Source organism: Dendrobates tinctorius, unplaced genomic scaffold (assembly GCF_039654945.1).
Source record: "Dendrobates tinctorius isolate UK_male_01 unplaced genomic scaffold, ASM3965494v1 ptg000388l, whole genome shotgun sequence".
Taxonomy (NCBI): domain Eukaryota; kingdom Metazoa; phylum Chordata; class Amphibia; order Anura; family Dendrobatidae; genus Dendrobates; species Dendrobates tinctorius.
This window is the reverse complement of record NW_027362054.1, coordinates 2,084,809-2,156,897: the sequence shown is the minus strand read 5'-3', so window position 1 is coordinate 2,156,897 and position 72,089 is coordinate 2,084,809.

Genomic DNA, 72,089 nt, shown 5'->3' with positions numbered 1-72,089 from the left:
CCAATGAAACCCACTGTTTGTCCTGCTAAAAATAAGCCGCCATACAGCTCGTAAGAAAATTGTAAAATTTATGGTTCTCTGTAAAAAAAGAAAAAAACATTTATTTTGGTGTCGACATATTCTAAGTGTATTAATTGTACAATAATAATTAAAAATAAAAAACTGAACAAATTTGGTAATGACTAGAGATGAGCGAATTTGTTCGGGTTCCCTCTTATTCGGCAAGCTATAGCGCTTACCGAATAAGCTACAGAGGGTACGAGGCTTCCTGGATCGCGCCGGATGATCAACTGATCAGCGCCGTAGCTGCATGTGTCACGGCTGTGTCAGTCACAGCACCTGCATGGAAAGCCCAACACACAGGCTATCAATGCATGTGCTGGGACTGTGACACGGCCACGACACAAGCAGCTGCGGTGCCGATCAGCCGGCGCAATCCAAGAAGCCAGGTTCCCGATGTAGCTTATTCGGTAAGCGCTATAGCTTGCCGAATAAGAGGGAAGCTGAACAAATTTGCTCATTACTAGTATTGACATAGTCATACTGACCCACAGAATAAAGTGAACACTTTATTTATGAAGTACCACCAATAGTGAAAAATTTAAAAAGCAAAAAAGACAGTGGCAGGACTGTTTTGTTTATATTTCTTCCCATAAAATGTTAATAAAAGTTTGTTAATAAGTGCTTTGAGCCCCAAAATGATGGCACAGAGAAATATAACTTATTCTGATAAACAAGCATTCACATAAGTCTCCCAAAAATAAAAACAAAGATTAAAATGTTATGGTTCGAGCAGCGCGATAATAGAGAAGTGAAAAAAAGATGGTCTGGCAGAAAAGACAAACTTTGCTAAGATACCAAGGGGTTAACCAGTTCACGACTAGGCCATTTACCCCTGTTCCTGACCAAATACAATTTTGGGCTTTTTCAAACATGTGGTTTAAAGATATTTAAATATTTTCTCATTTGGATATTCAAATAATATTTTTGCATGTTTATTTTTCTGATACATGGGCTTTATTTTTATGTCATTGCCAAACTCTCTTTTTAATTTTTTTGCCAATATTGGGAGATATCGGTTGGAAAAAAAAATAAATAAATGTCTGGTTTTCACTTTCTTTTTCTTTTCTGTATAGTCAAAAAGATTATTAAGCACTAAAATACATTGAAAAATGTGTTCCCTTCCTATAACAATTACGGTAGTTTTATATATCGAATATATTGTTTTTTTTCAACTGGTGTTATTATTATTTTTTATTTGAATTTGAATTATTTTTCATCCTTTTCACATATTGTGTCCCCAATAAAGTCATAAAAGATCTTTTGGGGGCTTTTCAATATTTAAATTGCCTTGTTTTGTTTTTTGTTTATTTTATTTCCCCGTAACTGAAACTGGTATATTAGTCCCTGATACAGTGTAAATGCATTGTCCCGGTTGCATAGCAGAGCACCTCCTACTCTCTCTTTGCACCCAGCGATTAGATAGCCACTGGCTGCTCTACTGTGCAATGACATTTTAGAACATCACTATAGAGTAGAACACATACTGCCTGGACGTGACGTGATTATTTTTTCAATACATAGTTTGCTATGTATGGACCCTATGATTAGAGAAGTATCATTTCCATGGCACTTTAAATTGGTACCTCTATAGTACTGTAAGATTAACTCACCAATTGATAGATACCCAAACTCTGCTCTTACCCTCCATTTTTGTTTGCAAGACCTATATTAAAATAGTTGCAGAACAGGGATTAACAAAATTTACAGGCACTATTGAAACTCTGTAAAACATTTTATTTATGCATTTTTATAATTAAAAAATATAACTCAACCAGTTATAACAAGAAGCAATGTATTAAACTGCAAGAATAATCCTGCAAGACAATGCTGCCACCTGCTGTTTAGGATATACTGTATAACTGTAACAAGTTTGTTGGAAAAACTTGTGAATTCATTCTCACTTGGACTTATTGGATCAGATTGTCTATTAAAGTCCTTGTGCCTCATCTATTATAATATTCATACTACCACATACTTACCAATTTTTGTAATCCGTTACTAGGAAGACTAAAACTGTGATTCATGTAAAAGGCCAAACTGTCCTATTTTTTTTACATAAGTAATGCCAATTTTACTAACTTTTAAAACTGGTAAAAGCTATAACTATGATTGATGTCGGTGACTAATAAAAGCTGCTATTTAAGTGGAATCTGTCATCAGGTTCATACTGCCCGAACCACAAGGAGCATGAATTAGATTCTGGCTGCATGACTGCAGACAACATGGGTGATTTTAAACAGTTTGGCCGTGGGAAAAATTAAAACTGGGGTCCCAAATGTTCACATTGTCATGATCCAGTGTTGGATCTGGCGGTATTAAATGCATTAAGTGAACTTTTTTTCCTTTGGTTCCAAAGTGTGTCGTGATTGCCCCCGGTGGCCATTAGAATTATCACGTGGTGTCGTTCATTCTAAGTTGCCCGGTGGTGGGGTATGGTATCGCACCTTAGGTTTAGGTTTTTGTGCACTTAATTAGGTATCAGGTGTGACACCCTATAAAGGTGTGCAATCACTGCCTGTGATATTGTGAGTTTGTGTTCACTCTGTTTTTGGAGAGCCTGGATGAAGGATGGAGCTGGTGAGGAGTCCTGCGCAGCTTAGCCAGGGGGGAAGAGTGTCAGCTATGGTGTCTGGAGGAAGGGCTGGCATGGCGTGGTGGAGTCGCAGTGATGGTGTCAGCGGGAAGTGTCTGCATGGGCTGGTGGAGTGGCTACTATGGAGAGTGGCACTCACCATGTGGGACTTGGCCGCTGAGCTGGACTCAAGCATGCTTGACTTCGTGGCAGAAGATGAACACTTCCTTGGGACTCTGGTACTAAGCAGCTGCAACTGGTGTTGGACTCTGCTCCAAGGCTGCACTAAGGTGAAGGATCCTGTTATGGTGATGGATCCAGGTGGAGGAGAAGATGCACTCAGGTGGAGGGCTCTGTTGCTAGGAGCGCACGCAACAGAGCAAAGCTAAGTGGTGTTTCCCCTGTATTGTCTCTTTCCTCATGTGTGTTATTAGTGCAGTGGTGGGATTAGTCTCTGCACCGACCCATTCCCTAGTGAGGGTTTAGGGTCAGGGTGAGCAAGGGCGTTAAGGTACGCGTGCGGCGACAGGTGCGGAGCCTGTTTAGGGAATGTAAGGAGTGCAGGGACTCTGGCTCAGGGGAGCATAGGAGGTCTCCATTTCCCCATTCCCTATCGCAGGGCCCACCATTGTTAAAGTTTCCCAGGTTCCCCCTTTATTATTTAAATTCGCCGTACTGGAGGCGGGGTTTCCAGATTTTATGTATATAACGTGTAATACCCAAATTCGCCAGGTGGAGGCGGCGTATCCACCTGCACGTTTTATTATTTAAATGCGCCCCACTGGAGGCGGTGTATCCAGGGTCACGTGTGTCATATGGGTTCGCCTTGCGGAAACATCTGCGTCCTGACACACGTGATCATGACATTATCACAGGCCATACAGTTTTTTTTTTCTGGTGAGCTTTGGCCATGTGGAGACCGCTGAGTAATTGCTGCCGGGCCTCACTGATGTGAGTGGGGAGCGGCAAGGTGTTTAGAGCCGCTGCAGCAGCAGTTATCACGGTCTGGGGCCTCTGCTCAGATAACCAGAGGGGAAAAAAAAATGGCGGCTGCGGTCTGGCAAAAGCCCCTAGAGTCGCTGCTGGGGAGCGGGACTTGCTCATGCACGGGGAGGTACCCAGGCAGGTGGGAGGAATGGTGCCCCACGGAGCTGCCTGGTATTCCCCGAGGTAAAGGGGTACATCCCTGTGGTGAGCAGACTAGGTGTGTAGTCGCTGCTGGGGAGCGGGACTTGCTCTTACAGGGGACGCACCCAGGCAGGTGGGAGGAATGGTGCCCCACGGAGCTGCCTGGTATTCCCCGAGGTGAAGGGGTACACCCCTGTGGTGAGCTGACTGGTGTGATAGTCCGCAGGGTTTACGCCATATCTTCTATGCCATCGAAGAAGCCGCCCTCCTGGTCGTGTGGAGGCGACCAGCGAGAGTATATTTCCTCCATTTCCCGGTCCCCTTCTCCTCCTGGTGTGTGCAGCAGGTGTGCTGCGGGGGAGTAGGGACAAATCTCTACCCTCGCCATTAACCAACCCTAGGAGGCGCAGTCCTCATGGTGAAAGGGTTGGAGGGTGTGTCCCTTGGTGAATAGTGGGGGTGTGAGTGTGGTGACACAGGGGGACGCCTCTGTTGTCAAGTCCAGAGTGAGTTCACCAAGTTATGACAAATGTATGTGTGCAATAAACGTGCAGGTCCGGACCTGTGTGTGAACGAGCATGTATGGGTGCCACCAAAAAACATCTTGGAAATGTGTTGTGGAGTCTGATCAGCTCTTAGCATACATACACATACATAATCTCGTTCCCCAGGTCGGCGCTGTGGAGATGAGTGGTGCCTCCAAAATGAACATGTATTGCCAATACCAGCGGTGTTTGTCATAAACCTGAAGTGTCAGGTAATGGTGGGGTGAACTCAGGGTCTGGGCATCCCCGCTGTAGGTGTTTCCCTAATGAGGGGTGGTCTTGAGGGTCCAGAGGCCCCTCATTAAGGAGGGGGTACTGTCATGATCCAGTGTTGGATCTGGCGGTATTAAATGCATTAAGTGAACTTTTTTCCTTTGGTTCCAAAGTGTGTCGTGATTGCCCCCAGTGGCCATTAGAATTATCACGTGGTGTCGTTCATTCTAAGTTGCCCGGTGGTGGGGTATGGTATCGCACCTTAGGTTTAGGTTTTTGTGCACTTAATTAGGTATCAGGTGTGACACCCTATAAAGGTGTGCTAGAGGTGTGCAATCACTGCCTGTGATATTGTGAGTTTGTGTTCACTCTGTTTTTGGAGAGCCTGGATGAAGGATGGAGCTGGTGAGGAGTCCTGCGCAGCTTAGCCAGGGGGGAAGAGTGTCAGCTATGGTGTCTGGACGAAGGGCTGGCATGGCGTGGTGGAGTCGCAGTGATGGTGTCAGCGGGAAGTGTCTGCATGGGCTGGTGGAGTGGCTACTATGGAGAGTGGCACTCACCATGTGGGACTTGGCCGCTGAGCTGGACTCAAGCATGCTTGACTTCGTGGCAGAAGCTGAACACTTCCTTGGGACTCTGGTACTAAGCAGCTGCAACTGGTGTTGGACTCTGCTCCAAGGCTGCACTAAGGTGAAGGATCCTGTTATGGTGATGGATCCAGGTGGAGGAGAAGATGCACTCAGGTGGAGGGCTCTGTTGCTAGGAGCGCACGCAACAGAGCAAAGCTAAGTGGTGTTTCCCCTGTATTGTCTCTTTCCTCATGTGTGTTATTAGTGCAGTGGTGGGATTAGTCTCCGCACCGACCCATTCCCTAGTGAGGATTTAGGGTCAGGGTGAGCAAGGGCGTTAAGGTACGCGTGCGGCGACAGGTGCGGAGCCTGTTTAGGGAATGTAAGGAGTGCAGGGACTCTGGCTCAGGGGAGCATAGGAGGTCTCCATTTCCCCATTCCCTATCGCAGGGCCCACCATTGTTAAAGTTTCCCAGGTTCCCCCTTTATTATTTGATTATTGTATGTATAACGTGTAATACCTAAATTCGCCAGGTGGAGGCGGCGTATCCACCTGCACGTGTTATTATTTAAATTCACCCCACTGGAGGCGGTGTATCCAGGGTCACGTGTGTTATGGGTCCGCCTTGCGGTAACACCTGCGCCCTGACACACGTGACCATGACACACATATTGCAAAATCACACAGAGAGATTTAGAGTATACTTACACAAGCCAATTTCCAACTTTTAAAAGGGTTGTCGGTGGCGTTTATATTGATCACCCACCCTTAGGGATAGTCCATCAATATTTGACCGGTCGGGGTACAATACAGTTGACAGAGCAGCACAATACAGCTACGTCAATTGCACAGTGGCTGCAGTCAGATACTGCGCATCTGCCCCCTGTTGAAATCAATACATTGCAGATATGCAGATGACCACGGCCACTATGCAGTTGATGGAGCTGTATATTTCTGTATCGCATGAGAGCAAATCTGGCCACTGCCACCATTGAGAACAGCTGATCAGTGGGGATCCCAGGTGACGCACCACCAATAATCAGATATTGATTACCCATACTACAGATAGACCATCAATATAACAGTCTCAAACAACCCCTCTTAAACAAGTACCAATAGACCATATTCAAGTCATTCAGTGCTTTTTTCTCGCTCTCTTTTTACAGGCTGCCAAAGAATGATGGTGACAGGACATTCACTAATATCACTGTTCTGACCCCACAGACTATCATGCTATCAGCAATATATGTGCTGTATCAACCGTGCGATGTGCTGCCGAGAACAATGATTGGATTGTTGAGTAGATTTATACCAGAACAAAAAAAATCATCAGATAAATGAGCATTTTGCTTGTTTATTGGGTGACTTCTGAAATTGTTTAAACCTACGAATGCCTGCCTGTACTGCTGCACACCCTGCTTGTTATACATTCACTGCATGTTACACTCACACATACACTGTATACTACACAAATGCACACACACTACATGTTACATGTACACAACACAGACAATTTAGAGGACATATCAGACACTTGCTTTTTCTTCATTTCCTCCATACTTCTGCAGGGTGAATGATCTTAATGAACAAATTACCATAATATTAACAAAGGTACTTCTACATTACTAACCCTGGAGATTGCACTGATTATGTAGGACTGGCGGATGGAGGTTTTGGCAATTGCCCAGCCTCTGTCCCCAACCAGCCTCTGTCCCCACACATACACACATTACCTAACTATGGCCCTGGCTCCCAGGTATAGTTTACTCTGAAACACTGTGGTGATTGAGAGAAAACGTACTTTGAAAAGCGGCTGGGGTTTTTGTTTCTCAGATAACTAATTTGAAGCAGGTCCCTTGGTGACTCCTCCTCACCCCACTCCTTGACTGATAAATCTCTCCCTATGTGTGTACAGTCATGGCCAAAAGTATTGACACCCCTGCAATTCTGTCAGATAATATTCAGTTTCTTCCTGAAAATGATTGCAAACACAAATTCTTTGGTATTATTATCTTCATTTAATTTGTCTTAAATGAAAAAACGCAAAAGAGAATGAAGCAAAAAGCAAAACATTGATCATTTCACACAAAACTCCAAAAATGGGCCGGACAAAAGGATTGGCACCCCTGCAATTCTGTCAGATAATACTCAGTTTCTTCCTGAAAATGATTGCAAACACAAATTCTTTGGTATTATTATCTTCATTTAATTTGTCTTAAATGAAAAAAACACAAAAAGAATTGTCCTAAAGCCAAATTGGATATAATTCCACACCAAACATAACAAAGAGGGTGGACAAAAGTATTGGCACTGTTCGAAAAATCATGTGATGCTTCTCTAATTTGTGTAATTAACAGCACCTGTAACTTACCTGTGGCACCTAACAGGTGTTGGCAATAACTAAATCACACTTGCAGCCAGTTGACATGGATTAAAGTTGACTCAACCTCTGTCCTGTGTCCTTGTGGGTACCACATTGAGCATGGAGGAAAGAAAGAAGACCAAAGAACTGTCTGAGGACTTGAGAAACCAAATTGTGAGGAAGCATGAGCAATCTCAAGGCTGCAAGTCCATCTCCAAAGACCTGAATGTTCCTGTGTCTACCGTGCGCAGTGTCATCAAGAAGTTTAAAGCCCATGGCACTGTGGCTAACCTCCCTAGATGTGGCCGGAAAAGAAAAATTGACAAGAGATTTCAACGCAAGATTGTGCGGATGTTGGATAAAGAACCTCCACTAACATCCAAACAAGTTCAAGCTGCCCTGCAGTCCGAGGATACAACGGTGTCAACCCGTACTATCCGTCGGCATCTGAATGAAAAGGGACTGTATGGTAGGAGACCCAGGAAGACTCCACTTCTTACCCCGAGACATAAAAGAGCCAGGCTGGAGTTTGCCAAAACTTACCTGAAAAAGCCTAAAACATTTTGGAAGAATGTTCTTTGGTCAGATGAGACAAAAGTAGAGCTTTTAGGGCAAAAGCATCAACATAGAGTTTACAGGAGAAAAAAGAGGCATTCAAAGAAAAGTACACGGTCCCTACAGTCAAACATGGCGGAGTTTCCCTGATGTTTTGGGGTTGCTTTGCTGCCTCTGGCACTGGACTGCTTGACCGTGTGCATGGCATTATGAAGTCAGAAGACTACCAACAAATTTTGCAGCATAATTTAGGGCCCAGTGTGAGAAAGCTGGGTCTACCTCAGAGGTCATGGGTCTTCCAGCAGGACAATAACCCAAAACACACTTCAAAAAGCACTAGAAAATGGTTTGAGAGAAAGCACTGGAGACTTCTAAGGTGGCCAGCAATGAGTCCAGACCTGAATCCCATAGAACACCTGTGGAGAGATCTAAAAATTGCAGTTTGGAGAAGGCACCCTTCAAATATCAGGGACCTGGAGTAGTTTGCCAAAGAAGAATGGTCTAAAATTCCAGCAGAGCATTGTAAGAAACTAATTGATGGTTACCAGAAGCGGTTGGTCGCAGTTATTTTGGCTAAAGGTTGTGCAACCAAGTATTAGGCTGAGGGTGCCAATCCTTTTGTCCGGTCCATTTTTGGAGTTTTGTGTGAAATGATCAATGTTTTGCTTTTTGCTTCATTCTCTTTTGCGTTTTTTCATTTAAGACAAATTAAATGAAGATAATAATACCAAAGAATTTGTGTTTGCAATCATTTTCAGGAAGAAACTGAATATTATCTGACAGAATTGCAGGGGTGTCAATACTTTTGGCCATGACTGTACCTTTGACTTTCTGTTTGATTTGTCACTTTGTCTTGATCTGCTACCTTCCTGATCCTATGACCTCGGACTGTGACCGGATTATACTTTTGTCCTTTCCCTTTGTCTATTACGAGCCCTCTTGGTACTGACCCAGAATCTCTTGACTATCTGGCAAGTCTGTGAGAACTGACTAGCGTCAAATTGAATAGTGACAAGCGTCACAGAAACATCTCAAAACATGTGTCTGCAAAAAGAGTTTGGATTCTTATCGTAAGTTATGTGGCAAAGGAATTTGAGGGGGCAATATTGCCTTTTAGCATTGCTAATGCAAATAGGTAGCAATAGAGTTATTGACTTGTTCCTCTCAAAACAGGAAAACAGACATATACAAGTAGAGACCTGTCATTCAAATAGTTCAGGGTGGGGAGAAGCCTGCCAGGGACCAACCTTGGACTAATCAGCTGAGATAAATATCCCTGTATTGCTTTTAACCATTAAAATCGGTTAAAATTGGGAACACCTTTGCAGCAGCTTTCGTTTATGGCCAGTTGTTGGGCTGTAGGGTTTATCCTTCATAACAAGGTGAATACCATTGTAAACATGTTACAAAAACTACGGTATCTTATATCGCTCAGAGATTCCATTGTGACTCAGCGCTATCTTCACATTTAGGTTAGGGTACCGTTACACCTAGCGATGCACCAGCGATCCCGACTAGCGATATGACGCGGTCAGGATCACTGGTGCATCGCTAGGTGGTCGCTAGTGAGCTGCCACACAGCCAGGAGCTTCTCGCGCGATCAGCGATAACCAGCGGGAGAGCCGGTCGGAGGTAAGTATCACATGCAGCGATATCGCTAGCAATATCGCTGCAACGTCACAAAATCGGTGACTTTACAGCAATATTGCTAGCGATATCGCAGTGTGTAACGGGGGCTTTAGTCAGAAATATTGTTAGATTTTAGCTCTGGAGAGAAATCACCAGAGATGATCTTTTACATATAAGATAACAAGGCCAAGTGGGTTGCTGAGTCATTATTGCATTATAATTTTGGACATTCCATCTGCTATATACAGATTTATTATCACTTCCTTCATTGTAAATCATTCATTCGACAATCTGTCATTCTACAATTATTTTTCCTCTCCCCAGTATTGCTGCAGTGTTAAACACAGCAGGAAAGTATGATGACATCTGGGTGGAGATAGAAACAGTGAAGAGCAGATTTATCCCATGATGATAAGACATTTCCACCCATTTTACATGTTACGATCACGTATCTATGTTCTTTTATTGATGATTCTATAATTGTATACAATGTGTTATTAGTTGCAATCCCTTTATAAATATCCTGATGCAATTTTGTCCTAGGTGCTAAACAGAACTTCTGATAGTATAACCATTATTGTAGGGTAGGCTAACAGGTTGATGAGAAAAAAATCGATTTTTCTGTTTTTGGTACATAAGACCAGGTTAAAATGGTCCTAAATCACGGTCTGTATACAAAGCAAAATGCCTGGACTGACCAGGGGTATCTTGACCCAAACTTACAGCTTCATAGATTTATACATCTTGTAGAAAACTTGGCACTCAGGTAAATGTTGTAAGAAGATAACTTTGCTGTGTGCAGGCAATCCAAAAATAAAGACGACGTTTTGGTCATATAATGACCTTCATCAGTCAGATTGCAGTGTGCACGTGGATACATGTCATCTGACTGCAGATTCATGTTTCCCATGGACCCATTGACTTGCATGGCTGAGTGCAATCCAAATATCGGAACAAACTCGGGCATGGAGTGATTTTTTTTTCTTAGACAGACTCTATCCAAGGAAAAAGTCTGATATATGCATGGCCTCATAACATATTATTGGTCCAAGTGCATTCTGATGTTTTGTCAGATCACACTCAGACCGATAACAGTTATGTGCACGAGTCCTCAGGAGACGTCATTAATATCAGATCAATGTGGGCCCCGCTATCAGCACTTGGCTATGGTTACAGTTACAATGTTATTGAGGTTAATAGATTTGTTAATCTGTTGCTGCCACCTAGTGAAAAAACGTAGTAAGCGAATGCATTTTATAATAGAAAAAAATGAAGATCAAGAAAAAGCATTTTTACAATGTATAGACTTTGCAACCAAGGATTGCACCATTCTTTTTGTGCCACTAGAGATTCTATCCTCTTCCACACTGAAGAGGATAATTGCTATTTAAAAGAATCATAGAATCGTAGAGTTGGAAGGGACCTCCTGGGCCATCTGGTCCAACCCCCTGCTCAAAGCAGGATTCGCTAAATCATCCCAGTTAGATGTCTGTCCAGCCTCTGTTTGAAGACTTCCATTGAAGGAGAACTCACCACTTCTCGTGGCAGCCTGTTCCACTCATTGATCACTCTAACTGTCAAAAAGTTTTTTCTAATATCTAATCTGTGTCTCCTCCCATTCAGCTTCATCCCATTGCTTCTAGTCTTTCCTTGTGCAAATGAGAATAAAGTTGATCCTTCTACAATGTGACAGCCCTTTAGATATTTGTAGACAGCTATTAAGTCTCCTCTCAGTCTTCTCTTTTGCAAACTAAACATTCCCAAATCCTGCAACCTTTCCTCATAAGACAGGGTTTGCAGACCGGTCACCATTCTGGTCGCTCTTTTCTGAACTTGCTCCAGTTTGTTGATGTCTTTTTTAAAATGTGGTGCCCAAAATTGGACACAATATTCCAGATGAGGTCTGACCAAAGAGGAGTAGAGGGAAATAATTACTTCACGTGATCTAGACTGTATGCTTCTGTTAATACATCCTAGAATTGCATTTGCCTTTTTTGCTGCTGCATCACACTGTTGACTCATATTCAGTCTGTGATCTATTAGTATACCCAAGTCTTTTTCACATGTGCTGTCACTTAGCCCTATTCCTCCCATTCTATATATGCTTTTTTCATTTCTATTGCCCAGATGTAGTACTTTGCATTTCTCCCTGTTAAAAACCATTCTGTTAGTTGCTGCCCACTTCTCCAGTTTATTTAAATCTTTTTGAATCCTCTCTCTCTCTTCTCTAGTATTAGCTATCCCTCCTAGCTTTGTGTCATCAGCAAATTTAATCAGTTTACCCTCAATTCCTTCATCTAAATCGTTGATAAAGATGTTGAACAATACAGGGCCCAGGACAGAGCCCTGTGGTACCCCACTTGAGACATTCTTCCAACTGGATGTGCAGCCATTTACGACCACTCTTTGGGTCCGATCACTAAGCCAGTTATGAATCCACCTAACAGTTGCCTTGTCCATTCCATACTTAGTCATTTTTTCAATAAGGATTGTATGAGAGACTTTGTCAAATGCTTTGCTGAAGTCAAGATATACTATATCTACAGCATTTCCTTGATCCACCCAATCAGTAATACCATCATAGAAGGAAATTAAATTAGTCTGACATGACTTATTAGTTACAAACCCATGCTGACTCTGTTTAATCACTTCATTCTTATCCAGGTATTGATATACATGTTGTTTAATAATTTGTTCAAAGATCTTTCCTGGTATAGAAGTCAGACTCACCGGCCTATAGTTGCCTGGGTCCACCTTCTTCCCCTTTTTGAAGATAGGAACAACATTTGCTCTTCTCCAGTCTTCTGGCACTTCTCCTGTTCTCCAAGAATTTTCAAAGATTATGGAGAGGGGTTCAAAAATTTCTTCTGCTATCTCCTTCAGTACTCTGGGGTGTAATTCATCTGGACCTGGAGACTTGAATTCATTTAGGTTAGCTAAGTGTTTCCTCACTATCTTTCTGTTTATAGATATCCTGGATTCTTCTATTCCCTTAATAGGACAGTGAATAACAGTTGATGTTACATTTCCTTTCTGAGAGAAAACAGATGCAAAATAGGAATTTAAAAGTTCAGCCTTCTCAACATCCTGTCTTACCATTTCATCATTTTCATCCTGTAAAAATCCTATAGCATCTTTGACTTTTCTTTTACTTTTGACATATCCCCAAAATCCTTTATTATTGCTTTTGACATCTCTTGCAAGCCTCAATTCATTTTCAGCTTTAGATAATCTGATTTGTGCCTTGCAGGTTCTGCAGACAGCATTATATTCTTCTTTAGATATGCCTCCTTCTTTCCATTTTATAAACATTTTTTGCTTCCTTTTTAGCATGTGCTTAAGTTCTGTGTTCATCCATCCTGGTTTCCTTAAATGCTTCCTATTCTTCCCTCTTTTCGGAATTGTTAACAACTGTGCTTTGAGAATTTCATTTTTCAAGATTTCCCATCCTTCCTGGACATTTTTGTCTTTAAGGATATCCAGCCATTGGATCCCTCCAATTCTCTTTCTGAATCCCTTAAAATCTGCCTTTCTGAAATCTAACCTTGACGTCTGAGTCTTCACAGGTCTTCCGCCTCTAGTTATCCAAAATTCTAAAATAGCATGGTCGCTACCTCCTAGGGTCCCAGCCACTTTTACCTCCTCAACCATTTCCTCCCTGTTTATAAGGATTAGATCCAAGGTAGCAGTTCCCCTTGTTTTCTCCTTTACCTTTTGGAAGATAAAGTTGTCAGCAAGAGAGGATAAGAATTTCCTTGACCTGTTAGTTTTGCCTGAGAGAGATTCCCAACAAATGTCTGGATAGTTGAAATCTCCCATGACAACTATGTCATATTTTTTGGAGAACTTGGCCATTTGATGCATAAAGAGTTCATCAAATGAAGAAGAAAACAGATGAAGAACACATTCCACTGATACATGGGAGTAACGATCGCTGTCATAGATGACATCACGACCGTGGAGATAGGTGGTACACCGATGCCTATTTCAGCTGGATTTCGTACTCAGACACATATTCTGTTGAAATATATTGTGGCGTAGAGAGTCACTGGCTCCCTGCAACGAATTAGCTATACAAGCTAGCAGCCTATAAAAGGATGGCATCTGATGTTGGTGTGCCTTTCATGGGCTACACAAGACTTCGCTGCCTTGCACCACCCTGCTCCCTGCACTGGCTATGGAGGAGTAAGAGGATGCTTATGTCATGGGAGTGGGACCAGGTAAGAATAATCTTTTATTTTTTAAATGTATTCGAGAAGACCATTAGGACAGGGGACATTATTAAATGATAGGCGTAAGGATGGGGAACATTATTAAAGTGGAGGGTCAAGATATCGGACATTATAAATAAAGAGGCCAGGATTGGTGACATTATTAATGAAAGGAGCAAGGGCGTGGGACATTATTAACCCCTTTACCCCAAGAGTGGTTTGCATGTTAATGACCGGGACAATTTATACAATTCTGACCACTGTCCCTTTATGAGGTAATAACTCTGGAACGCTTCTATAGATCCCGGTGATTCTGACACTGTTTTCTCGTGACATATTGTACTTCATGTTAGTGGTAAAATTTAATTCATATACACTACTGTTCAAAAGTTTAGGGTCACTTAGAAATTTCCTTATTTTTGAAAGAAAAGCACAGTTTTTACAAAGAAGCTAACATTAAATGATTCAGAAATACACTCTATACATTGTTAATGTGGTAAATGACTATTCTAGCTGCAAACGTCTGGTTTGTAATGTAATATCTTCATAGGTGTATAGATGTCCATTTCCAACAACCATCACTCCAGTGTTCTTATGGTATTTTGTGCTTACTAACTGTGTAAGAAGGCTAATGGATGGTTAGAATACCCTTGAAAACCCTATGTTAGCATAGCTGAAAACAGTTTGGCTGATTAGAGAAGCTATAAACCTAACCTTCCTTTGAGCTAGTTGAGAATCTGGAGCATTATATTTGTTGGCTCCATTAAACTCTAAAAATGGCCAAAAAATAAGAACTTTCATGTGAAACTCGACAGTCTATTCTTGTTCTTAGAAATGAAGGCTATTCCATGCAAGAAATTGCCAAGAAACTGAAAATTTCCTACAACTATGTGTACTACTCCCTTCAGTTGAGAGCACAAACAGGCTCTAACCAGAGTAGAAAGAGAAGTGGGAGGCCCCTCTGCACAACTGAGCAACAAGACAAGTACATTAGAGTCTGTAGTTTGAGAAATCGACGCCTCACAGGTAGTGTTGAGCATTCCGATACCGCAAGTATCGGGTATCGGCCGATACTTGCTGTATCGGAATTCCGATACCGACTTCCGATATTTTTTCAATATCGGAATTCGGCATCGGAATCGGAAGTTCAAAGTTGATTGACAGACTGACGTCATCATGATGAGCGGTGTGTGCGCATCATGATGCGCCGTCATTTCGGGCCTTCCGGGGGTCTCTGCCGGCCTGCCGGGGGGCTGTGCCGGCCTGCCGGGGGGCTGTGTGGACTGCCCGGGGTCTGTACCGGCCTGCCGGGGGGCTGTGCCGGCCTGCCGGTGGTCTGTGCACCCTGTGGGGGTCTGTACCGGCCTGCCGGGGGGCTGTGCCGGCCTGCCGGTGGTCTGTGCACCCTGTGGGGGTCTGTACCGGCCTGCCGGGGGGCTGTGCCGGCCTGCCGGTGGTCTGTGCACCCTGTGGGGGTCTGTACCGGCCTGCCGGGGGGCTGTGCCGGCCTGCCGGGGGGCTGTGCTGATGTCCGGGGGTCTGTGCAAGCATCGTCCGATGGGACTACAAGTCCCATCGGGCGATGCCTGCTACCATGACAGTGATTGACACATTAGCCAATGATGGGACAGTAGTAGTCCCATCATCCGGCTAATGTGTTAAATGTTAAAAAAAAAAAAAACACTACATACATACTACATGCATGCTACATACATGCTGCATACATACTACATATATACTACATACATACTACATACATACTACATGCATGCTACATACATACTACATGCTACATACATACTACATGCATGCTACATACATACTACATGCTACATACATACTACATATATACTACATACATGCTACATACATACTGCATGCTACATACATACTACATACATACTACATACATACTACATGCATGCTACATACATACTACATGCATGCTACATGCTACATGCATGCTACATACATACTACATACATACTACATGCTACATACATACCACATATATACTACATACATACAATACATTCATACAATACATACATAGACATACAGTACATATAACATAGAGTAACATACTTACCAAAACTTGTCACTTAAAAAACTTGTCACTTAAAAAGTCCCTAGTCTCACTTTATGCCATTGCTGCGTGGGAATTTCCCACACAGCAATGGCATAAAGTGAGACTAGGGACTTTTTTTTTTTTTAAGTGGCGGAGGAATACAGTGCGGAAGGATACCTACCTTCCGTCATTGGATTCCTGCAGCCCGTAGAGAACGGCAGCAACAGCTGATGCTGCAGTTCTCTACCCAAGATCGTCGTGGGACACACTCGTGGACTGCTTCGGATCGTGGGTGAGTATTTTTGTGGTTTGTTATGTTAATATTTATTCCGGAAAAGACAATGGCTTCGGGGAACAATGTGACAAGTATTGGTAAGTATGTTACTCTATGTTATTTGTACTGTATGTCTATGTATGTATTGTATGAATGTATTGTATGTATGTAGTATATATGTGGTATGTATGTAGCATGTAGTATGTATGTAGTATGTATGTAGCATGCATGTAGCATGCAGTATGTATGTAGCATGCATGTAGTATATATGTAGTATGTATGTGGTATGTATGTAGTATGTAGCATGCATGTAGTATGTATGTAGCATGCATGTAGTATATATGTAGTATGTATGTAGCATGTAGTATGTAGCATGCATGTAGTATATATGTAGTATGTATGTAGCATGTAGTATGTATGTAGCATGCATGTAGTATATATGTAGTATGTATGTAGCATGTAGTATGTATGTAGCATGCATGTAGTATGTATGTAGCATGCATGTAGTATGTATATGGTATGTATGTAGCATGTAGTATGTATGTAGCATGCATGTAGTATATATGTGTTATGTATGTGGTATGTATGTAGCATGCATGTAGCATGTATGTAGTATGTATGTAGTATATATGTAGTATGTATGTAGCATGTAGTATGTATGTAGTATGTATGTAGCATGCATGTAGCATGCAGTATGTATGTAGCATGCATGTAGTATATATGTAGTATGTATGTAGCATGTAGTATGTAGCATGCATGTAGTATATATGTAGTATGTATGTAGCATGCATGTAGTATATATGTGTTATGTATGTAGCATGTAGCATGCATGTAGCATGCATGTAGTATGTATGTAGTATATATGTGGTATGTATGTAGCATGCAGTATGTATGTAGCATGCATGTAGTATATATGTAGTATGTATGTTGCATGTAGTATTTATGTAGTATGAATGTAGCATGTATGTAGTATGTAGTATGAATGTAGCATGTATGTAGTATGCATGTTGTATGTATGTAGCATGTAATTTTTTTTTTTTTTTTATTTTTTTTTTACATTTAACACATTAGCCGGATGATGGGACTACTACTGTCCCATCATTGGCTAATGTGTCAATCACTGTCATGGTAGCAGGCATCGCCCGATGGGACTTGTAGTCCCATCGGACGATGCCTGCACAGACCCCCGGAGCCTGCACAGACCACCGGCAGGCCGGCACAGCCCCCCGGCAGGCCGGCACAGCCCCCCGGCAGGCCGGCACAGCCCCCCGGAGCCTGCACAGACCACCGGCAGGCCGGCACAGACCCCCTGGCAGGCCGGCACAGCCCCCCGAAAGGCCCATACAGACCCCAGAGAGGCTGTACAAGGGCAGGAAAGGGTTTTTCTTATTCCGATACCGGAAGTCCCATAGACTTGAATGGGACTTCCGGTATCGGAATCGGCGATACCGATACTTTTTTTAAAGATCGGCCGATACCATCCGATACGATACTTTGAAGTATCGGACGGTATCGCTCAACTAGAGATGAGCGACTTTGCCTTTTTTCGGGTCGAGTTGGGTTTCATGAAACCCGACTTTCGCAAAAGTCGGGTCGAACAAAATCGTCCGATTATCGTGAAAAGTCGAAGGCCGACTGAAACACGAAACCCAATGCAAGTCAATGGGGGAGAAAAGTCGGCAGTGAGTGGAGGACAGGAAACACACCTACAGTGCCCATTTTAATGCCCAAATCATCAATTCTTATTACTTAAGCTTGTCAACTTTAATTTACTTTATAATAATAGTTAGGCAATGAAAACTGGGGGTTATTTGGCTAAAGTTGTGGGACGGGTAGGGCTGGCTCCAGATTTTCATGGGCCCAGGGCCAAAGAGTGTCACTGGGCTCCTTTAACACATGCCACAATTCATGATCCTCTGATATGGCAGAGAAATAGCGGTATAGTACAATGATAAATACTTCACTTCTTACATCACATGACTGATATCCATTTTAAATTCTCTCATAACTCCAAAAACGGACAGTATATTACTCCATACAGTATTATGGCCACCGCATAGTGCGCCATACAGAGTAATGAGGCCCATATATTTCTCCATACAGAATCATTGGTCCCATATAATGTTCGATACATTATATGATGAGCTCCACATAATGCTACAGTATATGTTGGTCCCCATGGATGAAGCTCCACTGTCTTATGGGCCCAAATAATGCTCCATATATAATGGGCCACATTTCTAATGCTTCAGTGTATAATGGGCCCTGTAAATGCTGCTCCAGTGTCTGATGTCCACCTTTGGAATGCTCCAGTGTATGGTGGGCCCCATATATCATTCTCCAGAGTATAGTGCTCCCCAAAAATTGCTCCCAACCTTTAAAACAATTAAATAAGTCTCCTCGCTTGGGAATCCCTGTACTCTGGACTCCTCATCGTCCCCATCTTCCATCTCTCTGCACTTGGACTGTTTAGGCAGAGGGCGTACAGACGTGTCAGGAAACGCGGAAGACGTCACGGCGGTGGAGCAGGGAGAGGTAAGTATTTCAACTTTGTAAGTGCTGTGATCCTGAGCAAGCTGGGGGGCCGACTCGTTGGCGACGTTACTGGCACAGGGCCCCTCATAGTACGGCGGTGTGTCTGACGGCGGGTGGGCCCTCCTCCCCCTCCCACCAGCAGAGACACTTTTGCGTACTATGAGGGGCCCTGTGCCAGTGCCATCTCCCATGAGTATGAGTATGCCCCCCACCTGCTCAAGGAACCTGCACTTTCATCTGCACCTTCCTCTTTGTCACCGTGTAAGGTGGTATAGTATGTGGGAAGGGGAACCTGAGTTTCATCAGGGTCAGATTCTGGCTCAGTAGACTGCGAGCGCAATGTTGTGGTCTGGGTCAATATACCAGCAGAATCATCTAGCAGTGGCTGGGCATCAGGGCACTTGTGGTGCCCCCAGGATTATGGTCGTCACAGTGGCATTACCTTCCTCCTAGGGAGTGTGATGTCATGCTTGGGAGCAACGAAGGATCTCTCTAGCAGTTAAACCAACACACAACACAGTTCCCACTCCAGGCCAGCAGGGAGAGTTCTCAACCTGACTGCTGAGGAGCTGCTCTCTGTGGTCGGGAGGAGGGACATTAGGGCAGTCTGTGAAGGGAAGGGGAAGTGTGTGGACGTGAGAAGGGGAGCTGGAGGATGAGCAGAGTTAAGGCGCACTCCAAGCTGGAGCGCATAGTCCGTTTTCCGGTCTCCGAGTTTGTAGGGACACTGACAGTCCTGCAGCAGAAACCGGAGGCAGTAGCAGCTGTAAATGTTCTGTTCCCAAATAAGGCTCGGAGGCCCCAGCAGCGACGTGTGTGAGCCAGAAGGAAAAGGCTACGGCTGCCTGCCATACGAGAAAGTTCCAAAAGAGAGTCAACAGGGGGAAATTCAGTGAACTCAGTACTGCGAGTACCTCATATAAGCGCTAGAACGGAGGCCACACTGCCTATCTGCAGAGAGAGAATTCCTAATTTGCTTCCAGGCTGACCAACTCCTTCTCCATCTGTACTCTGGGTCCTAGATGTCACTTACCAAGTACAGGTAAAGGAACTGCACGACTGTGTCTGTCATCTTTCTCCTGCGCCTGGCGCACGGCTCTGCTACATCCTGCACTGCACACCATCTACCAACTCTTTCATCTGCCCTGCGACAACGGCCCTACCTGTGCAGGGCTTCTACATCTTAGCTGCACCACAACTTCTGTCCCAGAGAAGCAACACTGCAGCGCTGGTCAATCTGATCAGAAACCACAGGTGGCGTCACGTATCATTCACCTATAAACGTTATTCACCCCTTTGCATGGACGCCCAGGGCCACGGACCGGGTCACCACCACCGTGACACATCCCTCTGAGACACCGGCCCGGTAACGATTAACCCCACTGCCCTGGCTAGCGACCCACACTCCATGTCAGATTCATCTTGGGAATTCACGATTTGACTTGATAACCCAGGCATGATATGTGAGAAAGAGCTACATGGACTAATGTGAAGTGTGGCCTGCTGCATCATTCACTTTTGGTGGGGGTGAAGGACACAAAGAAAGGGGTTCTTCCTGACCAGGAGCCAGCACTTGACGACTCAGTGCTTGCATTTTTTGAAACTTCAGAGGAGGAGGGCATATTAGCTGGAGTCTGTTTCAGCAATGTAAGCCAAAACCAGTTCCTGATGCTCCGGTTTTAAAAGCGGTTAACCTACTCCCAGGAAAGGTAACCTTCCAGGCCTTCCGGAGCCAGACCATGACGCAAGCTCAACACCTCCTGCCTTAGCTGCTATTGTGCTTTTGCCACTGCCAGCAGATGCACCACCACCATCAGTACCAGCTGGCCCCCCCACGCCCACATCCACAGCCTCTTCCACCATACTTCCAAATTTTGGAGAAAATGTACCCAAAATAACACCAGATATATGGTACTGTATCAGAAGCGTACAGCTGTATACAGTGAAAGGATAATTGTAAATCTCCGTATATATTTCATGATTCACACAGAGACGCTCACAGGCTCAGTATGGATAAGACAAAATATAAAAAGTAGAAAAAGGGTACAGTATCATCAGATAGCAGGTATATATAGTATAGTTTAGACATTCTAAATCTCCATATATATTTCAGGAGGCAGACACAGATGCTCTCAGGCTCAGTATGGATTACAACACAATATAAAAAGCCGTAAAACGGTAATGGATCTGAAGCGTACAGCTGTATACAGTGTAGGGGTCATTGCCAATCTCAGTATTTATTTCCAGAGTCAGAAACAAACTCTCACTTGGTCAGTTTGGATTAGACCAGAATATAAAAAAACAGTAAATGGGTAATGTATCACAAGCGTAGAGCTGTATACAGTGTTGGGGTAATTTTTAAGTCTACATATAAATTGCAGGAGTAACCCACAGACTCTCACACACTCAGGATGGATCACACCACAATATAACAAGAAGATCCGCAAGAAATAATCACACATGTGGGCCAATGTTCCAGGTGTCAATGATAGACTTAGAGTGGTGGATGGAGGATGACTTTCTGGCAGAAAGGGTACAGTATCACCAGATACCAGGTATATATAGCATAGTTTAAACATTAAAAATGTACGTCTATATATCAGTAGTGTTGAACCACCCCGCTAGTGTTCGAGTTCGGTTCGGTTCGTCGAACAGGATTCAAGTTCGTCGAACCCCATTGAAAACAATGGTAGGCATACACAAACACATACAAACACATAGAAAACACATACAAAACACCTTAAAAGGTGTCCCAAAGCAGACAAAATGCTCAGAAGACACAAATAAAATATGGAAAAGGGCAACTACATATAGAAAAGAGGTGGAGAAGTAAAAGGAGGAGGAGGAGACACAGATATAGGCATGTCACGCCCTTATAAAGTCAAGAAAGGATGGAATAAAAATCTAAAATACAAAAAAATTCTAAAATTCTAAAATCGAAGACGATCATATACCGTCGGACTTCCCACCATAAATTATTCCAACTGCCGATCGGGCAGTGTTATTCCCACGACCCTCCGAACAGCGTCCATGAAGGCAAAGTGTGTGTTTTTAAGGGTTAACTATATTGAATTTAAATCTTGAGGTGTAACTATATTCACAAGGGGTTAATTAAGGGTGGGAGTTCATAATTAAGGGTTTATAAGGGGCAGCTGGTTGGGGCTCAGCTCCTTTTGGAAGTGCATTGAGCAGCAGGGTGGTATACTGGTAAAAGGGAAGAAAAAAAATCTTTTAAATCTTCTGCCTGAGCGAGTGTGAACGAGCTGAGTGTGACCTGAGCGTAAGTGCGAACTGTGGTAAGTGTGTGACTTGAGATTCAGTGACTTTGGATTCAGGGAGTTTCCAGGGGAGGTATTACTGAATTGCTGTTATATTTTATTAACACTTTTTATTTATTTTTGCTTATCTTATTGTCTGGTGCAATCCCCATTAGGATGCGCTCCACTATTGCCAATGCCATCCAGTGCACGTCTTGCCGCATGTATGAAATCCTTGAACAGCCGGTCGAGGGTGCATACTGCTGTGCAAGATGTGAGCACGTTGTGCATTTGGAAGCCCAGATACTGGATCTAAATGTGCAGCTGGCAACACTGAGATCCATAGACAATATGGAAAGGAGTCTTCTGCTCACTGAGCAGACACTCAATGGGATAGATGAGGGGGGGGATGCTAGGTTGGAGCTGCAGGACAATGAAGCAGCTAGCTGGGTGACAGTTAGAAGGCGGGGTAGAGGGAAGAGCACCAGGGAGGCTAGTCCTGATCTGGCACACCCCAATAAGTTTGCTAAGTTGACAGATGAGGGGAGTGTTAGTGCAGGAGTAGCACTGCTGCAGCAAGGCATGTCCTCTGAAAGCCGGAGGAGTGTCTGCTCCAGTACGGGGGGGGAAATAGGAGAGAAATAGGAAGGCCAGACAGGTTCTGGTAGTGGGAGACTCAATTATTAGGGGAACAGATAGGGCAATCTGTCACAAAGACAGGGATCGTCGAACGGTTTGTTGCCTACCTGGCGCTCGAGTCCGACACATCGCTGATCGGGTTAATAGATTACTGGGAGGGGCTGGTGAGGATCCAGCGGTCATGGTGCTTATTGGCACAAATGACAAAGTTAGAGGTACGTGGAAGGTCCTTAAAGATGATTTCAGGGAATTAGGCTGTAAGCTTAAAGCAAGGACCTCCAAGGTGGTATTTTTGAAAATACTTCCTGTACCACGTGCCATGCCAGAGAGGCAACGGCAGATTAGGGAGGTTAATAAGTGGCTCAGGAATTGGTGTAGGAAGGAGGGGTTTGGGTTCCTGCAGAACTGGGTCGACTTCTCAGTTGGCTACAGGTTCTACTCTAGGGACGGGCTGCACCTCAATGGGGAGGGTGCAGCTGTGCTGGGGGAGAAAATGGCTAGAAGGTTGGAGGAGTGCTTAAACTAGGGACGGGGGGAGGTTATTCCTTTTATAGTAGGGGAAGAGAGAGATCTGGGCACAAATAATGAAATTGGGGGTGGGGGTGGCATGGGGGGTGGGGTTAGAACAGTTAATAATTTAAGAAAGAATAGAGGTACAGAGAGATACATAAAGTGCATGTATACTAATGCCAGAAGCCTCGCCAACAAAATAGAGGAATTGGAGTTAATGTTGTTGGAACATTATTATGACATGGTGGGGATATCTGAGACGTGGCTGGACGAGAGCCATGACTGGGTGGTTAATTTACAGGGCTATAGTCTGTTCAGAAATGACCGTACAAATAAACGAGGGGGAGGTGTGTGTTTATATGTAAAATCATCCTTAAAACCCATCCTACGTGATAATATATATGAATCTAATGAAAATGTAGAGTCCCTGTGGGTAGAGATAAGGGGAGGGGGGAAAAATAATAAATTACTGATAGGGGATTGTTATAAGTCTCCAAAAAATAATGGAAGCAACAGAGAATATCCTCATAAAGCAAATAGATGAAGCAGCAACTCAAGGAGAAGTCATTATTATGGGGGACTTCAACTACCCTGAAATACATTGGGGAACTGAAACCTGCAGTTCCAGCAAAGGTAATAGGTTTTTGACAACTATGAGAGACAATTACCTTTCACAACTGGTTCAGGACCCAACAAGAGGGGGGGCACTGCTAGACCTAATATTAACCAACAGGCCAGACCGCATATCAAATGTAAGAGTTGGGGGTCCCTTGGGTAATAGTGGTCACAAATTAATAAGTTTTCATGTATCCTTTAATAAAATGTGTAGTAGAGGGGTTACAAGGACACTAAACTTCAGGAAAGCAAATTTCCAATGGATGATAGATGATCTTGGTGCAATTAACTGGGACGATATCCTGAGACATAAAAATACACAAAGAAAATGGGAGACGTGTATTAACATCCTGAATAGGACCTGTGCACAATATATACCGTATGGGAATAAACATGCTAGAAATAGGAGGAAACCACTATGGCTAAATAGAACTGTAAGGGGTGCAATAAGAGTTAAAAATAAAGCATTTAGAGAATTAAAGCAAGTAGGTAGTGATGAGGCATTAACTAAATACAGAAGATTAAATAAATTCTGTAAAAAGCAAATCAAGACAGCAAAGATTGAGACAGAGAGACTCATTGCCAGAGAAAGTAAAAATAATCCCAAAATATTCTTTAACTACATAAATAGTAAAAAAACTAAAAAATGATAGTGTTGGCCCCCTTAAAAATAGTCTGGGTGAAATGGTGGATGAGGAAAAAGCCAATATGCTAAATGACTTTTTTTCAACAGTATTTACACAAGAAAATCCCATGACGGATAACATGATCAGGGATAGAAATTCTCCATTAAATGTCACCTGCTTAACCAAGCAGAAAGTATGGAGGCATCTAAAAATCACTAAAATTGACAAATCCCCGGGCCCAGATGGGATACACCCCCGAGTACTGCAGGAATTAAACACAGTCATAGATAGACCATTATTTTTAATCTTTAAAGATTCCATAATAACAGGGTCTGTACCACAGGACTGGCGTATAGCAAATGTGGTGCCAATATTCAAAAAGGGGACGAAAACTGAACTTGGAAATTATAGGCCAGTAAGTTTAACCTCAACTGTGTGTAAAATCCTGGAGGGTTTTCTAAGAGATACTATACTGGAGTATCTGGAGAAGAACAACCTCATGACCCAATATCAACATGGGTTTACAAGGGACCGTTCCTGTCAGATTAATCTGATAAGCTTTTATGAAGAGGTAAGCTCCGGACTGGACCAAGGGAATGCAGTGGACGTGGTGTACATGGACTTTTCAAACGCTTTTGATACGGTGCCATACAAAAGGTTGATACATAAAATGAGAACAATGGGGATAGGGGAAAATATGTGTAGGTGGGTTAAGAGCTGGCTCAGGGATAGGAAACAAAGGGTGGTTATTAATGGAGCACACTCGGACTGGGTCACGGTTAGCAGTGGGGTACCACAGGGGTCAGTTTTGGGCCCGCTTCTTTTTAACATATTTATTAATGACCTTGTAGGGGGCATAGAGAGTAGAATTTCAATATTTGCAGATGACACTAAACTCTGCAGGGTAATCAATACAGAGGAGGACAATTTTATATTACAGGAGGATTTATGTAAACTAGTAAACTAGAAGCTTGGGCTGATAAATGGCAAATGAGCTTTAATGGGGAGAAATGTAAGGTCATGCACTTGGGTAGAACGAACAAGATGTATAATTATGTGCTTAATTGTAAAACACTGGGCAAAACTGTCACTGAAAAAGACCTGGGTGGGTGTATGGGTGGACGACAAACTCACATTTAGTGGCCAGTGTCAGGCAGCTGCTGCAAAGGCAAATAAAATAATGGGATGCATTAAAAGAGGCATAGATGATCATGAGGAGAACATAATTTTACCTCTATATAAGTCACTAATGCGACCACACTTACAATATTTTGTACAGTTCTGGTCTCCGGTGTATAAGAAAGACATAGCTGAACTGGAGCGGGTGCAGAGAAGAGCGACCAAGGTTATTAGGGAACTAGGGGGTCTGCAATACCAAGATAGGTTACTACACTTGGGGTTATTTAGTTACAATGTATAAATATATGCGGGGACAGTACAAAGACCTTTCTAATGATCTTTTTACTCTTAGACCTGTGACGGGGACAAGGGGGCATCCTCTACGTCTGGAGGAAAGAAATTTTAAGCATACTCACAGACGCGGATTCTTTACTGTAAGAACAGTGAGACTATGGAACTCTCTGCCAAATGATGTTGTAATATGTGATTAGAAAATAGGGGGGGAAGCCAGCACTGCTTAAGGTTAGAACGCATAAATTGGAGTGCATATGCACATAATGTCTAGCTGTATTCAAAAATGAGATATTTAGCAAAAAAATTGATCAATTCAATTGAGCCACCCCGCCACGCCAAGGCAATCTCATATGGGGGGTCCTACTCTATATATTTTTAATAAATGCTGTGCCATTACGGCCTCCTAAATACATTTAGAGCATGACCACATCAAGTGCAATCTGTCCCTGAACATTACTGGATCGCTCCCATGAAGCCAGATGAAGCAAGTGCAGATGAAGGCCAACCAGGTCTGAACACAGACATATCAGGAATGGCCTCCACACATTGCCTGACTAGCAAACATAGATGAAGGGCGATGTTGGTCCAGACACAGGTGCACAATTAAATAAAGCTTGGGGCAGGGTGGGGCTGCCGTGTGTGTGCACAGCAGCCTAATCCATCACAATGAACACAGAAAAATTATGGCGGACATAACCAAGCGTGCACGGCAACAGTGGTGTGAGCCACAAACCAACAACAAGAAAATAGGGGGGGAAGCCAGCACTGCTTAAGGTTAGAACGCATAAATTGGAGTGCATATGCACATAATGTCTAGCTGTATTCAAAAATGAGATATTTAGCAAAAAAATTGATCAATTCAATTGAGCCACCCCGCCACGCCAAGGCAATCTCATATGGGGGGTCCTACTCTATATATTTTTAATAAATGCTGTGCCATTACGGCCTCCTAAATACATTTAGAGCATGACCACATCAAGTGCAATCTGTACCTGAACATTACTGGATCGCTCCCATGAAGCCAGATGAAGCAAGTGCAGATGAAGGCCAACCAGGTCTGAACACAGACATATCAGGAATGGCCTCCACACATTGCCTGACCAGCAAACATAGATGAAGGGCGATGTTGGTCCAGACACAGGTGCACAATTAAATAAAGCTTGGGGCAGGGTGGGGCTGCCGTGTGTGTGCACAGCAGCCTAATCCATCACAATGAACACAGAAAAATTATGGCGGACATAACCAAGCGTGCACGGCAACAGTGGTGGTGAGCCACAAACCAACAACAAGAAAATAGGGGGGGAAGCCAGCACTGCTTAAGGTTAGAACGCATAAATTGGAGTGCATATGCACATAATGTCTAGCTGTATTCAAAAATGAGATATTTAGCAAAAAAATTGATCAATTCAATTGAGCCACCCCGCCACGCCAAGGCAATCTCATATGGGGGGTCCTACTCTATATATTTTTAATAAATGCTGTGCCATTACGGCCTCCTAAATACATTTAGAGCATGACCACATCAAGTGCAATCTGTACCTGAACATTACTGGATCGCTCCCATGAAGCCAGATGAAGCAAGTGCAGATGAAGGCCAACCAGGTCTGAACACAGACATATCAGGAATGGCCTCCACACATTGCCTGACCAGCAAACATAGATGAAGGGCGATGTTGGTCCAGACACAGGTGCACAATTAAATAAAGCTTGGGGCAGGGTGGGGCTGCCGTGTGTGTGCACAGCAGCCTAATCCATCACAATGAACACAGAAAAATTATGGCGGACATAACCAAGCGTGCACGGCAACAGTGGTGGTGAGCCACAAACCAACAACAAGAAAATAGGGGGGGAAGCCAGCACTGCTTAAGGTTAGAACGCATAAATTGGAGTGCATATGCACATAATGTCTAGCTGTATTCAAAAATGAGATATTTAGCAAAAAAATTGATCAATTCAATTGAGCCACCCCGCCATGCCAAGGCAATCTCATATGGGGGGTCCTACTCTATATATTTTTAATAAATGCTGTGCCATTACGGCCTCCTAAATACATTTAGAGCATGACCACATCAAGTGCAATCTGTACCTGAACATTACTGGATCGCTCCCATGAAGCCAGATGAAGCAAGTGCAGATGAAGGCCAACCAGGTCTGAACACAGACATATCAGGAATGGCCTCCACACATTGCCTGACCAGCAAACATAGATGAAGGGCGATGTTGGTCCAGACACAGGTGCACAATATGAGATTGCCTTGGCGTGGCGGGGTGGCTCAATATATTGATCAATATTTTGCTAAATGTCTCATTTTGAATGCAGTAAGATATGTGCATATGCACCTCATGTTATGCGTTCTGACCACTGGCAGTGCTGGCTCTTTTCTCTTTTTATTGCAAATTGGTTTTGTGGCTGACCACCACTGTTGCCGTGCACGCTGGGTCATGTTCGCCATCTTTTCTGTGTTTATTGTGATTGATCTAGGCTGCTGTGCACACTCACGGCAGCCCCGCCCTGCCCCAGGCTTTATTTATTTTTGCATCCATGTCTGAGCCTGCATTGCCCTTCATCTGTGTTTGCTGGTCAGGCAGTGTGTGGAGGTCAAACCTGAGATGTCTGTGTTCAGACCTGGTTGGCCTTCATCTGCACCTGCTCCATCTGGCTGCACGGGAGTGATGCAGTCATGCTTCAGGTATGGATTGCATTTGATATGGTCTTGCTTTTAAAACATTTAGGAGGCCGCAATGGCACAGTGAATAAATACAAATGTAGAGTAGGACCCCCCATATGAGATTGCCTTGGCGTGGCGGGGTGGCTCAATATATTGATCAATATTTTGCTAAATGTCTCATTTTGAATGCAGTAAGATATGTGCATATGCACCTCATGTTATGCGTTCTGACCACTGGCAGTGCTGGCTCTTTTCTCTTTTTATTGCAAATTGGTTTTGTGGCTGACCACCACTGTTGCCGTGCACGCTGGGTCATGTTCGCCATCTTTTCTGTGTTTATTGTGATTGATCTAGGCTGCTGTGCACACTCACGGCAGCCCCGCCCTGCCCCAGGCTTTATTTATTTTTGCATCCATGTCTGAGCCTGCATTGCCCTTCATCTGTGTTTGCTGGTCAGGCAGTGTGTGGAGGTCAAACCTGAGATGTCTGTGTTCAGACCTGGTTGGCCTTCATCTGCACCTGCTCTATCTGGCTGCACGGGAGTGATGCAGTCATGCTTCAGGTATGGATTGCATTTGATATGGTCTTGCTTTTAAAACATTTAGGAGGCCGCAATGGCACAGTGAATAAATACAAATGTAGAGTAGGACCCCCCATATGAGATTGCCTTGGCATGGCGGGGTGGCTCAATATATTGATCAATATTTTGCTAAATGTCTCATTTTGAATGCAGTAAGATATGTGCATATGCACCTCATGTTATGCGTTCTGACCACTGGCAGTGCTGGCTCTTTTCTCTTTTTATTGTATTATGTGATTCCCTACTAAAATTTAAGGAGGGACTGGATGCCTTTCTTGAAAAGTATAATATTACAGGGTATATACACTAGTTTCCTTAATATTGCGTTGATCCAGGGAGCTAGTCTGATTGCCGTATGTGGAGTCGAGAAGGAATTTTCTTTCCCCAATGTGAAGCTTACTGTTTGCCACATGGGTTTTTTTTGCCTTCCTCTGGATCAACATGTTAGGGCCGATTAGGATAGGATATGGGTTGAACTAGATGGAGTCTCCCTTCAACCTTAATAACTATGTTACTATGTAAAGTGTTTGGTTTACGGGAGCAGTATGGTTGCAAAGCTGAATCTTAAAGGAATGTCCATAAGGGCACCACCACAAGGAGTGGAGCCTGCGGCTTAATTGGACTCTACATGGGCAACCTCAACCATGCCAGCCACGGAAAAGATGGACAGATTGCAAGCTTTCTCGATTCTGTGGGTGGTGGTGCATGGCCGTTTTTAGTTGTGCTAGTGATTTGTCAGCTTAATTCCGTTAACGAACAAGACTCCGACATGCCCCCGTGGTCCACATACAGCTTACTAGAGGGACACGCGAGTCTCTGGCACGCGAGATCGAGCAATAACATGTCTGTCATGCCCTTACATGTCCGGGGCTGCACGCGCGCTACACTGAAAGGACCAGCATGTGTCACTTACAGGTACGGATAACCCGCTGAACCCCGTTAGGGATGGGGATCTGGGATTCCAGTTCTTCCCCACGAACGAGGATTTCCCAGTAAGTGCAGGTCAACCGGAATTCCGGAATTAGGCCTAACCGGCATTCCAGAAAGAATGTGCAAACCACAGGTTCTTTGCTTGCTTAACAGCTGGGCTCCTCTGCTGAGTAGCACACAGTTCTTACATAAACAGGCAGCATAGCTAGGTTCACGGGTGGGCTCCTCTGCTGAGCAGTAGACACAGGTACTAGGCCCAAAGTATTGATTGGGCTAAATGGAGTTAAAAAATGGTTCTTACATAAACAGGCGGCACAGCTTGGTTCATGGGTGGGCTCCTCTGCTGAGTAGCAGAAACAGTTACTAGGCCCAAAGTATTAACTGGGCTAAATGCAGTCACAAACTGGTTCTTTCATATTTAGGCAGCATAGCTAGGTTCACGGGTGGGCTCCTCTGCTGAGTAGCAGACAGTGCTACAAGGCCCAAAAGGATTTTCTGGACAAGATGCGTTAAAAAAATTATTAGAAACACACACGGTGTAGTTCCTTGACAGGTGTACTACACCGCTGGCTACCTGACACTGCTACTATGCCATGAAACTGTCTATTAACATTGAAACCATTATTAATGTGAAAATAAAGTTATGCTTTTGGTGAACGAACCGTTCTCGAACAGAATCTCGAACAGCCGAATTTAAAGCAAAGTGTTCGAGTTCGACGAACGGCTCGAACACCGCCCAAAACAGCTCGAATTTGAACTTGGCAAACAGTTTGACTCGAACACCGCTCATCTCTAATCAGGAGGCATACTCAGACGGTCTCAGGCCCAGTATGGATTAGACAAGATTGTAGAAAGTTGAGAAAGGGTACAGTATCACCGGATAACAGGTATATATAGCATAGTTTAAACATTAAAAATCTCTGTGTATATTTCCGGAGTCCGACAAAAACACTCACAGCCTCAGTATGGATTAGACAAGAATCTAAAAAGTAGAAAAAGGGTAATGTATTCGAAGCGTACACCAGTATACACTGTTGGGGTATTTTTAAATCTTCATATATATTTCAGTCTCAGTAAGACAGTCCAGACTCTCCGCAAGAGGAAACGAGATGGATACAAGTACAGACGGAAAGTCGAGTGATTGCAGAAATTTTGGAATTACTAACCACAGGAAAAACTCCCGGGAGAATTCTCACAGGCGATGCTGACCCTCAATTACTTTGTCTGTGGAGACAGCAAAAACAGATCTTTGTGAAGTAAGGGTTGCTGTATCGCAGTACCGTGGATCCCATCACCGTTACTCATCTCCATCAAATTGTGATCACAGGGAGAGATGTAGACATGGTCCTCACTGACTATCATGATCTGTCAGGTAACTTTGGAGTGCAAAAGACAGAAGCCACAGGCTGTAGGCGATTCTATTGGATTGGCATGAGAGGACACATTTAAAAATGTGTGCAGGAATGTCACACGTCTGTGAGTAGGAAAATTGTGAAAGCTGATGATAAACCACCACTGCATCTCATTGTGAGTCGACGTCCATAACAAATGGAAGCCATTGATCATCTGAAGATAAAGCCTAGCAGGACAGGGCATAGCTACGTCTTTACCATCATCTATCAGTTCACCAAATTTGTAGTGGCAGTCCCAGTGAAGGATTTAACAGCCCAGACTACACAGCGGTGGGGCAGGGAGAGGTAAGTATTGCAAGTGCTGGGGCCCTGAGCAAGCAGGGGGGCCCACTTGTGGGCGGCGGTACTGGCACAGGGCCCCTCATAGTACGCCGGTGTGTCTGACGGCGGGTGTGCACCCCCACCATCAGAGACACTTGTACTTGTACTATGAGGGACCCTGTGCCAGTGCCGTCGTCCAAGAGTGAGCCCACCCACCTGTCCAGGGCAACGGCACTCGCACGGGTGCATGCGCCAGGTGGTGACCCCGGCCCTGGGGGGGGCAGCCCAGTTAGGGAGGTCGAAAAAATGGCATATGTTGATGTTGGACATTCAGCAGCTGCAAATGGAGGAATTGGAGAAGTTCGAGGAAGAGGAGGACAAAAGCGAGCCATTTTTCTGACAACCTATGTGTCAGCAGGGGAAGGTGGGACAAAATCCTTTGAAACCCATGTATAGTTCATTTTAATGAAGGTTAGAGCATCAACATTTTGGGTCGACAGACGGGCCCTTTTTTCTGTCAGGATTGATCCAACAGCACTGAAGACTCTTTCGGATAGCACACTAGCAGCAGGGCAAGCGAGCTCCTGTAAGGCATATTGTGCCAATTCAGGCCAGGTGTCCAGTTTACAGGTAATAGTCAAAGGGAAATGACCTGTGAGGGAGAACATCGATATGGGAGGAGAAGTAGTTTGTAACCATAGTTGACAACTGCTGTCTCCTGTCACTTTCAATCGATGAAGTATTACCAGTCGTGTGAGCGGTACTTGAAAAATCAGTCCACAACATGGTCATGAAACCCCTGTTTCCAATGCCACTTCAGATGTGTGCACCACGAACACCTCTTCCATGTTGCCCCCTACGGCTCGTGTGAGAACCATCACCGCTGCTGTGTGCTGAGAATGCCTCAAACAAACCTTTTACCAGAGTTGCTTGTTTGTTAGCCAATATTAGCTCTAGGTTCTCCTGTGGCATGCTGTTTTGGAATTTGCCTTTATAGCATGGATCCAGGATGCTGGCCAACCAGTAGTCATCATCGTTCATCATTTTGGCAATGCGGGGGTCCCTTTTTAGGATCTGCAAAGCATAATCACACATGTGGGCCAATGTTCCAGGTGTCAATGATGCACTGCGAGTGCTGGGTGGAGGAGCACTTTCTGGCAAATCCACATCCCTCCAGTCATGCACAAACCCTGTACCTGACTTTGCCACGCCAATATTTTCTCTTGCCCCTTGAGAAGCATCCTCCTCCCCTAAATAATCATCCCCATCATCCTCCTCCTCCTCTTCCTCTTCTTCCTCCACCTCGTCCAGGAGAGTTCCCTGAGCAGACAATGGCTGACTGTCATCAAGGCTTCCCTCCTCCTCTTCCTCCTCGGCTGCAGACGCCTGCTCCTTAATGTGCGTCAAAGTTTGCATGAGCAGATGCATAAGTGGGATGCTCATGCTTATGATGGCGTCGTCTGCGCTTACCAGCCGTGTGCATTCTTCAAAACACTGAAGGACTTTACAGAGGTCTTTCAGCTTCGACCACTGCACACCAACACTGCGACACTGGCAGCTGCGGATGGAGTGCTCGTGCGACTGCGCTCTGTGGAAGAGCTTTCGATTCTGGAGGAGGAGGGTCGAACGCCTACAGCCAACTGTTTCCTATACCGTGGGCTAGGCAGCACTGTCCCACCGCCGCTGTCCCCTGTGGACCCTGCATCGACCACATTAACCCAGTGCGCAGTGATGGACACGTAACGGCCCTGGCCATGCCTACTGGACAATGCATCTGTTGTGAGGTGCACCTTTCCACTCACTGATTGCTTGAGTGCATGGACAATGCGGTCTTTCACATGCAGGTAGAGGGCTGAGATGGCTTTTTGAGAAAAGAAGGTCCGACTGGGTAGGTCATAGCATGGTACAGCGTAGGCCATGAGCTCACGGAAAGCTTCGCTTTCAACCAACCGGTAGGGCATCATCTCTAACGAGATTAGTTTGGCAATGTGGGCATTCAAGCACAGTGTATGAGAGGATGAGTACTTTCTTGTCCTACTCAGAGTCTCTGGTAGTGTGAGTTGGACTTGAGAGCTGCATATGGTGGAACTAGCGGTGGACATGGCGGACTGAGAGAGGGTTGATGATGGTGATGGTGTTGGTGGTCTTGCTGATGGCCTAGATTCAGTCTTTCGTAGCAATAACATTGTGATTCCTTGACCGCTTTGGCCTTGCGACGACACCTCAACATTTGCTGCTGGTGGTGTGCTAACCGATGGGCTTACAGTGGGGGAAGCGATGTAGCGTTGCTGACTACCTTCATTCGGAGCAGGTGCACATGTGGTACGTGAGGTTTGGTAGTCCGTCCACGCTTGCAAGTGCATGGTGGTTAAATGTCTAAGCATGCAACTGGTATTCAAATTCCTCAGATTTTTCCCTCGGCTAAAGGTCTTTGCACACTTCTTACAGATAACCTTTGCCTGATCATTAGAATTTTGTTCAAAAAAGTGCCACACTGCACTCTTCCTACTATGGAAGACATTTTGAGGCCTTGCATGCTGTGCTAATTTGACCGTCTGGCCAAGCTGTCTGCAACTCTTTTGGTTTTTGTAACCCGTTTTTGGACTGCTACGGGCCTGTCAGCTAACAGCTGTTGCGATGTCAATGCCTGCTGCGGATTCTCCTCCTCCTCTTCTGAGCTATTGGCAGCGGCACCCTCTTCCACCAATCTGGGTCAACAAATGGGTCATCCATCACCTCCTCTTCAATTTCATGCGCACCTTCCTCTGTGTCACCGTGTAAGGTGGTATAGTATGCGGGGGCACCTGAAGGGGCACCTGAGTTTCATCAGGGTCAGATTCTGGCTCTGTACACTGCGAGGACAATATAGTGCTCTGAGTGAATGTACCAGCAGAAAAATCTAGCAGTGGCTGTGCATCAGTGCACTCCATGTCAGATTCATCTTGGACTGGGGAATTCACGATTTGACTTGATGACCCAGGCATGGTATGTGAAAAGAGCTCCATGGAGTAATCTGTAGTGTGGCCTGCCGCATCCTTCACTTTTGCTAAGGGTGAAGGACACAAGGAAAGGTGTTGTTCCTGACAAGGAGCCTCGACTGACGACTCAGTGCTTTTATTTTTTGAAACTTCAGAAGAGGAGGCGATAGAGCTGGAGGCTGTGTCAGCAATGTTAGCCAAAACTTGTTCCTGAAGCTACGGCTTTAAAAGCGGCTTACCTACTCCCAGAAAAGGGAGCATTCGAGGCCTTGTGGAGCCAGACGATGACGCAGGCTCAACACCTCCTGCCTTAGGTGCTATTGTGCTTTTGCCACTACCAGCAGATGCACCACCACCACCACCACCATCAGTACCAGCTGGCATCCCCCCCCCCCACGTTCACGGCCTCTACCACCATACTTCCTCATTTTTGGGAAAATGTACCCAAAATACCACCAGCTATATGGTACTGTAAAGCAATGTACAAGGTGTATATAGTATTGGGGAGAATTTGAATCTCCCCAGAGATTTTAGGAAGCTCAACAATTATCTCAGGCCCACTATAGATTACACCTCAATGTAACAGGCTGAAATTGGCTGGTGTATGACAAAGTACAAGGTGTATATAGTATTGGGGAGAATTTGAATCTCCCTAGAGATTTTAGGAGGCTGAACTATTATCTCAGGCCCACTATAGATTACACCTCAATGTAACAGGCTGAAATTGGCTGTTGTATGACAAAGTACAAGGTGTAAATAGTATTGGGCAGAATTTGAATCTCCCTAGAGATTTTAGGAGGCTGAACTGTTATCTCAGGCCCACTATAAATTACACCTCAATGTAACAGGCTGAAATTGGCTGATGTATGACAAAGTACAAGGTGTATATAGTATTGGGGAGAATTTGAATCTCCCTAGAGATTTTAGGAGGCTGAACTATTATCTCAGGCCCACTATAGATTAAACCTCAATGTAACAGGCTGAAATTGGCTGGTGTATGACAAAGTACAGGGTGTATATAGTATTGGGGAGAATTTGAATCTCCCTAGAGATTTTAGGAGGCTGAACTATTATCTCAGGCCCACTATAGATTAAACTCAATGTAACAGGCTGAAATTGACTGGTGTATGACAAAGTACAAGGTGTATATAGTATTGGGGAGAATTTGAATCTCCCTAGAGATTTTAGGAGGTTGAACTAATATCTCAGGCCCACTATAGATTACACCTCAATGTAACAGGCTGAAATTGGCTGGTGTATGACAAAGTACAAGGTGTATATAGTATTGGGGAGAATTTGAATCTCCCTAGAGATTTTAGGAGGCTGAACTATTATCTCAGGCCCACAATAGATTATGGGTCGCCCTCCCAGGGCTGTGGGGTACTCGGTACCAGGCCGGTCTCTCAGAGGGGAATGTGACAGCAGCGGTGACCCGGTCCGTGGCCCTGGGCGCCCATGTGAAAGGGAATTAAGTGATGGAATAAAGTTTATGAGTGAATGATTCGTGACACCACCTGTGGTGTTCGGCAGTGAAGATGTTAAGACCATGCTGAAGACAGATCCTCTGGGACCGATGGTGTGGTGCAGCAATGATGGTGTAGCCCTCCACAGGCAGGGCTGCAGTCCCAGGGCAGTGTAGATGGGGAGAGAGTGAGGAGACGTAGACAGTGCCGTGTTAGCACAGAGATGTAGCAGTGCTGAGTCAGTTGGCGCTGGAATAAGCGGAGGACACCAGGGCATGTAGTTCCAAAGCTTTACTCACAGTCTGTTGTGCATACAGGTGCCCGCATCCATGCTGTGTCCTCCAGGTCAGGGGCTCAGCCAACCTCCAGGCAAGATGAAGTACTCCGTTCCAACACTCCGCCAACATATGTGCCTTTTCTGAACGTCTCCCTTCTAGCGCCTATTGTGAAGTACTCTCAGTACTGAGTTACACTGGAGTTCCTCCTTTCAGATGTTCTTAGAACTCTACTTGTACGGCAGACAGCTGTAGCCTGCTTCAGGGACTCCTTGTTACTACATCCCGGCTCTCTCACGTTGCTGTTGTGCCCCCAAGTCTGGTGTGGGAATAAAGTGGTGACAACTTCTATTCCTCCGGTGTCTGTAGCAGGACCATTAGTATGAATAAACCCTCGGGGACCGGAACCCGGCCATGCGCTGTGAACTTGGGAAGGGTTCTGCTCTAACCCTAATCCTTAGTCCTCCTCTCCTTACATTCCGTACTAATCCTTCTTTCTTATGGAGAGAGTCAGGCTTTCCATCAATGTCCCTTTCCTGTGCCAGCGGACCCAGGTCACTGAGGTTGGCTGCAGCACTTCCTTCATCCATCCCACTCAGGGGATCTCCTCTCACAGACTCCCCCCAGTCAGACTCACTGACTGACTGACTAAATCCTAAACTCTTCCCTCTCTTTTTGTGCAACTAAGCTCCACCCACCACCCAGCACTCTTCGTGTTCCAAGCAGGGAGCCACCAAAGGGTGCTTTGCTACACTACTGTGTCGTGTGGGATGCAGGTGTTGGAGTGTGGTCTGGTGTCTCCACCTTACCTGAATGTTGGGGTACCACACCTCAGGAGGAGGTGTGGTACCTCTGTGGCGACTGAACCCTCAGGGGCGCCACATACCCCCCTGTTAAACACAGCACATCCGCGGGCTGCAAGTGAAACAAAGTTAGACAAACAAAGGAACATACAAAAGTTTTTGAATGCTGATAAACAATTCTTATCTAAACTTCCCAATGTGGGAGGCACTCACTCTTGAACGTTGCAAACAACTTAACTATCTATGTCGAAATATAGTACCTAATTAAAGTGCTATTGGCAGTAAACTCACTACCAGTTCAAGTATTATCATTAACACATTTCTTTCACCTTTTTGCTGTTACTTCTAGGCCCTAGGTGACAACCGCCGATGCCTGGTTCGTCACCTGCATTTTCAAATCTTCATTCAAATTTTTCATCTTTATTCACACATTAACATAAGTCTAAACTCTGTAAAACATTCACTATTAGTCCGATGCCTAGATCTCATGACCAACTATATCCTATATAAAATCTGTTCTATTTCTTTATTAAACACTACCACTATTTACTTTTTCTATCAAAATGCTAAACATTATTATTAAGTGCAATTATGTAAAGTAGACACTGATCCAGCCAAGATGTCTTGAAATGTCCCTATTAAAGCAGGTCTATGTAAAACCAAGAGAAAGCACCTTAAGAAGTGCAACTATTTACAGGACAGTTCTGGATCACTCATTGTCCATGATCTCCACAGTTCAAATATAAAAGGCTGCCTAAGAAATTGGGCAAACTGGAATCAAAAGAAAAACAACATGATGAACAAACACAAAAAAAAAATTGGAAAATGAAAAAGGCATAACGGTGCCTATACCCTCCTTGGTAACAGTTAGTTATTAATTCTTAGTGATGGTCCCCTTTTGGGGTGGTGGAAGCGGGTCGCTTGGGCTGCTTCCAGGGGAGAACTGAAGGACATCCTCTTCTTGCTTGTGGGTTGACATAAGAGGTGGTGGCAGTTGGTGGAATTGTGGCCTGAGGTACAGCAGGTTTAGCAACTTGTACCATATGGTGTGGGGCTGGAGTAGATGTCATCTGTCTGGCCTTGCTAGATGTAATCACTACCATGGGAGGTATTCCTGCCAGGGGAACGTAGGCATGTTCCTTTTTGTAGGCCGCAATAAAATCTTCTGGTATGCGGCACACATTCATGGTGTACCAGCCACATAGCCCCTCATGCCGGGTGAAAGTAACATATTCTCCCGGTTGCAGGTCTCGAGCAGGGTGTCCCCTCCGGAGGTGAGATTCAACATCCCTCCTGCTAAAGAAGAGGTCAGAGATCCTCTGGGGGTCAGAGATGAAGCCAAACCACCGTTCATGGCTGACGTTCAGGACCTGACCCCATCCCGCTGAGTCCCGGGGACCGTAGCGACCAGCACAGACCTTCTTCTTCCGGTCCAGATCAGGGCCTAGCACTGCCAGTCTCTGCTGCTCCCGTTCTCTCTGCTCCGCTGCCAGCTGGCGGAGGGTCTGCTGGCAATAGGATTCCTCTTCCTCCTCCACCTCTTGGGGCCGACCCCTACCCACCATGGACAGGGGCACCACTGCCAGGGGCTCAGATGTTACCCCCCAGGGTTTAGAATCCCGGTCCCAGACTAGGTCCAGCATGACCTGTCCGGACACTGAATCAGCTGTACACCCCGAGGCCTTCCCAGGTGCAGGGGCAGCAGACGTTCCTGGGGCCTCATGGCGATGCTCCGGCTCCGGTGCAGGTTTGGCACGGCAGTTAATAGCTGGAACATCCACCAGAATAGTCCAGTCAGCTGTTGGAGGCGGCGGTGGAGCAGATGGTGGCTCCGGGTCCGCAGGGGTCTCCGGTGGGACCTGCACAGCTGCATCAGGTCTAGGCAGGAGTTCAACTTCCTCCGCTTCAGCCTCCAGGCCCCCAGGGAACTCCTCATGACAGGCCGCACTCAGCGGTGATTGCAGCGTGGAGATGGAGACAGGCGCTGCCGGTGACAGGGCAGCGGCCGTAGGTTCTACAGGTGCTGCCTGGGGGAGATCTTGTGCAGCAGCAACGGGTACCGTGGGTGAAGGTACCAGGGATATAGCAGCGACGGTGGGTACTAATGGCGAGGGTACTGATGATGGAGGTACCGATGGTGTAGGCCCCTCCTGGGCGTGCTGCCAGTTCATGATCCAGAGCACCTCCTGTCTCATCCGCAGACGGTGGGTCAGCTGAACAATCTCGTCCTCCAGCTGTTGGCGGTCCATTTTGGAAGTCGGATCGGAGCCTTCAGCCAATGCGCCAGGGAGGTTCAGCTCAACCTCCTTGCGCTGTTCGGGCCTCCCTCCTTCTTTCATCATGGCGTTCTGGCGCTCTTCCTCCTTCCTGGGCTCCTTTCCCGCCACAGGGCTTCGCTCCTCCTTCTGGTGGCGGCGTCTTCTTCCTACTCCTCCATACCAGCCCAGTATCCGAACCCCTCGGGGGGTGGGCCATGTTGCAGTTGCATAGAAGTTCAGGCAGGGGAGGCCCAGGACAGTTCACGGTCTTTTCTTAGGACCACCCATGTTGTCACACCCTTCTTCACCGCGCCGGCGGCCATTTTGAGAGTCCATTTTACAGTCTATTAATTTGGTTATTCTGCACATTCTCAGCAATGTTTAAGTCCAATAAAACTCAGGCACACAGAACCCGGTGGCACCAGGCTTCGTCATCCTGTTCGTGACGACAAAAATGGGTCGCCCTCCCAGGGCTGTGGGGTACTCGGTACCGGGCCAGTCTCTCAGAGGGGAATGTCACAGCAGCGGTGACCTGGTCCGTGGCCCTGGGCACCCATGTTAAAGGGAATTAAGTGATGGAATAAAGTTTATGAGTGAATGATTTGTGATGCCACCTGTGGTGTTCGGCAATGAAGATGTTAAGCCGACGCTGCAGACAGATCCTCTGGGACAGATGGTGTGGTGCAGCAATGATGGTGTAGCCCTCCACAGGCAGGGATGTAGTCCCAGGGCAGTGTAGATGAGGAGAGAGTGAGGAGACATAGACAGTGCCATGTTAGCACAGAGATGTAGCAGTGCTGAGTGGGTTGGCGCAGGAATAAGCGGAGGACACCAGGGCATGTAGTGCCAAAGCTTTACTCACAGTCTGTTGTGCATACAGGTGCCCGCATCCATGCTGTGTCCTCCAGGTCAGGGGCTCAGCCAACCTCTAGGCAAGATGAAGTACTCCGTTCCAACACTCCGCCAACATATGTGCCTTTTCTGAACGTCTCCCTTCTAGCGCCTATTGTGAAGTACTCTCAGTACTGAGTTATACTGGAGTTCCTCTTTTCGGATATTCTTAGAACTCTACTTGTACGGCAGACAGCTGTAGCCTGCTTCGGGGACTCCTTGCTACTACGTCCCGGCTCTCTCACATTGCTGTTGTGTCCCCAAGTCTGGTGTGGGAATAAAGTGGTGACAACTTCTATTCCTCTGGTGTCTGTCGCATGACCATTAGTATCCATACAACCTCGGGGACCGGACCCCGGCCATGCGCTGTGAACTTGGGAAGGGTTCTGCTCTAACCCTAATCCTTAGTCCTTCTCTCCTTACGTTCCGTACTAATCCTTCTTTCTTATGGAGAGAGTCCCTTTCCTGTGCCAGCGGACCCAGGTCACTGAGGTCGGCTGCAGAACTTCCTTCATCCATCCCACTCAAGGGATCTCCTCTCGCAGACTCCCCCCAGTCAGACTCACTGACTGACTGACTAAATCCTAAACTCTTCCCGCTCTTTTTGTGCAACTAAGCTCCACCCGCCTCCCAGCACTCTTCATGTTCTGAGCAGGGAGCCACCAATGGGTGCTTTGCTGCACTACTGTGTCGTGTGGGATGCAGGTGTTGGAGTGTGGTCAGGTGTCTCCACCTTACCTGAATGGTGGGGTACCACACCTCAGGAGGAGGTGCGGTACCTCTGTGGCGGCTGAACCCTCAGGGGCGCCACAATTACACCTCAATGTAACAGGCTGAAATTGGCTGGTGTATGACAAAGTACAAGGTGTATATAGTATTGTGGAGAATTTGAATCTCCCTAGAGATTTTAGGAGGCTGAACTATTATCTCAGGCCCACTATAGATTACACCTCAATGTAACAGGCTGAAATTGGCTGGTGTATGACAAAGTACAAGGTGTATATAGTATTGGGGAGAATTTGAATCTCCCTAGAGATTTTAGGAGGCTGACAATGATGCTCTCAGTCCAAGTATGGCAGCAGGCAGCCTAATAAGCAGGACTGCTGCACACAAAAGTGTGGAAAAATGAACGCTTGGTAACTGTGCAGAAAAGAGGAAGAAAAGTATTTTTGCTTTTAAAAAAAGCAGTTTGCACAGCAATGCAGCTATCAGGGAGCCTTATAAGGCAGCCTAATAACCACCAGAGCTGATGCACAAAAATATAGCCTCCCCTGTCACTGCACACAAACTGTTGTGTTGTACAGTGAAAATCGCTACCAGCAGAAGCAGGTTTTTTGTTCTTCTTCCCTGCCTAACGCTCTCCCTTATTCAGAATCATCAGCAGCAACCTCTCCCTATGCTAAAATCGGCAGAAGTAAGATGGCGGTCGGCATGCACGCCCTTTTATACCCCCTGTGACGCCACACAAAGCAAGCCAATCACTTGCATGCCCTTCTCAAAGATGGTGGTGACCGCTGCCCATGTCATCGCGTTGCCCACAGTGTGCCATCATCCATCATTGGCGGAAAAAGGGCGCTGGAAGCATCATTTGAAACGCGACTTTGGCGCTCTGTTCGCCGACCTCGTGGCCGACCTCACACTATGGTCGAGTTTCATTTCATGAAACCCGACTTTAGCGAAAGTCGGCGACTTATGAATTTGACCCACCCGTTTGGCTCAACTCTACTCACAGGTCCTCAGCTGGCAGCTTCATTAAAAAGTAGACGCAAAACGCCAGTGTCAACATCTACAGTGAAGAGGCGACTCCATGATGCTGGCCTTCAGAGCAGAGTGGCAAAGAAAAACCATATCTGAGACTGGCTAATAAAAGGAAAAGATTAATATGGGCAAAAGAACGCAGACATTGGACAGAGGAAGATTGGAAAAAAGTGTTATAGACAGACGAATCCAAGTTTGAGGTGTTTGGATCACACAGAAGAACATTTGTGAGACGCAGAACAACTGAAATGATGCTGGATGAGAGCCTGACGCCATCTGTCAAGCATTTTGGAGGTAATGTGATGGTCTGGGGTTGCTTTGGTGCTGGTAAAGTGGGAGATTTGTACAAGGTAAAAGGGATTTTGAATAAGGAAGGCTATCACTCCATTTTGCAACGCCTTGCCATACCCTGTGGACAGCGCTTGATTGGAGCCAATTTCATCCTACAACAGGACAATGACACAAAGCACACCTCCAATTTATGGAAGAACTTTTTAGGGAAGAAGCAGGCAGCTGGTACTCTATCTGTAATGGAGTGGCCAGGGGAGTCACCAGATCTCAGCCCCATTGAGCTGTTGTCGGAGCAGCGTGACCATATGGTACGCAAAAAGTGCCCATCAAGCCAAACTAAATTGTGGGAGGGGCTTCTGGAAGCATGGGGTGAAATTTCTCCAGATTACCTCAGCAAATTAACTGCTAGAATGCCAAAGGTCTGCAATGCTGTAATTTCTGCAACGGGAGCATTCTTTGACGAAAGCAAAGTTTGAAGGAGAAAATTATTATTTCAAATAAAAATCTTTTTTCGAATCTTGTCAATGTCTGGACTAGATTTTAAATTCATTTGGCAACTTATTTGATTAATAAAAGTATGAGTTTTCATGGAAAACATTAAATTGCCTGGGTGACCCCAAACTTTTGAACTGAACTTGCGTTTATTTGTGAAAAAAACGGAAATTTGGCGAAAATTTTGCAATTTTCCAACTTTGAATTTTTATGCCCTTAAATCACAGAGATATGGCACACAAAAAACTTCATAAATAACATTTCCCACATGTTTACTTTACATCAGCACAATTTGGGAACCAAAATTTTTTTGTTAGGAAGTTATAAGGGTTAAAACTTGACCAGCGATTTCTCATTTTTACAACACCATTTTATTTTTAGGGACCACATCACATTTGAAGTCACTTTTAGGGGTCTATATGATAGAAAATACCAAAAAGTGACACCATTCAAAAAACTGCACCCCTCAAGGTGTTCAAAACCACATTCAAGAAGTTTATTAACCCTTTCAGGTGCTTCACGGGAATTTTTTGAATGTTTAAAAAAAATGAACATTTAACTTTTTTTCACAAAAAAATTACTTCAGGTCCAATTTTTTTTGTTTTACCAAGGGTAACAGGAGAAATTGGACTGCAAAAGTTATTGTGCAATTTGTCCTGAGTACGCTGATACCTGATATGTGGGGGAACCACTGTTTCAGTGCATGGCAGAGCTCAAAAGGGAAGGAGCGCCATTTGACTTTTTCAACGCAAAATTGGCTGGAACTCAGATCAGAAGCCATGTCATGTTTGGAGAGCCCCTGATGTGCCTAAACAGTGGTAAGAACTTTGAACCCCCAAGGGCTTCACAGAAGTTTATAACGTACAGCTGTACAATTAAAAAAAATCATATTTTTTCCCCAAAAATGATCTTTTCACCCCCAATTTTTATTTTCTCAAGGTTAACAGGACCCCAAAAGTTATTGTGCATTTTTGTCCTGAGTACACTGATACCCCACATGTGGGGGTAAACCACTATTTGGGCGCATGGCAGAGCTCGGAAGAGAAGCAGCGCAATTTGACTTTTTGTCTGGAATTGAGATAGGATGCTATGCCGCGTTTGGAAAGCCCCTGATGTGCCTAAACAGTGGAAACCCCCCCAAATGACACCATTTTGGAAACTAGACCCACCAAGGAACTTATCTAGATGTGTGGTGAGCACTTTCAACCCCCAAGTGCTTCACAATAGTTTATAACACCTGGGATTGAAAATAAAAAGTCATATTTTTTCCACAAACATGATCCTTTAGTCCCCAATTTTTTTATTTTCCCAAGGGTAACAGGAGAATTTGGACCCCAAAAGTTGTTGTTTGTCCTGAGTATGCTGATACACCATATGTGGGAGAAAACTACTGTATGGGCACACGTCGGGGCTTGGAAGGGAAGTAGTAATGTTTTGGAATGCAAACTTTGTTGGAATGGTCTGCGGGTGTCATGTCGCGTTTGGAGTGCCTCTGATGTGCCTAAACTGTTGAAACCCTCCCACAAGTCACCCCATTTTGGAAACTAGACCCCCCCAAGGAACTTATCTAGATGTTTGGTGAGCACTTTGAACCCCAAGTGCTTTACAGAAGTTTATAACGTAGAGCCATAAAAATAAAAAGATCATATTTTTTTCCAGAAAAATGATATTTTTGCCCCCAATTTTTTATTTTCCTAAGGGTAACAGGAGAAATTGGACCCCAAAAGTTGTTGTGCAATTTGTCCTCAGTAGGCTAATACCCCATATGTGGGGGTAAACAACTGTTTGGGCGCATGGCAGAGCTTAGAAGGGAAGTAGCACCGTTTGACTTTTTCAATGCAGAATTGGCTGGAATTGAGATCAGATGCCATGTTGCGTTTGGAGAGCACCTGATGTACCTAAACAGTGGAAACCCCCAAATTCTAACTCCAATCCTAACCCCAACACACCCCTAACTCTAGCCCTAACCCTAATGGGAAAATGGAAATATATACCTTTTTTAATTATTTTTCTCTAACTAAGGGGGTGATAAAGGGGGGTTTGATTTACTATACATAGGTGGTTTTTATGTTTGGCAGCAGTCACACGCTAAAAGACGCTTTTTATTGTAAAAATAGTTTTTGCATCACATTTTGAGAGCTATAATTTTTCCACATTTTGACCCACCGAGTCATGAGGTCTTATTTTTTGCAGGACGAGTTGACGTTTTTATTGGTACCATTTTCGGGCACGTGACATTTTTTGATCACTTTTTATTCTGATTTTTGCGACGCAGAATTAACAAAAACCAGCATTTCATGAATTTCTTTTCGGGGGTGTGTTTACATCGTTCCACGTGTGGTAAAATTGATAAAGCGGTTTTATTTTTTGGGTCAGTACGATTACAGCAATGCCTCATTTATGTCTTTTTTTATGTTTTGGTGCTTTTATGCAATGAAAACAATTTTATATAAAAAATAATTATTGGTGCATCGCTTTATTCTGCGAGCTATAACTTTTTAATTTTTTCGCTGATGATGCTGTATGGCAGCTCTTTTTGTTGGGACAAGATGACGTTTTCAGTGTTACCATGGATATTTATATCCGTCTTTTTGATCGTGCGTTATTGCACTTAGTGTTTGGTGGTATGATAAAGCATTGTTTTTTGCTTTTTTTATTTTTATTTCTTAAGGGCTTCACTAAAGGGGTTAACTAATGGGACAGTTTTATAGGACGGGTTGTTACGGACGTGGCGATACTAAATATGTGTACTTTTTTGTTTGCTTTTTTTACTTCCAAAAATTAATTTATTAGGGAATTTTTTTTTTTATTTATTTAGGGATTTTTTATCATTTATTTTTACACTTTTGTTTTTTATTACTTTATTTTATTGTCCCAGGGAAGGACACCACTGTAATGTGTCAAATCGCTGATCTGACAGTTTGGACAGCACTCTGTCAGATCAGCGATCTAACAGGCACTGCACAGGCTTCCTCTGTGCCTGCCCTGCAGGCACGGAGGAAGCCGCCTCCCTGCAGGCCCCCACTGCTCTGGGGGGTCTCAGGGAAGCACAGAGGGAGACCCCTCCTGGCCAATGCTTCCCTACGGGCTCATACTCACTGGTGCGAAAATCAGATGAGCGTAATCCGATTAAAAATCAGATTGCACTCTGACCAATGTTATTCAATGGGTGACATATCATTTGCGATTTTTTTCTCAGCCGAAATCGGACTGAAAAAAAAATCGCAGCATGCTGTGATTTGCTGCGATTTTCACGTGAAAATCGCCAATGCAAGTCAATTGGTGTGATAAAAAATCTGACAGCACTCGCACCATGCGAGTGCTGTCCGATTTATAGGCACTGGTGTGCTTTGAAAAAAGCCGGCAATTTGTCTCCGGCTACTGTATAATCACACTGAGTTGTTAGAACAGAATACATAGAATTGATATATACACATAGAATACACAGATACAGTCATATGTTAAAGTTTGGGCACCCCTATTAATGTTAACCTTTTTTCTTTATAACAATTTTGGTTTTTGCAACAGCTATTTCAGTTTCATATATCTAATAACTGATGGACTCAGTTATATTTCTGGATTCAAATGAGGTTTATTGTACTAACAGAAAATGTGCAATCTGCATTTAAACAAAATTTGACCGGTGCAAAAGTATGGGCACATAAAAGTGACATTAATATTTCGTAGATCCTCCTTTTGCAAAAATAACAGTCTCTAGTCGCTTCCTGTAGCTATTAATGAGTTCCTGGATCCTGGATGAAGGTATTTGTGACCATTCCTGTTTACAAAACAATTCCAGTTCAGTTAAGTTTGATGGTCGCCGAGCATGGACAGCCCGCTTCAAATCATCCCACAGATGTTCAATGATATTCAGGTCTGGGGACTGGGATGGCCATTCCAGAACATTGTAATTGTTCCTCTGCATGAATGCCTGAGTAGATTTGGAGCGGTGTTTTGGATCATTATCTTGCTGAAATATCCATCCCCTGCGTAACTTCAACTTCGTCACTGATTCTTGCACATTATTGTCAAGAATCTGCTGATACTGAGTTGAATCCATGCGACCCTCAACTTTAACAAGATTCCCGGTGCCGGCATTGGCCACACAGCCCCAAAGCATGATGGAACCTCCACCAAATTTTATTGTGGGTAGCAAGTGTTTTTCTTGGAATGCTGTGCTTTTTAGCCTCCATGCATAACGCCTTTTTGTATGACCAAACAACTCAATCTTTGTTTCATCAGTCCACAGGACCTTCTTCCAAAATGTAACTGGCTTGTCCAAATGTGCTTTTGCATTCCTCAGGCGACTCTGTTTGTGGCGTGCTTGCAGAAACGGCTTCTTTCGCATCACTCTCCCATACAGCTTCTCCTTTTGCAAAGTGCGCTGTATTGTTGACCGATGCACAGTGACACCATCTGCAGCAAGATGATGCTGCAGGTCTTTGGAGGTGGTCTGTGGATTGTTCTTGACTGTTCTCACCATTCTTCTTCTCTGCCTTTCTGATATTTTTCTTGGCCTGCCACTTCTGGGCTTAACAAGAACTGTACCTGTGTTCTTCCATTTCCTTACTATGTTCCTCACAGTGGAAACTGACAGGTTAAATCTCTGAGACAACTTTTTGTATCCTTTCCCTGAAAAGCTATGTTGAATAATCTTTGTTTTCAGATCATTTGAGAGTTGTTTTGAGGAGCCCATGATGCCACTCTTCATAGGAGAATCAAATAGGAGAACTACTTGCAAGTGGCCACCTTAAATACCTTTTCTCATGATTTGATACACCTGGCTATGAAGTTCAAAGCTCAATGAGGTTACAAAACCAATTTGGTGCTTCAGGAAGTCAGTAAAAAGTAGTTAGGAGTGCTCAAATCAAGAAAATGATAAGGGTGCCCATACTTTTGCACCGGTCAAATTTTGTTTAAATGCAGATTGCACATTTCCTGTTAGTACAATAAACCTCATTTGAATCCAGAAATATAACTGAGTCCATCAGTTATTAGATATATGAAACTGAAATAGCTGTTGCAAAAACCAAAATTGTTATAAAGAAAAAAGGTTAACATTAATAGGGGTGCCCAAGCTTTAACATATGAATGTATATACATGTCAGTGACACACACATATAATAATAATAATCTTTATTTTTATATAGCGCTAACATATTCCGCAGCGCTTTACAGTTTGCACACATTATCCTCGCTGTCCCCGATGGGACTCACAATCTAAATTCACTATCAGTATGTCTTTGGAATGCACATATATATGTATTTATATTAGATAGATACAGTAGATAGATAGATAGGTAGGTAGATAGATAGATAGATAGATAGATAGATAGATAGATAGGCCGGTAATTCATATGCGGCTATACAGTAAATTCACACTGACATGTTCTAATACAAAGATATACTACATGTATACAAATAGTATAGGTGAATATATATATATATATGTCAGTGAGACACACACACATATATATATATATATATATATATATATATATATATATATATATAGCTCATACCTCCCATTATTACCCCCTTCTATCGTTCCAAAACAAACACAAATACCAGAAATCTTTCCCACCTCAAATCCATGCCCATCACAACCACCACCCTGCTCCCACTCTCTGGATCACTCTGGAATGCCTGCTCCGTCTGCAATAAACTCCATGTGATTCACAACCTCTTTACCTCTCGTAATTTTTCCTTCCTTGGCCTCACCGAAAGATGGCTGACACCCTCCGACACCGCCTCCCCTGCTGCGCTTAGTTATGGCAGCCTCCACTTCACCCACACTCCTCGCTCTGGCAACAGACATGGTGGAGGAGTGGGCCTTCTCCTTTCTTCCAACTGCACCTTCAACCCCATCCCACCTCTTCCCTCCCTTGTCCTCCCCTCTTTTGAAGTCCACTCTGTCCGCATCTATTCTCCCTCCAGCCTCCAAGTGGCCATCATATACCGACCTCCGGGCCCGACCACTGCCTTCATTGACCAATTCTCTACCTGGCTCCTTCACTTCCTCTCTGCTGACATTCCCACCATCATCATGGGTGACTTCAACATCCCCATTGACACCCACCAGTCAGCTGCCTCCAAACTCCTGTCCCTTACTTCATCTTTTGGACTTACTCAGTGGTCCTCCTCAGCCACCCACACAGACGGACAAACATTAGACCTTGTCTTCACCCGCCTCTGCTCTCTTTCTAACTTCACCACCTCCCCTCTTCCTCTATCTGACCACCATCTACTCACTTTCTCATCCATGTCCTCCTCACCTGTCACCCATGTCCAGCAACATCCACACCCCAGCAGAAACCTTGCACATCTAGACACTTGCACACTCTATCCTACCACTGTCCTCCATAGCTTCACTCCACGAGACAGACACTGCCACTACTTTCTACAATGCCACTCTTGCATCAGCCATCTACTCGGTCTCTCCTGTCATGCATGACAGAGTGCGACGAATCAATAGACAACCCTGGCACAATAACATCACTAAAAAGCTTCGGCAAGCATCCAGAATTGCAGAACGGCGCTGGAAGAAAACGCATTTGCAAGACGACTTCACTGCACTTAAACAAGCAACACTTGCATTCAAATCTGCCCTCACCTCTGCTAAACAGGCCTACTTTACATCCCTTGTATCTTCCTTATCCCACAACCCCAAACAGTTGTTCAACACTTTTAACTCCCTCCTCCGCCCACCACTGCCCCCTCTGACATCCCTAATCTCTGCCGAGGACTTTGCCGCACACTTCAAAAACAAGATAGACCAAACACGGCAAGTCTTTATTGCTCAACTACCACAACTCCTTTGCATACCAGATCAATGCCCAAACCCCATAACCTCCTTATCTAACATCACTGAAGGGGAGCTTGCTCATCTTCTCTCCAAATCACACCTCACCACTTGTGCACTTGACCCGATCCCATCCCACCTCCTCCCCAACATCACAACCACTCTTATCCCATCCCTAACCCATCTCTTCAACCTATCACTAACTTCTGGTACCTTCCCTTCTGCTTTCAAGCATGCCACAATCACGCCTATCCTTAAAAAGCCACCCCTTGATCCAACAGCCACGTCCAGCTATCGCCCAGTATCGCTGCTCCCATTCGCTTCTAAACTCCATGCTGAACTTTCCTCCCACCTCTCATCTAACTTGCTCTTTGACAAAATACAATCTGGCTTCCGCCCCCATCATTCCACTGAGACAGCCCTGACCAAAATTACCAACGACCTACTGACAGCCAAAGCTAATGGACAATACTCTATACTCCTCCTTCTAGACCTGTCCTCTGCTTTTGACACAGTTGACCACTGCCTCCTACTACAGATCCTCTCCTCTTTTGGCATCAAAGACCTCACCCTATCCTGGATCTCCTCATACCTTTCCAACCACACATTCAGCATCTCCCACTCCCACACTACCTCCTCATCCCACTCTCTCTCTGCTGGAGTCCCCCAAGGCTCTGTTCTAGGACCCCTACTCTTCTCAATCTATACACTTGGCCTGGGGCAACTCATCAAGTCCCATGAATTCCAGAACCACCTTTATACCGATGATACTCAGATCTACCTCTCTGGCCCAGTCGTCACATCTCTGCTCTCCAGAATCCCAGAGTGTCTATCAGCCATATCCTCCTTCTTCTCCTCTCGCTTCCTCAAACTCAATGTGGTCAAATCTGAACTAATCATCTTTCCCCCATCCCACAGATCTTTCTTACCCGACCTTTCTATAACAATTGACGACAACACGCTTTCCCCCGTAATGGAGGTCCACTGCCTCGGAGTAACCCTTGACTCTGCCCTGTTCTTCAAACCGCACATCCAAGCTCTCTCCACCTCCTGTCACCTCCAGCTCAAAAATATCTCCAGAATCCGTCCCTTCCTCAACCCTCAATCTACTAAACTACTTGTGCATGCCCTCATCATCTCCCGCCTCGACTACTGCAACATCCTTTTCTGTGGCCTCCCTGCTAACACCCTTGCACCTCTCCAGTCCATCCTCAACTCTGCCGCCCGACTAATTCATCTCTCTCCTCGCTACTCCTCCGCTTCTCCCCTCTGCAGATCTCTTCACTGGCTCCCATTCCCTCAGTGTATCCAATTCAAATTACTAATACTGACCTACAAGGCCATCTACAACCTTTCTCCTCCATACATCTCTGAACTAATCTCCTGATACTTCCCCTCACGTAATCTCCGGTCCTCCCAAGACCTCCTCTCCTCCACACTTATTCGCTCCTCACCCAACCGCCTCCAACTTCTCCCGAATTGCCCCTTTCCTCTGGAATTCCCTGCCCCAACATGTCCGGCTATCATCCACACTCGGATCCTTCAGACGGAACCTGAAAACCCACCTCTTCAGGATAGCCTACAGCCTGCAATGACCCCCGCTGCCTCTTACCACTACTGGAGCTACTGCCTCATAATCACTGGAGCTGCTGGAACCCACCAACCTACTGTCTCCTTCCCCACCATCCTGTAGCATGTAAGCCCGAAAGGGCAGGGTCCTCTCTCTCCTCTATATCAGTCTGTGATTGTTAGTTTGTTTACTGCAAGTGATATCTGTAATTCATATGTATCCCCTTCTCATGTACAGAACCATGGAATCAATGGTGCTATGTAAAAAAATAATAATAATAAGGCTATGTGCACACGCTGCGGATTGGTCTGCGGATTTGTATCTGCGGAACCGCAGGTAAAACCGCAGGTAAAATGACCTGCGGTTTTACCTGTGGATTGGCCTGCGGTTTTGCCCTGTGGTTATCTACAATGGAGGAGATGGTAAACCGCAGCAGAATCCGCAGAAAAGAAGTGACATGTCATTTCTCTCTGCGGATTCAAAACCGCAGCTTTTCCGCAGTTAAAAATCCGCAGCATGTGCACAGCAGATTGTAAGTCACATAGATTTACATGCTACTGTACACTGTCTGCAGAACTGCTGCAGATCCGCAGCGGCCAAAACCGCAGCGGATCCGCAGCAAAAACCGCAGCGTGTGCACATAGCCTAATATATTTATATTTAATAGAGAGATACATAGTAGAATAGGTGATAACTCATTTGTCGGATTTAGCAAAATAACACTGACAGCTCACAAAACACTAGATATATACTCATAGAATACATTCATATGTCAGTAACACACATATATATATATAATATATAAATAATATATATACATTATATATAATATATGTAATATATATATCTAAAATATATATTTATAGAAACATATAATATATATAAGAAGAATATATATAATATTATAATATATATTATATATAATAAATTATGTAATATATTTCGAAGATATATGTAAATATATATACACATAAAATAATATATATATATATATTTTATATATAATATATATATAGCCACAAAATATATATATATACATATATATATAATATATATATATATAATGTTGCAGCTACAGCCATAAAATTTTGGACAGTCACACGTCTGGACCCTGAGAGCGTCATAGGCTATGTTGTAAGGTGAAATTTTTAACCCCGCACGTTCCAATTCACCAAACAATTTTGCTCCTAGGTACATAATGGGGAAAAAGTGTATGTAAGTGTGTATGTCTGGGATTGGCATCTGCACCGTTGCAGCTACAGCCCCAAAATTTTGCACAGTCACACGTCTGGACCCCGAGAGCGTCATAGGCTATGTTGTGAGGCGAAATTTTAAACCCGCGCGTTCCAATTCACCAAACAATTTTGCCTATTATTCTTATCATTTCTATTGTGTTATCGTCCTTTTGTAAAGCTGGAAATAACACAATTTATTACCGTGCCAACACAGATCACCCTCTGACACAGACTGCAGGGGGAGCCCAGTATCACACAGGATAGGATTAGATACACGGCTCAGCAGTCAGTATCACACAGGATAGGATTAGAAACACAGCTCAGTAGTCAGTATCACACAGGAGAGGATTAGACACATGGCTCAGCAGTCAGTATCACACAGGATAGGATTAGATACACGGCTCAACAGTCAGTATCACACAGGATAGGTTTAGATACACAGCTCAGTAGTCAGTATCACACAGGATAGGATTAGATACACGGCTCAGCAGTCAGTTTCACACAGGATAGGATTAGATACACGGCTGAGCAGTCAGTAACACACATGATAGGATTAGGTACACGGCTCAGCAGTCAGTATCACACAGGATAGGGTTAGATACACGGCTCAGCAGACGGTATCACACAGGATAGGATTAGATACACGGCTCAGCAGTCAGTATCACACAGGATAGGATTAGATACACAGCTCAGCAGAAAGAATCACACAGGAGAGGATTAGGTACACAGCTCAGCAGACATTATCACACAGGATAGGGTTAGATACACAGATACACATGTTTATCAAAATGCTCTTGAATAAGATGAAAATAACATACTATCAATACTTGGGTATTCGTTTAGTTAATTTGTGTTGCAAATTTATGTTGAATATATGATGTGAAATGTTTTTATGTGCAATATAATCATTATAATTTGTTATAACTAACCTCAGTTGGTTACTATGCCCAGGCAACGTCGGGCTCTTCAGCTAGTAATATATATATAACGTATTATATTGAAGACATAGATAGATATACATATAATATATATCTAATATATTATATATATAATATATATTTAATATATAAATATATTATATATATATATATAACATATATATATATGTTAGTGACAAATACAATTAGTCTAGCGTTGTTTCTAAATTGTGGACATGTATTTAATTAATAAATGATTTTTTCAAGGAACAAAATGGCGTGGGGTCCCCCTATAATTTAGAGACAGCAACACTATACTAATTGTATTTGTCAATGACATCTCTCTCTCTGTGTATATATATATATATATATATATATATATATATATATATATATATAAAATATGTGTATATATATCTTTTATGTGATATGTATGTATATTATATACATAATTATATTTTATATATCTATATATAATTATATTTCATTATATATATAATCTATATACGAGCATATATATTTATATATATACTAGCTGAAGAGCCTGGCGTTGCTTGGGCATAGTAACCAACTGTGGTTAGTTATAACAAATTATAATGATTATATTGCACATAAAAACATTTCACATCATATATTCAACACTACAGATTTGCAACACAAATTAACTAAACAATTACCCAAGTATTGATAGTATTTTATTTTCAACTCATTCAAGAGCCTTTTGATAAACAACATGTGTATCTGTGTATCTAACCCTATCCTGTGTGATAATGTCTGCTGAGCTGTGTATCTAATCCTATCCTGTGATACTGACTGCTGAACATTGTATCTAATTCTATCCTGTGTGTTACCGTCTGCTGAGCCGTGTTTCTAACCCTATCCTGTGTGATACTGACTGCTGAGCAGTGTACCTAATCCTATCCTGTGTGATACTGACTGCTGAACATGGTATCTAATTCTATCCTGTGTGATACCGTCTGCTCAGCTGTGTATCTAATCCTATCCTGTGTGATACTGAGTGCAGAGCCGTGTATCTAATCCTATTCTGTGTGAAACTGTTTGCTGAGCTGTGTATCTAATCCTATCCTGTGTGATACTGACTGCTGAGCTGTGTATCTAATCCTATTCTGTGTGATACTGACTGCTGAGCCGTGTGTCTAATCCTATCCTGTGTGATACTGACTGCTGAGCAGTGTACCTAATCCTATCCTGTGTGATACTGACTGCTGAGCAGTGTACCTAATCCTATCCTGTGTGATACTGACTGCTGAACATGGTATCTAATTCTATCCTGTGTGATACCGTCTGCTCAGCTGTGTATCTAATCCTATCCTGTGTGATACTGAGTGCAGAGCCGTGTATCTAATCCTATTCTGTGTGAAACTGTTTGCTGAGCTGTGTATCTAATCCTATCCTGTGTGATACTGACTGCTGAGCTGTGTATCTAATCCTATTCTGTGTGATACTGACTGCTGAGCCGTGTGTCTAATCCTCTCCTGTGTGATACTGACTGTTGAGCTGTGTATCTAATCCTATCCTGTGTAATACTGACTGCTGAGCCGTGTATCTAATCCTATCCTGTGTGATACTGACTGCTGAGCTGTGTATCTAACCCTATCCTGTGTGATACTGACTGCTGAGCCGTGTATCTAATCCTATCCTGTGTGATACTGACTGCTGAGCCTTGTATCTAATCCTATCCTGTGTGATACTGACTGCTGAGCTGTGTATCTAACCCTATCCTGTGTGATACTGACTGCTGAGCTGTGTATCTAATCCTATCCTGTGTGATACTGTCTGCTGAGCCGTGTATCTAATCCTATCCTGTGTGATACTGACTGCTGAGCCATGTGTCTAATCCTCTCCTGTGTGATACTGTCTGCTGAGCTTCATATCTAATCCTATCCTGTGTGATACTGACTGCTGAGCCATGTGTCTAATCCTATCCTGTGTGATACTGTCTGCTGAGCTTCATATCTAATCCTATCCTGTGTGATACTGACTGCTGAGCCGTGTATCTAATCCTATCCTGTGTGATACTGGGCTCCCCCTGCAGTCTGTGTCAGAGGGTGGTCTGTGTTGGCATGGTAATAAATTGTGTTATTTCCAGCTTTACAGAGGAACGATAACACCATAGAAATGATAAGAATAATAGGCAAAGTTGTTTGGTGAGTTGGAACGCGCGGGGTTAAAATTTCACCTCACAACATAGGCCTCTTTCACACTTCAGTTTTTTGTGTCAGTTAAAATCTGCCAAAAAGGCGGAAAAGCGGATCCGTTCCTAACTGATGTGAACGGATGCCACAGGATCCGTTTTTTGACGGATTCGCAGAATGAAGAATTTTAAAGGAACCGCTGGGGGGGAGAGAGAGAGAGAATTTTTTGCGTCCGCCAGAAAGGATTTCAGGGTTAATTTTCTCCCTGACTTCCTTTCATGCGCACTGGAAAATGCGGATCCAACAACAAAAAAAACGTTGCAGGGTCCGTCCAGGCATGCCGGCGGACGCAAAAAATTTGGCGGATCCTCACAAAAGCGGATCCAAGGGATGGCCATCCGTCAAGATCCGCCAGTAATGCAACTCAATGGGGAAAAAAACGGATCCGCAAAAAAAAATGGCGGATCCGTTTTTTTCAAAACCTGGCGGATTTTGACTGATGGTCAAAAACGGAAGTGTGAAAGAGGCCATAGCCTATGACACTCTCGAGGTCCAGACATGTGACTGTGCAAAATTTTGCTGCGGCTACGGTGCAGATGCCAATCCCGGACATACACACATACATACACACACACACATTGAGCTCTATATATTAGACTAACTGAAGAGCCCGCCGTTGCCTGGGAATAGTTACCAACTGTGGTTAGTTATAACAAATTATAATGATTATATTGCACATAAAAACCATGAATCTAATCTTATCCTGTGTGATACTGACTGCTGAGCCGTGTATCTAATCCTATCCTGTGTGATACTGACTGCTGAGCCGTGTATCTAATCCTATCCTGTGTGATACTGACTGCTGAGCAGTGTATCTAATCCTATCCTGTGCGATACTGACTGCTGAGCCGTGTGTCTAATCCTATCCTGTATGATACTGACTGCAGAGCCGTGTATCTAATCCTATTCTTTGTGATACTGTCTGCTGAGCATGTAGCTAATACTATTCTGTGTGATACTGTGTGCTGAGCTGTGTATCTAATCCTATCCTGTGTGATACTGTCTGCTGAGCCGTGTATCTATTCCTATCCTGTGATACTGACTGCTGAGATGTGTATCTAATCCTATCCTGTGTGATACTGACTGCTGAGCCGTGTATCTATTCCTATCCTGTGTGATACTGACTGCTGATCCGTGTATCTAATCCTCTTGTGTGATACTGACTGCTGAGCTGTGTATCTAATCCTATTCTGTGTGATACTGACTGCTGAGCTGTGTATCTAACCCTATCCTGTGTGATACTGACTGTTGAGCCGTGTATCTAATCCTATTCTGTGAGATACTGTCTGCTGAGCGTGTATCTAATATTATTCTGTGTGATACTGTGTGCTGAGCTGTGTATCTAATCCTATCCTGTGTGATACTGTCTGCTGAGCCGTGTATCTATTCCTATCCTGTGTGATACTGACTGCTGAGCTGTGTATCTAATCCTGTCCTGTGTGGTACTGACTGCTAAGCTGTGTATCTAATCCTATCCTGTGTGATACTGACTGCTGAGCCATGTGTGTAATCCTCTCCTGTGTGATACTGACTGCTGAGCCGTGTATCTAATCCTATCCTGTGTGATACTGACTGCTGAGCCGTGTATCTAATCCTATCCTGTGTGATACTGGGCTCCCCCTGCAGTCTGTGTCAGAGGGTGGTCTGTGTTGGCATGGTAATAAATTGTGTTATTTCCAGCTTTACAGAGGAACGATAACACCATAGAAATGATAAGAATAATAGGCAAAGTTGTTTGGTGAGTTGGAACGCGCGGGGTTAAAATTTCACCTCACAACATAGGCCTCTTTCACACTTCAGTTTTTTGTGTCAGTTAAAATCCGCCAAAAAGGCGGAAAAGCGGATCCGTTCGTAACTGATGTGAACGGATGCCACAGGATCCGTTTCTTGACGGATCCGCAGAATGAAGAATTTTAAAGGAACCGCTGGGGGGGGGGAGAGAGAGAGAGAATTTTTTGCGTCCGCCAGAAAGGATTTCAGGGTTAATTTTCTCCCTGACTTCCTTCCGGGCATGCGCACTGGAAAATGCGGATCCAACAACAAAAAAAAGTTGCAGGGTCCGTCCAGGCATGCCGGCGGACGCAAAAAATTTGGCGGATCCTCACAAAAGCGGATCCAAGGGATGGCCATCCGTCAAGATCCGCCAGTAATGCAACTCAATGGGGAAAAAAACGGATCCGCAAAAAAAAATGGCGGATCCGTTTTTTTCAAAACCTGGCGGATTTTGACTGATGGTCAAAAACGGAAGTGTGAAAGAGGCCATAGCCTATGACACTCTCGAGGTCCAGACATGTGACTGTGCAAAATTTTGCTGCGACTACGGTGCAGATGCCAATCCCGGACATACACACATACATACACACACACACATTGAGCTTTATATATTAGACTAACTGAAGAGCCTGCCGTTGCCTGGGAATAGTTACCAACTGTGGTTAGTTATAACAAATTATAATGATCATATTGCACATAAAAACCATGAATCTAATCTTATCCTGTGTGATACTGACTGCTGAGCCGTGTATCTAATCCTATCCTGTGTGATACTGACTGCTGAGCTGTGTATCTAATCCTATCCTGTGTGATACTGACTGCTGAGCCGTGTGTCTAATCCTATCCTGTATGATACTGACTGCTGAGCCGTGTATCTAATCCTATTCTTTGTGATACTGTCTGCTGAGCGTGTAGCTAATGCTATTCTGTGTGATACTGTGTGCTGAGCTGTGTATCTAATCCTATCCTGTGTGATACTGACTGCTGAGCCGTGTATCTATTCCTATCCTGTGATACTGACTGCTGAGCCGTGTATCTAATCCTCCTGTGTGATACTGACTGCTGAGCTGTGCATCTAATCCTATCCTGTGTGATACTGACTGCTGAGCCGTGTATCTAACCCTATTCTGTGTGATACTGTGTGCTGAGCTGCGTATCTAATCCTATTCTGTGTGGTACTCTCTGCTGAGCCGTGTATCTAATACTTTTCTGTGTGATACTGTGTGCTGAAGAGCCTGGCGTTGTGTTGTAAGCTCATTTTCTCGTTCACCTTTGATGTCCGATGAACTCCCTCTGCTGGTGAAAGGAGGTGGTGAAACTGATTTGGATGGGAGAAACCCGTCACCTGAACAGGTGGATTGCGATTGGACATCCGGAATCTCTGAGTGGATATAAGGCAGCTGACGCCCTGTAGGTGTTATGATGAGTCACCGAAGGAGGAAAAAACAAAATACCAGCTAAGTCCAGAAAAACCAGAGAGGTTGGCAGCTATCAGATTGCAGACCCCTGAACCTATCCACAACAACTAGCAGTAGCCGTGGGGGTTCCTACGGTGCCCTAGACCCCTCGATCACAGCCGGAGAACTATATAGCCTAAAGACAGAAAGGGGAAAAACTAAACTGCCCCAGAGCAGACCCCAAAGCAACAGGCAGCCCCCAACATATAATGACGGTGAAGCAAGATGAAAACACTAACACAGATAGAAAGATAGGTTGAGCAAATGATGGGGCCCAAGCTAACTACATAGGACAGGATAGGAAAGCTGCTGTCTGCCATCCGCAAAAACCCTATCAAAATGAGCCAACCGACTGATAGGAAAAACAGGCCCTGAAGTCGCTAGGCTTCAAAACACTATATCAGCACTCGGGTATATTCTGAAGACAGAGCAAAATATCAACAGATCAGAGACAAAAATGGAATTCAGCTCACCCCCGGCCGGGGATGGCAGAACTCCCAAAAAAACAAGGCAAAACAAAAACAAAACTGAAGATACAAAGCAGAGCAGAAAAACTTAGCTTTGAGATGCAGGAATCAGACTGGTCTCCAAGAATCCAGCAGGAAAATCACCAGCCAGGAAGAAGGGCGTCGGCAGCAATATATCCAGTCCTCAATTCCAGCCACCCAGTCATCATCTAGCTGCCCAGGTGTTTGGTAATCAGTCTCACTACCTTCCTTCACTAGAGGAGGGAGTTCATCAGACCTCAATGGTGAAGGGAAAAATGAACTCACAACAGTACCTCCCCCTTGAGGAGGGGTCACCGAACCCTCATCCATGCCACCAGGGCGATCAGGGTGAGCCCGATGAAAGGCACGCACCAATCTTTCAGCATAAATATCAGAGGCAGAGACCCAGGAATTATCCTCCTGACCATAACCCTTCCACTTAACCAAATACTGGAGTCTCCGTCTAGCCAGACGGGAATCCAGTATCTTCTCTACCTCATATTCCATGTTACCTTCAACCAATATAGGGTCAGGAGGTGCCACCACAGGAACTACTGGTTCAACAAACCTCTTCAACAAGGACTTATGAAACACATTATGAATTTTAAATGTGACAGGAAGAGCCAACCGAAAAGAGACCGGATTAATAATCTCCAAAATCTTGTAAGGTCCAATAAATCTAGGCTTAAACTTAGGAGAAGCCACCTTCATAGCGATATTTTTTGATGACAACCAAACCATCTCACCCACCTTAAACTGGGGACCAACGGTCCTACGCCGGTTGGAAAACCGCTGGGCCTTTTCCTGGGAGAGAGACAACTTATCCACTACTTGGTCCCAGATCAGGTGCATTCTCTCCACCACAGTGTCAACACCTGGGCAGGCAGAAGGCTCCACCTGCCCTGAAGAAAATCGAGGGTGAAGACCAAAGTTACAAAACAAAGGTGACATCAAAGTGGCAGAACTAGCTCTATTATTTAAAGCAAATTCGGCCAAGGGCAAAAATGAAACCCAATCATCCTGATCGGCAGAAATAAAACATCTCAAATACAACTCCAAAGTCTGGTTTGTTCTCTCCGTCTGCCCATTGGTCTGAGGGTGAAACGCAGAGGAGAAGGACAACTGAATTCCCAGCTTGGAACAGAAAGTCCTCCAAAATCTAGACACAAACTGAACTCCTCTGTCAGATACAATGTTCCCAGGAATCCCGTGCAAGCGAACCACCTGTTGCAAAAACAAGGGCACCAACTCAGAGGAAGATGGCAACTTAGGGAGTGGTACAAGATGGACCATCTTAGAGAATCTATCACAAATCACCCAAATAACAGTCATTCTCTGAGAGACAGGCAGAGTACAAAGCAGAGCAGAAAAACTTAGGTTTGAGATGCAGGAATCAGACTGGTCTCCAAGAATCCAGCAGGAAAATCACCAGCTAGTAAGAAGGGTGTCAGCAGCCTTATATCCAGTCCTCAATTCCAGCCACCCAGTCATCATCTAGCTGCCCAGGTGTTTGGTAATCAGTCTCACTACCTTTCTTCACTAGAGGAGGGAGTTCATCAGACCTCAATGGTGAAGGGAAAAATGAACTCACAACATGTAGGGTTGCTGGTGATTTCTCTGCTCTGAGCTCTGGCCTCCAGTTCAGTTCCTGTCTTCTAAAGCTAAGTTTTGCGCTGTTATTGTTCCATGAGATTTTGTCTGATTTGCTTAGTTTTGTGTTCTGCCAGCCCCGGCTGGGGCTCTGCTGAATTTCCATTTTTGTCCCTGATTGGTTAAATCTCTTTTGCTCTGTCTTCAGAATATATCGGAGTGCTGATATAGGGATTTTGAAGTCTAGTGACTTCAGGGCCGTTTTTCCTATCAGACGTGTTGGGACATTTTTGGTAGGGTTTTTGCGGATTGCAGCCAGCATCTTTTCTGTCCTTTCCTATCTAGTTAGTTGGGCCCCATCGTTTGCTCTGCCTGTCTTTCTGTCTGTGTTTGTGTTTTCATCTGTTTTCACCGACAATACATGTTGGGGGCTGTCTATGGCTTTGGGGTCTGCTCTGGGGCAGTTTAGGTTTCCCCTTTCTTTAGGCTTATTTAGTTCTCCGGCTGTGAAGAGGCATCTAGGACCACCGTAGGAACGCTCCACGGCTACTGTTAGTTGTTGTGAATAGGATCAGGGGTCTGCAATCCGCTAGCTACCAACCTCTCCGGTTTTCTGGACTTAGCTTGCATTTTTGTTTTTTCCTCCTCCGGTGACTCATTCATAACAGTGTTGCCTGGGCATAGTAACCAACTGTGGTTAGTTATAACAAATTATAATGATTATATTACACATAAAAACCGTGCATCTAATCCTATCCTGTGTGATACTGTGTGCTGAGCTGTGTATCTAATACTATTCTGTGTGATACTGATTGCTGAGCAGCGTATCTAATCCAATCCTGTGTGATACTGACTGCTGAGCTGTGTATCTAATCCTATCCTGTGTGATACTGACTGCTGAGCCGTGTATCAAATCCTATCCTGTGTGATACTGGGCTCCCCCTGCAGTCTGTGTCAGAGGGTGGTCTGTGTTGGCACGGTAATAAATTGTGTTATTTCCAGCTTTACAGAAGGACGATAACACCATAGAAATGATAAGAATAATAGACCTCAGTTACCAAAACTGTCTACAAAGAAAACTGTTGCTGATAGCAACCAATCACAGCTCATTTTTCATCTTTTAAACAGCTCTGGGACAGCGTGGCGAGTTTTGAGTGGTGACTTTTGTGTTTCGACTTTTATGTGGCGAGGTTGGTGTATGTGTGGTGAAATGTGTGCTGAGGGTGGTATATGTGTTGAACGTGGTAGTGTGTGGTGCATTTTTTGTGTGTGTTCATATCCCCGTGTGTTGTGAGTATCCCATGTCAGGGCCCCACCTTAGCAACTGTACAGTATATACTGCTTGGCACCCTTGTTCACATCTGGCAGCTGTCAATTTGCCTCCAACACTTTTCCTTTCACTTTTTCCCCATTATGTAGATAGGGTCAAAATTGTTTGGTGAATTGGAACGCGCGGGGTTAAAATTTCACCTCACAACATAGCCTATGACGCTCTCGGGGTCCAGACGTGTGACTGTGCAAAATTTTGTGGCTGTAGCTACGACGGTACAGATGCCAATACATACACTTTTTCCCCATTATGTAGATAAGGGTAAAATTGTTTGGTGAATTGGAATGCGCGGGGTTAAAATTTCGCCTCACAACATAGCCTATGATGCTCTCGGGGTCCAGACGTGTGACTGTGCCAAATTTTGAGGCTGTAGCTGCGACGGTGCGGATGTCAATCCCGGACATACATACATACACACACACCCACATTGAGCTTTACATATTAGATATGTGTGTGTTTTGAAGGTTCTTTTGTTTTAAAACGATGTGTACAGTTTGTGTTTTACAATGCTATTTTAACATGAGTTTTTACATGGAGAGAACTGCTCTATGTTAAACCTTATGTTAAAATCGCATTGAATACGGATGTCATACGGATGTCATATGCATGTCATATGGAAAAATCACACTGAAATTGCATGACACTCGCATGACAATCGCATAGAATCGGTCCGTTTTTTCCATCCAGAAAACGGACCATTTTTTTTCTCGCAAATGGGGATGAGCCCTAATCCCCCGGTACACTGCGATCATGTTTGACCGCAGTGTGCCAGGGGTTAACGTGCTGGAGCCGGTCTGTGACCGCCCCTGACATATAGTGCAAGGTGTCAGCTAGGGGCGTCGCTGATCGCTATGACGTACTATCCCATCCCTGGGTATTAAGTCCCAAGTCACATGAATGGGATACTACGTCTAATGACATAAAGGGGTTAAATGGGCCAGGATGGGTGACATTATTAATCCCTTAATCCCCTGGCCATTTCCCATATTTTTGCATTTTCGTTTTTTGCTTTCCTTGTCCCAGAGCCATTATTTTTTATTTTTCGGTCAATATGGACATGTGAGGTCTTGTTTTTTGTGGGACGAGCTGTACTTCTGAACAACATAATTGGTTTTAACATATTGTGTACTGGAAAATGGTAAAAAAAAAAATTCTAAGTGTGGTGAAATTGCAAAATAAAGTGCAATTCTACAGCTTTTTTTTTTTTTTTTACTATATTCACTAACTGGTAAACCTGACCTGCCATTATGATTCTTCAGGTTATTACAAGTTCAGAGCCACCAAATATACAGTATATAGGTTCATTTTTATTTAAGTGTTGAAAAAAATCCAAAATTTGTTTTAAAAAATGGTGCCATTTTCTGCAGACCTGTAATGTCTCCATTTTTCATGATGAGGGCTTATTTTTTGTGCGCCGAGCTTACGTTTTTATTGATAGAATTTTGGTGTAGATACAATTTTTAATCACCCGTTATTGCATTTTATTGCAATGTAGCGACAACGAAAAAAAAGTAATTCTGTGGCTTTGAATTTTTTCTCGCTACGCAATTTAGCAATCGGTTGAATTTTTTTTATATTGATCGGGCAATTATGAACACAGCAATACCAAATATGTGTATATTTGATAAAAAAAATTTATTGTTTCATTTTGAATGGAGCGAAAGTGGGATGATTTGAACTTTTATATTTTTTTATTTTTTTAATATTTTTAAAATATTTTTTTTATTTTTTGCATGCTTCAATAGTCTCCATATGCAAATAAAGTCTGTGGAGCCTCATTTAAAAGTCTCAAACACGGGACTAGCCAGATCTTCCTCCAGGGAAGGACCCAGCCAAGGGGTGGCTCCTTTCGGAAACCACCATTACCACCATATTAAGTGGCCCTTTAAGTCAATATCCAGCTCTTTACGAGTTTACAGATATGACAAGGGAAATACCAAGGCCAGGTATCCAGCCACAGACAGCTGTTTCGGGGTGTTGCCCCTCATCAGTGTGGAGTAGGATTCTGGCTAGGTGGGAGCAATGCGTAGTAGACCAACATCACGAAGCAATCACTGACCTCAGGGAGACCATATCTGTAAACTCATAAAGAGCTGGATATTGACTTAAAGGGCCACTTAAAATGGTGGTAATGGTGGTTCCCGAAAGGAGCCACCCCTTGGCTGGGTCCTTCCCTGGAGGAAGATCTGGCTAGTCCCGTGTTTGAGACTCTTAAATGAGGCTCCACGGACTTTATTTGCATATTCGTATTTCCCAGGGAGAAATGCACCTAGGATTTCACTGTGATTGAGCGCCTTTGCCGGCTGCCGCAGTGTTTTCTTTGACTGGTCTCCCTGAGGTCAGTGATTGTTTCGTGATGTTGGTCCATGGGAGACTAAAAGCTGCAAATCGCCTGGTGTGTAGCAGTAATGCTCACTTGCTAATAGCGTCAACCACGGCAATAACCACTGCAAAGAGGCAGTAGGTTGAGGTGCAGATCTAGAGGTGGCAGTGAGGTTATTGCAGGCTATAACCTTACTTGAAGATATAGGTTTGCAAGTTTCATCTGATAGTTAGGAATGTGGTGGATAATCTGACATGTTGGGGCACAGAATTCCAGAGTTTGGGGGCTACCCAGTAGAAGTCTTGAAGGCAATTTGGTGAAAAATGTACCAGTGTGGAAGAGAGAAGGTTTGGGGAGGACCCTAGATTACATATGTGAATATATCCGTAGGCTTGTTTGGAGATATATAGAGAAAACAGATTATGGATGTCTTTAAAGGTCAATGTCGGTAGTTTGAACTGGATATGTTGGGGTATTTGGAGCCATTGGAGTGCTTTGAAGAGTGAAGCAGTGGAGTATCAAGGAGAGAGGTGGATTAGTCGGGCACCAGAGCTTAGGAAGGACTGAAGAGGTTCAAGAGTGTTAGCAGAGAGGCTGCAGAGGAGGTTATTGCAGTAGTCGAGTTGGGAGATGATGAGGGCATGCACTAACGATTTGGTAGAGTATAGAAAGGGCAAATTCAGGAATTATTTTTGAGTTGGAGGCAGCAGGTAAGGGCTTGGTGGATGTGTGGTTTGAAGGACTGGGCCGAGTGAAGGGTTACTCTGAGGCAGCGGACTTCTGGTGCTTGGGAAAACATGATGTCATTTATTGTGATAAATAAATTGGGTACATGAGCTAAGTGGAATTGAGGAAAGATGATGAGTCGGTTTTATCCACATTGAACTTTAGGAATCGGCATGAGAAGGAGGATATGGCTGATAGACAATCTAGGATTTTGGACAGCAGAGAAGTGACATCAGGTGATACTGGAAGCCATGGGACTCTATGACTTGTCCCAGGTCAAAAGTATAGATTGGGAAGAGTAGGGGTTCCAAGACAGAGCCTTGATTGACACCAGCAAATAGAGAGGATCAGGAAAAGAAGGTAGTATGAAAATGGGAGAAGCTAATTCTGTGGTTAGAAAGATATGAGGAGATTGAGGAGTGAGCAAGGTCTTTGATACCAAGGGAAGAGACGATCTGTTGTAGGAGGGAGTGGTCGACTGAGTCGAAGTCAGAGAACAGGGCTAGAAGAAGGAATATAAAGAATTGTCTGTTAGCTTTGGTGGAAAGTCATTAAGAATTTGGGTTAGGGCAGTTTCAGTAGAGTGGTGGGAATGGAAGCTGGATTGTTGGTTGTCGAAGAGTGAGTTTAGATGAGAGATGGGAGGAAAGTTCAATGTGGAGATGCTGATCAAGGAGTCTCCAGGCAAACAGGAATAGCGATATGGGGCGGTAGCTGTATGTAGAGGTTGGGTTGAGAAAAGGCTTCTTCAGGATAGTGATTGTTGAATGTTTCAAAGCAGGAGGGAAGGAGTGAAAGGTTAAAGATAGATTGAAGAGATGTGTTAGAACTGGGATAAGCGTGGTGGTGTAGTTGGGGAGGAGGTGGGTTAGGATGCGAACAGATGCCGGTAAAGATAAGGTCTAATGTATGTCCATCTGTATGGGGGGCCATAGAGGACCATTGAGTAAGACTAGAGGATGAAACTAGTGGCAGGAGTTTTGAGGCTGCTAACTGGTGGGGGTCAGTGGGGATGTTGAAGTCATCCATGATGATGGTAGAAATGTCAGCCGAGAGAAAGTATAAAAGCCAGGAGGAGAAATGGTCGATAAAGGTGGTTACCAGGCCAGCTGCTGACATCAACCCAAAAGCCATTACCCTGATTGCCACCACACCAGGGCAATCATAAAGAACTGAGGCGAAGAGAGAATTGGTGCATCTAATGCTTATATAAGCTTTTTTTTCCCATTTTTAGCTCTAAAAAGCTTGAGTTTCCCATTGACTTCCATTATACTTGGTACTCGAGTCAAGCCCGTCCGAGAGTCCAACCTGCTCAATTTGAGTACTGAGTACTCAAGCATTTTAGTGCTCACTCGTCACTAATCAGGGCCCTTCAAACTCTAAATACACCACTGCACTCATGCATTGTAAAGATCAGTCTACAGCTAATTATAGTCACTAAAGCTGCTTACTTCATGGAAGTGATCCTATATTTTTGGGAAAAAGAGCAGCAACAATCCTGATTTTGATAAAAATGTGTCTTCTGTTTATCGCTCACTATTTTATTTTTAGTTGTACAGCAGTACCGATAGACTAGCTTCAGCCACATTGCCTGGAATTGCACCATTTTAATAGTATTCTCCGCTGCAGGGAGGAGAGATAGAAAGTTCTCCTTGTAGAATGGGTTGAGAGGGGTGAACAACCTGTAATCATTGTTGGCCAAAATGCGTGTTACGTGAGGATCATGTGAAAGGCAGCATGACGTAAAGTCAACCATGGCAAGACTTCACTGTCCCCACCAGGAGGACGGCTCTCCATCTCCTCCTCCTCTTCCTCTTCCTCCTGGTACAGTCCCTGGTACTATTGGGAGGTGATCAAGTTTGTTAGGGAACACCAACTAGAGGGACTCAAGCCTGACTTGTGTAATGAAACCAAAAACCATTCACAAGCTTATTTCAGCCAAAGGACTCAAGGGAATCTATTCCAGGGCTCCATGCAGCCACAGCCGAAATTTTGTTGAAAAACGTGGCTTCTAGCAGGTTAACCAACAGGCACAAAGAACTGACATGGATAGCTATTCGAGGGGGGTCTGAGAACTTTCATGCATGCTCGTGAACTGTGTAACACTAGGTACTGCCCGAGATGCCCTTTCGCCGAGCACACACCCTTGCATCTCTTCTGGCAGTGCCCATTCACACAAGCCCTGATGGATGCCCTGGAAAATGACCTCAGAATCTCTGCCCTCAGGAGCACATAACAAAAGAGTGACTGTCATTTCCAAACAGAAACACTGGTATGTACAGGTGGAAACTAAGAGTAGCCATCTCTATACATAACAAATAAAGTTGCACTCTGTAGTGCTGTGGCATGTAAATATGAAATATGTAAAATTTGAATTGCATTAAAGCTCTAGATAATAAGAAATAATGGAGATGCTTATAGCACATAATTTGGCCAATTCATGTATACCCAGCAACATGCCCAACCTACTGTATCTAATACAAATCCTCTCCTAGGCTGAAGCCTGCATTTATGGGTATGTACCCACTGTAATTAAAACTGCCACAGAATGGTGGGTGAAGTGCTCGGCCAGAGAGCCAATATACAAATAATGAAAGACTGACTATCACAATTATGTCACCTGGCCACATACCTCACTGTACTCCGTTTGCTTCCTATTTTTCCCACTAACACCTTTCTGTGGGTGCCCATCAAAAGCAGGGTGTTACTGGATGGGGTAGTTGGCTCTGGATGCTCCAAAGTTGCAGATGTTCTAATCCTCGATGAGCCAGCGGAAGAGTGAAACTGTAATTTGCACCATCTTGTGTACTTGCTGGGACTGTACTATATTTATTTACTGTTCGTGATCCAATAAAGTGTTATTCTCACCCTGTATTGTCTGAGTAGTATTCTGCCCATGGGGAAGGAGTATGGGCGTTCAGTGTATGAGCCCTGGTCCATGCGGTCTTTCTAAAGACAGCCAGGCCAGAGGACAAGAGCCCCCACTGACCCGCTACTTGTGAAGGTATGCCATGTGTGCGTCCATTTCTGCAAGTCAGCTACAGCTGCTGCCGGTCTGGCAGTGTTGCAGCAGCACTTGCAAGGGCCTGCTCATAGCTAGGTGTGTGATGTGATCACACATGATGGAACTCTACACTATTTATGTTATCAAGGCTTTGTGAGCAGCAGAGGGCAGTAGTTGAATAAGAGCTACAACATGCCCGTCAGCATTCCAGTCAGCCTCCATACATAATAACCGATGAATAATCAGCGTCTGTGTCTACTCAAATGCTCGATGCTCACAATTAAAGAGGAAGCTTTGAATGTGGACCAGGTGCAGATGGTGGTAGAAAGTACACATTGTACACATTGAGGGAAGAAGGGGAAGGAGATGGATATCAGTCCTTCTTCCACAGGATTGTGGGAAGGTGGGAGGAGGAAATCCCTCATTGTTCAATTAACCTACTTCTTTGTTCTCCAAGATTATTAGCATAATAAACTGCAGGGGCTGATACAATAGGTAATCCGCAGGCATTCAACAAATCATCATACAACAAGTCAACATACAACAAGAGTCAATGTGCAGACTCATTTGAACTACTGAATAATACATCTGGCATACTGTAATTAAGAATAAGTGCTATGTCATCACATTCCTCCCACTTCTTAAATAGTCTCCGAAACTGCTGGACCTTGTAGTGTGTCACTGTTGACGAGGTTGCCAGATGTGATGGGCTTCCAATAATTCTTCTCCACTTGTCTGAGACAGTCCATCGGCATTTGTTTCACTATCAACACAAACATAAGAGGTTTCACCTTCATGAGAACTAAACTCAGTTTCCTCAAAGCATATTCTATGTCTTCATAAACTCCACGATCCCCATTCCAACCTTGTGTACATCAGCTTCTCTCATATGATCTTTCAGATACTGCCAACTCCTCAATGGGGAAAGCCCTTAGACAAGGACTCTGTATTCAGTTAGCAAGGACGGGGGTCCATTTCTCCTGCGGGGTCCTCCATATCCTCCCCCCTGACCTCTGGTTTGTCCTGGGAAACTTAACATGTAACTGACAAGAACCAAACTCGTATTTATTGTGTCCAAATGTGGCATCCTCCCGCAGATCCTGGAAGATGATGAAGGTGAACAGTGCAGCATGCTTCCCCCACGATTCTTCAGCTCGATGGTATGGATCCGCCTGAAACAGCTCCTTCTCCTATATGTCAGCCAGTAAATTTCCCACATAAATATGCCCATTCCCTGAGCTCTGACCCCCAGCCTGGGAGAAGACCACTTGGCAGCCTGGTAAATGGTGTTCTGGAGGAAAATATCGGGGCTGACCAGAGTGATGGAACATGCAGTGTTCCAAGGTCCTTGGGTCTAGATATCACTGACCTTCACCAGCTGGATGTTGCGATGGAGGTTGGTTGGTATAGGGTGTTTAATTTACCATATAGTGTTGACAGGGTATATCTCTTCATCTGCTGCCTGTGTATCCCAGGGGTAGTGTTCCTTACACTCTTTTGGCTCATCTTGGCATATGTTGACTGGCCTTGCCAAAAGACAGGCTCCAGACATGGGGCTTCAGCACTGTAGACAATTTTTGCCCATGTGTCCAAGATGCCCGAACGTGTAACAGCGCCATGTGTTGGGCAAATAACGGGTCCTGTTTGTAAACCTTTGTTCTGGTGGAGTTTCTGCTGGGTAGCAGGATATTCCTGATTTAATGCCTGGTGGCTGCTCGAAACCTTGGTTGAGGGGTATCCTGGGATCGGTTGGCATATTGGGTCTTCAGTGGGGTCGATTTGATGTAGACTCGTCGGCCAATCCGGCTGCTTGTTCTGGGGTGTTGGACTTCTGGTCGGCTACCCACTCATATTTCTGGGAACATTTTCTCCATAAGATGCTCGAGCACAGTCACATCTCAGAGGACAGCAGAGGAGTGGGCAACCCAACCATTGAGCCAGTGATTGTAGTGCTGTTGATATTGACTGCCAAATCTGGTGAGACAAGGTCTAGAACTTGGTGAAATATCTCTAGGGGGTGATCGTAAAAAGGGCCAACAGGGTGTCCTTAATTGTCCAATATTACAGGAAGTCCTGAGACCCAAGTGACCAACAGCATCCTGTGCCCGGTCAGTCAAACTAGTCCACAGGTATTTGGCCCAATCAGCTGTTGGCACCTGGTGCATAAGCATCAGAGTCTCAAAGCTTTGCAGATGTTCATCAACCTATGTGTTGGACTCATTAAACACTAAAACGTCTCTGCAGCGGAGATTATTTTCTTGGCGGTGGGCCATAATATGGGTCGGGTCTGGAGCAGGCGGTAGGGGTACTGCAACTTCCAAAACACAAGTGTGGCGCCCCCAGGGGTATGGTCACCACAGTGGCTTTGCCTTCCTCCAGGGGAGGGTAATGCCAGGCTTGGAGGCAATGATGGGTCTCTCTCGCAGTCAATCTATGCATGCAACACAGTTCAACTCCAGGCCAGCAGGGGGAACTCTGAACCGGGGTTAAGGGGAGGAGTGCTCTCTGAGGGCCAAGAGGAGGGGGTGGTTAGGGAGTTAGTCTGCGGAGGGTGAAGTGTGCAGACATGTGGAAGGAGCGCGGCGATAGAGCGGAGAGGACGAGCTCATCTCTGAAGAGAGCGCATGAACTGGAGCCTGGTCTCCACGGTTGTACGGATACTAACGGTCCTGCAACAGACACCAGAGGAGTAGGAGGCTGTAAATGCCCTACTCCCATCTAAGACTTGAGGGCACAACAGCAGCTTGGATAATGAGCCAGGACTCAGGAGAGAGGAGTCCCCGAGATAGGCTACAGCTGTCTGCCGTGCAAGTGAGGTTCTTGAGAACATCTGTCCGGAGGAACTCCAGTGTAAGGCCTCTTTCACACATCAGGTTTTCGCCGTCAGGTGCGATCCGGCGCTTTTGACAGAAACCGGATCAGGCGAAATGCAATGCCGGATCCGGTTTCCCCCCCATTGACTTGCATTAGAGCCGGATCGAGCCGGATGGCCATGCGTTTCATCCGATTTTCGCCGATTTTCCGCTCATACAATGAAAGCCTATGAGCGCCGCAATGCGCCTGATCCGGCGACAGCCGGATCCGGTGGCCGGATCTGGTTTTTTGGTCTGAGCATGCTCAGTAGCTCTGCCCACAAGACATATATAAAAGCAAGACAGTGGGACCCTCAGCCACACCCAACATGCCACCCAAGCCAAGAACCAGGAGCAGGAGAAGGCAGCAGACATCTGCAGCAGCACCATCAGCACCACCCCAAATGGAGCAGCATGCTGAACAACGGGAGGGGAGTCCAGCAGCAGATGAGAGACGGTAATTATCAAATCCCCCATTCCTCCAAACTAGGGCTATGGAATATCAAGATATTCATTGGCCCTTTGTTTCTCTTTATTCAACAGCCGCCCAATAGATGCAGCAACAGCAGCAATGGCAGCAGCAGGAACACCACCCACAGCCATGGAGTCTGGCCATCAGGAAGACAGCACATATTCTTCTGGGAGCCCTCCCTCGCATCGTCAGCGTTTGACGGTAAGTTTTTATTTCCAAAATCCATCATCTCTGTAATATATGTCTATTCATTGCCTTTTATTTCAAAACAGGAATCACAAGATGAAGAGGAGCTCCCAGAAGAAGAAGGAAGGGGTGGACAGACACCTGGAGTGGGCTCACAATTGGTAAGTTTTTTGCATCAAACGCAGAAACACAACATCACACTACACACAACACATAGAAAACAATGTTCTGCAGACCACACACAGCAAATAAATGCCTACATCCAAAGACATAACATTTTTTTTTGTTTTCTTCTCTAGTCT